The 72,089-nt window shown below is 38.1% G+C and overlaps 3 protein-coding genes across 4 annotated transcripts; all 3 read right to left on the minus strand.

Annotated features, from left to right (window-relative positions):
• Nucleotides 1-8,972: 8,972 nt before the first annotated feature.
• LOC149813454 (Calcium-binding EF hand family protein) lies at nucleotides 8,973-40,087 on the minus strand. 2 transcript variants are annotated; one of them, XR_016428323.1, is made up of 6 exons: nucleotides 39,931-40,087; nucleotides 12,266-12,392; nucleotides 12,109-12,181; nucleotides 9,652-9,932; nucleotides 9,475-9,516; nucleotides 8,973-9,139 (listed from the first exon to the last, which is right to left on the minus strand). XR_016428323.1 is itself a non-coding variant. In XM_089991947.1 (5 exons), exons 1-4 carry the CDS (start codon nucleotides 39,968-39,970, stop codon nucleotides 9,663-9,665), a joined length of 510 nt encoding a protein of 169 aa, XP_089848073.1. In that variant the 5' UTR covers nucleotides 39,971-40,086; the 3' UTR covers nucleotides 8,973-9,139; nucleotides 9,652-9,662. The 2 variants fall into 2 exon arrangements, 1 of the variants encoding a protein (XP_089848073.1); XM_089991947.1 differs by lacking the exon at nucleotides 9,475-9,516 and having other exon boundaries at nucleotides 39,931-40,086.
• Nucleotides 40,088-50,663: 10,576 nt separating this feature from the next.
• On the minus strand, nucleotides 50,664-52,437 carry LOC149813455 (putative UDP-glucosyl transferase 73B6). The gene has a single exon (XM_089991471.1). The coding sequence runs from the start codon at nucleotides 52,299-52,301 to the stop codon at nucleotides 50,862-50,864; it is 1,440 nt and encodes a 479-aa protein (XP_089847597.1). The 5' UTR covers nucleotides 52,302-52,437; the 3' UTR covers nucleotides 50,664-50,861.
• Nucleotides 52,438-54,789: 2,352 nt separating this feature from the next.
• Nucleotides 54,790-56,437, minus strand: LOC149813456 (putative UDP-glucosyl transferase 73B6). Its single transcript, XM_089991464.1, has one exon. The coding sequence runs from the start codon at nucleotides 56,409-56,411 to the stop codon at nucleotides 54,963-54,965; it is 1,449 nt and encodes a 482-aa protein (XP_089847590.1). The 5' UTR covers nucleotides 56,412-56,437; the 3' UTR covers nucleotides 54,790-54,962.
• Between the last annotated feature and the right edge of the window lie 15,652 nt (nucleotides 56,438-72,089).

Consider the following 72,089-nt stretch of genomic DNA (forward strand, 5'->3'; position numbering starts at 1 on the left):
GTATATATATAGATTTTTGTGTGTGTATTTTCTTTTGGTAAAAAGCAGAATTCACCTCATAATAGGTACAACATGTTACAAGCATGCCTTAACATTCACGTGAATTGGTTTTTGGTTTTATATATGCTTTTATTTTGATGTGAATTAGACATGATGGGGTTCACGTGGATATGATTGGTTGTATGTATGCCTTGACATTTACCTGAATCAGATTTTATCATTTGTATAATGATACTCACGTGATTCTAGAAACACACAAGTTGGTAAAGGCTGTTTGATAAATCATGATTGTATTGTTTCAGTTTGCATAAACTTGAGTAACGAAATTCTATGTTCAGCAAAAAAAACTGGAATCATGATCATGTTGAGAATTTGTAAGTCGCCTAGTCATTGCATTTTATGTTAAATCGTAAATACGCAAATATGTAACTTATTCATGAATCTGATTATTCATATTTGACATTTTAATTCATGAATCTGTAGAATTGTGTGTGGTGCGTATATTTTCACATAGTAAAATTTTTTGGTATGTAAATATGACTATGTTGATGTATGCATTTCTTTTTGAGCTACAAATGAGGTATGTGCATGACTGTACAACTTTGAATGGGTTTACAGCCTGTTTCGCCTATACAACTACATGTTCATGTATAGTTTTAAAGAAAAAAAATTTGTTAAGTAAAGAATGTTTTTTTTTTCGATTCTGAGGTCTAGCCAGACCTGACAGGGCCTGGTCGGGCCTGCCAGATACGGCTGGAGGTAGTGCCTGCTGAGCGTAGGGCTCAGGACCAGCAGCAAGCGCAGCCGACAGAGTCGACTAGGCTGGCTCGGCTAGCCCAAGCTGACAGGGGGTCTGCCAGGCCCAGTCCGACCCTTAGGCAGGACTGGGACATGCCTGACAGTCCCAACTCTGGGTTGACCAGACTCTAACCAGCCGAGCAGGGTCAGTTGGACTTGTTTGGAACCCCAGCCGAGTCGGTTGGGTGTAAACCCCTTCAAAAAAAATATATGTGTGTGCAGATGTTGGATCATTGCATTACAAAAGAATTTTAGTATGTGTTGTGTGCATTAATGTTCATTTCAATGAGAAATAGCATGTGCATTGAGGTGTGTGTTCTTTTAAAAAAGAAACAGCGTATTAACAATTATTATGCATTGATGGGTATATGTTTGTCTCAAAATGGAACAGTGTATTTGCATATATGTTTGCATTTGATAAGTAGCACATGCATTTACCACATTTATGTTGAATTTGATTTGAACATGTAGTTGCTAAATACATGCAGAATTTACATAAGCACATGCATTGATTTATTTAGATCATGAAATTGGTATGAATATACATACTTGATAGGAATATGCATTTACATGAGCACATACATTCAAAGGAAATATGCATTGGCATGGATGCGTGTATGTAAATGAAAGAAGGCACTTGACATAGTTGCATATGAATTAAGTAGATACATGCTCATGGATATTTTTGTTTCGTACGCATGATAAAGGTTTGCATATATGAATATGCATTTGGAACATGTGATTTGTGCCATGAATGACATATTGCTTTGGTTTTTGCATATGGTGCATCGATGATACAAGTGGATCATCGCAGGTTTGGGAAGCCTTGAGTACTAGATGCTCCTTCTTTATTTACTTTTAAATGCATCTAAAAAATCACATTTATTTTTATTGCACTATATTGTACTGTTATGTGTGTTTCATGGGCGGGAGTCCCGTGATGGTTCTCGCAGGGGTAGATATGAGCTTTTGCCTTTGTTTTTGCATGCTGAATTGCAAAACTCAATAATTGGCTTTTAATAAAAAGATAATGAATAAGAACAGTATAATATACGTTCTAGGATCTTTCATCGAAAGAATGAGAATCTTAAAGATTCAGTTTTGGGGAACCACGAGGATATAAAAACTCTATGTGCTTTACTTATTACCCATGAACCCGATATTGAGGTTTTTTCTCCTGGCCACGGTTTTAGAAAGAGTCCGCCAGTTAACCTGGGGTGGTGTGTTTGACACAACTGTTGTTTTGGTATACAAAAAAAGTAGTACTTGTGGGCGTGTAGGGTCTCTGGTGTCCCGACATTAGATGTGGAGGTCTAATGTTCTGAAGGTGATTCGATCGAGGGATAAGTTTGGAATCCAGTAATAAAATACAACTTGTGTGCTAAGTTACTCTGTAAACCCTACTTGACCTCGATAAATTTTACCTGTTTGGTGTATCCGCGAGCAATGGTAATTAAAAAGAGAAACTTAAATTATATGCATTTAATAGGGCATGCATATGAAAAATAAAACTTTAAAGAAAGATAATAAAGTGTTCATGTATTACATATAAATCATGCATATTCCTGTTATGCATTAGATCATGCACATTTTATCTATTCTCTTAATTATTAAATGTTGATGAATGCATAATATTGTTTTCTAATACATGTCATATGATCGTATTGCTTAAATAGTGATCTCTGCTATTGCTTATATATTCCTTCATGCTTCATAAATATTCCCTGTTGCATGAATGCTTACTTCAATTATGATCTTGGCATAATTGCATTCTTCTAAATCATTGTATGAAATCTTATATGTATTCTTTATGCTCATTTATTTCATTAGAGGGATTCGTACGCATAATTCCTCAGATTTTTGACACTCTACTTCTGTGGTTTTTCACAGCCACAGGGGATCAGTGAAGTGACTAGCTTCTGGTAGAGCTATGAGTGTCACACCTTTGTTGGACAGTTCACAGAGGGACAACGTGTCTCAGTTTTTTCTTATTTACTTTTATGTTATTTAAATAACTCTGATATGTCTTTTGCAACTACTGTTTAAACACTTTTTCTTTCATAATTAATAAATAATGAGTTGCTATGGTTTGAGATAATAAATTTAAAATCTCTTGTGATATGTTTGGTTATCCAATTGGGAGTGAAACTTTAAAGGCCCCGGGTTTCTAGGAAGATTTCCGCAATTGAATTAAAAAAAATCGTATTTTCAAGAGGTATGAGTTGGGGTCGTTACAGGTATCGGGTCTGCCCCATGATGCAGACCCGTTACCAGATCCACCAAACCGGGTTGGATCGGGACATCCATTGGGTCGGCTAAACTTGGTCCAGTCGAAACGGTTGTTCACTGTAGCTTTTAACACTGTAGCTTAAAAGCTACAGTGAAAACCCGATAAAACTTAAAAGGTCGATTTTTGAGAAAATTGAAACTCAAAAACCAAAGGTCACCGAAAAGGGCAAAAGCACCTTCGACCTCCCAGTTACTAGGAAGGTCGCTCGCAAAGCTGTCGATGAATCAACGACACCCTACGAAAATGACCCCCCCTTGCTCCAGGCGACGACATCCAGATGGCTGGCTAGCGACAAAAAAACACCCAATGCTGCCACCCTTCCCTGTTTGCATTTCAGCAATATACTGTCGTCGCCCCCTAGCGTAACAGAGGATAGCATCGATGAAGGTGCCAGTGAGAGTGCTACAAGGCTGCCAGCGATGAGAATCGACTCCCCTACCTTGCGACGGACCTATGGCAAAAACCCTAGCCAACACAGAGGTTTGAGGTTTCGGCCAGCATGGTGATCCAGTGACGTCGGCACTCAGGCGAAAGGAATCTGCTACCAGCGGCGCCAGCGAGGCCGCCCTCACCTCCCCGGTGAACGCCAATGGTGAAAGGTAAGGGTTCTATTTTTTTTTACATGGTTATCAATTCCATCAACGGTCGGTCTTCAACTGTCGGCGGCATGAGAATGCATCAGCAGGCCCAAGCCAGTCGTCTGCCAGCGAAGATCAAAATACGCTGACATCAGTGAGCGTAAACAAAATGCTCCCGACTGCACCCACATGCGCAATGATGTGGGCCTATAACTCAATGTTGGCGTATGCATCAAAATTAAAACCAGAATGTTAATTTAACACATACCAGTAGACGCCATTGTCGATGCAATGTGCAGGTGTTGGGCGTTCTCCTCAGCCTATCGATGCCCACAATGAGCTCAGGCTTTCAAGTCGATGGTGAGCAGGATCCTGAACCCAAATAGGAATTACGAGGACACGAGCAATATGCTTCAAGTGCTACTCTCATCATGTAGCCAAGCCAAGCCCTGTATTTATAGTAGAGGATAAGGAGGGTGGTTACAGAATGTGAACCCCTTCATGTTCTTGTAACTCCTACCCCATTAACAGCCCGCTAACTCTTCATTAGTGTCAAACCGGATCACACTATGGGTTGGACCTAAACCCAAATGTCCAACAGTTCTTGCACCATCTTTTGCATCACGTATTATCTTTTATGTTTTAAATCCTGTTTGGGAAGGTCCAAATGAAGCCAAAAGGAGAGAATTATATGATGATTATATAGGTTGGCTTTATTGTTTGTATAATTGTGCGTTAGTTGCACCTAGAATATGTAAGGATTTATATATTAGCAGAATGGGAGTGCTGCTGTCATTTTTCTCTTCCATCTAATTCTGTTCTCAAATCTCAAATCTAATTTTATTTATAAAGGTTCTGCCATTCAGTATCACAACCTAGAAATAAGAAGCATTAAGAGATTAAATTTGGTGTATTAAGTAGCGAATGCAATGTGGTGTATAAAGATGCTTAGGATGTGAAATATTGGTAATGAGCTTTTTCAGCTTGATGTAGAGCACTGGATAACCTTCTAACAGAAATGTATTGTCTAAGGATTGAAAGGAACAACTAAGTCTGAATCCCCATGGCAGGCTTGAGATCATAGTATGCTGTGATTTGCTAGTAAGTGGGGACATGCTTCTTTATGAGCACAAAAATGAAAGTAAATGATTTGCTAGTAAGGGGGAATTGATGGTAAGTATGAGAACTCGTTTGTTTTATGTTGAGTATGAAATAGAGTTGGTTTTAGGCTATGTCACATGGGTGCGGGTGCGACACGGTGCGACGCAATTTTAAAATTTTTGGACACGGGGACTCGGCTATATATATATATATATATATATATATATATATATATATATATATATATATATATATATATATATATATATATATATATATATATATATTATTTTATTTTATTTTATTTTATTTAAAAAGTGCACAGTCACAGCACTGTGCACTGTGCGCACTGTGTACAGGCACAACACTGTGCACAGGCACAACACTGTGCACAGGCACAGACACTGTGCGCACTGTACACAGGCACAACACTGTGCACTGGCACAACACTGTGCACTGTCTCTTTTTATATAAAAAAATCATTTTTTTAGTTTTTTCAATAGACATTTTTGGACTCGATCAAAGTTGACCGAGTCCAAAATGTGGACGGACTCGGCCTCGACTCGTTGACCGAGTCTGACTCGGTGTTGACCGAGTCCGGGCCGAGTCCGTGTCCACACCCGTGTCGGGGCGTGTCGACTCGGGTGCGGCACCTCCCTAGCCGAGTCCGTGTGACATAGGTTTTAGGCTTGATTTTTTTAGCTCAGTTTTGATGATTTTGGAACATTCATGGATTTCTTCTTGTTGAATTGTTGAAAGATTTTAAATGATTGAATTTTTCTTTGAGTGGAGGGTTCATGCTGTAAAAATTTCTCTCTGTTATCAACTTGATTTCTTTTAGAAATTTATTTCATCCCCTAAAGAAATTGTATAACAGCATCTGGTTTTTATAGTCGTATACTCATAACCATGTTTTTAAACAATTTAATATATATTTTTAAACATTTAAACATTTTTTAGTTTTTAGATCTGATCCCAGATTTTATATTTTAAATGTTTTTTATGCAAAATGATGGATGGATCGAGTTATACGATCCAAAATGAAGTAATCTGACCCATTATCCATGACTGTCCAAGTTGTTCGTACATCGTTATCAAACAACGGACATTTGCAATGCATCATTCGAGTACAGTCTAAACAAACATTGGACTTGGTACAATTGTTACAGAATGAACAAAACCAGTGTGTTGTTCTGTCTTTTTTGTTCATTTTGTCCAATTCTGGACAAGCCATCAAACATACCCTTAGTGTCTGCTTGATTATGCATCGCGCCGAACACTGTTGCAGCCAAACAACGGATGCCGTGAATGCGCATAATGCACATCCCAAGAATGATGTTTTACTGTACCCCCAACCCCCCCCCCCCCCCCCCCCTCTAGTCACTGGCAACCAGTTTTCCATCGATGACGATGATGACTCTCTCTCTCACCATCAATGGCAACCCTCCACTCCAGCGATGACTCTCTTTTTATTCTTTCTCTCTTTCTTCCCCTTCTCCTATGTTTCTCTCTTTCTTTTTTCCTTTTTTTTCTGTTTCTCTTGATTAGGGTTTTTCAAATTAGGGGTTTGAATTAGGAATTGATTAGGGCTTTTGAATTTGGGTTTGATTGATTAGGTTTTCATTAGGATTTTTGAATTAGGACTTTTCAAGATATGGTTTGATTTAATTAGGGATTTTTATATTTAAATTGTTTATATAAAAAATATAATTTTCTATTTTTCTTCAAATTACATAAATTTTATATTTTTCAGTATTTGAATCTAATTCGAGATTCACATCCGAAGCTAGAATCCATAATAAACATATGCAAACACTCTTATGGTCAGATGGATCAGGTCATACAATCCGAAACAAAGTTATTCGACCCCATTATCCATGTGTCCAAGTTATCCACACAACAAGGAATCAAATGCCGAACACAAGAAATATGTACTTGTCCATTTGAAACAAACATTGGACAAGTACAGGTGTTCCTATTATTGATAGAACATGTGTTTTGTCTATTCTGTTCAACGGTTTTGTCCAAGCCTGGATAAGCAATCAAACAGTCCCTTATAGGCGAGGTCGTACTCAAGCCCAGCTGATTGTAATCAGGTCTAAAGGCACAATCCTGTGGGTGTACATCAGGTCGGGAACCCCACGGTCCGTTGGCATTCTAGCCTAAGATTGGTCAGGTTTAGGCTACGTGGATGCCCTGAAACCCAACTATCCCAAGTTCCCAGGTCTGCGATGAACCTGACTAGGATAGACGAAGGTTAGGCCTTATCCGCATCTCATCAGATTCTAATGGACCTGACCCAGCCTGGCCCACTGTCTGCCCCTACTCAAGCCTAATTGCGCTTGGTTAGGCCCAGTCCAATAATCCAGCAAGGTCAGCTGGGCCTTGGACATGCTTTTGGTACGACCCCAATGGGCTCTTATATACTCGAACCAAAGCTCAGCCCCTCAGACCAATGTTCACCACAGATTGCTACAACTATAAAATTGAAAGCTCTCGCCATCAAGGGTGCCAATGAGTCGGACTTAGGTCAGTTATTACAAGATCGGAATCCAGATCCGTGTCAGATCTGTGGAGGTAAGGTTAAATCCGAATCCGAAATACATGTAATATTGGATCCGGAAAAATGGAACAAAAACAAGCTATTTACATAAAAAAAACTTAATCAGGTCAGATTTTGAATCGATCAATTCTAGATCTGACTTAAAATGCTGATCTGAATCCAACCCAAATCCAAAGGCAAACCATTTAAACAGATCTGAATCCGATGCAAATATACATTCTGGTCTTACTTAAAGGATATCCAGAAAAAACATGTCAGACTCAGATCGGATATATAACCATATCTGATCCATTTGCAGCCCTACTAGCCATGCAATGAAAATTTTGAGCTATGAATTACGTGAAACACATATCCAAGTCTGTAGCATTCTACAAAAGAAAGAGGAGAGCTTAGGTTTTGGCCGGTCAGAGATGTCCTTTCCTTTTTTTCTCTGGATTAGATGGACGATGGAGAGGTGGAGGAAGGGGTGGTGGTAGATATGGTGGAAAGGGGAAAAGGAAATAAAGGAAAGGAAAATAGGGACAATATGAAGATCAGACGGTTCCTATTGATTTAAAATAGTGTATATATATATATATATATATATATATATATATATATATATATATATATATAGAGAGAGAGAGAGAGAGAGAGAGAGAGAGAGTAATGGGTCGGTGTTAAACCCATTTTGTGCTCAATTAAATGGGTTTGTCTGGCTTTTTTCATTTTATTTTTAAATTTTGATTGTACATATGTGATCTATGTACTTGATTTGAACACATGGGTGAGTTTTTATAAAGTTTGAAAAATCAGGTCCAAAATCTTTGTAAATTTTCGAGTCTCCAAACATCTTTTTTTTTTATCGAAAACACATGATTCAAGTGTGGATTCTTAGTAAATCGACCATGCCCAACACACTTATAGGGCTGGAACCACGTAAAAAGCACAGGAGAAGCTGAAAACCCCATTTAGCACGCAGTTTAGCAACAAATGGGTTTATCACAGACCCATTTTCATATATATATATATATATATATATATATATATATATATATATATATATATATATATATATATATATATATATATATATTGCATTCGCCGTCTACTAGAATCTGCTATTCCAAGAACTCTGCTCTATAAAATTATGAAAGTTCTATCTCATCATATTACCTAAGATTCCCTTACAATGAGAAAACCTTTTGTGCATTCTCGTCCAAAGCATATGAAAAGATCTTTACCAATGTAAGATAAGGTTTGAGCATCTAAAGGTTAAAAACATGGTCACAATTTTCATATCGGGATTTTCTCAGCAAAGGAAAATCTCGTGATAAATTAAAACTTCTTCTTTCAGGGACTCGGGTAAACATCAGTATATCTAAATTTCACAATTATATAAGAAAACATGTAAAAATATAAGGAAAGCATAAAAAATATAACAATATGACTATCATGCTAGAAACACTTATAGGCAATATTTTCAAAATATCATGTTTTTTGGGATTATATCTGTTTACAAAAATCTTGTGTTTGCGAATATGGTTAAAAAGCAAGCAGGGAAATGGTGAAGGAACCAACCTTGTTGATGCATAGCTAACAAGATAACCATCATTTGTTACTTTGATCCCAAGAAAACAATAAGAAACAAAAGAAGCAGAAAGGAAGAAAGCAAACCAGTTATATTTATAAATATTACTGTATGCAATGTATAAAAGTAAATACAGATATCAGTAGTCAAGAAAGCAGTATGGTTAAATACAAATCAGCACTGTAGTCTAGACAAGCAAGAAGCTGGCTACTTGGCTGTACACATTATCCACCCAAACCCTGCAAGGTAGCCAAATATGTAAAACATTAGGTGTCAAAAATAGGAAAGGGAATCTTAGGCACAGATTAGACCAATGTCAGAGGGACCATTTAAATTTCTAAACTCAGCTCAGTGATTTGTTGCTCAATTCAAAACTTGCCAAGTCCAATGAAAGATGGAAAGTAACAAAGCCTATAATGGCATAATTTCATGGTGGAAGGGCATCAGCTTAGGTCTGAGAGTCTAGGCCTGATAAAGAGCTGCATAAAACGTAAAAGTACGACTGTGTGTGTTCTTGATTGAATTTGCAGTCAGAAAACTCTCCAACAAATATACCATGGCATGGTTGCATTACCTTTGGTTGGTCATATGCTGCTCTCTCTCTCTCTAACAATAGCTGCAATAATTAATAATGAACACAATCATCCAATAGGCTGGACATGACTGTTGGAGAAGAAAAAGAGAAAGCTAGCAAATACAGCAAACGGACAAGAAATGTTGCACTCGATTGCAAAAGTTGAAGCACAATTACCAGATTTTGGCTTATTCGTGGGTCTCAGCAACATTGTCAAGCAGCACAACACCAAGAGCAATGAGGGATGCATAGATTGAATTCGGGAGTTTCTTCACAACATTCCCAACACCAGGTATTCCTTCAGTAGCTCTTTTGGTCAGAATTGCCACTGTTGGAGCTACGACTAAAGCAATGATTAGGTTCCGGCTAACAATAGTTAGTGTATCAGCAGTCAGATTCTTGATAAATTGATAGAACTCTTCACGGTCCAGTAAACCATCAAGATTGAAATCATAAGCCTGCATTTAAACAGCCAAACGTTCTTTGAATTTACATAATTCACATTTCATTCTCAAATTTATCGCAATCACTATTGGCATATTCAGTCAGACTTGCTAGGAACAGGTACTGCGGAATAAACAATATTACATGTTTTTAGTTATAGTCCCAAGCAAGTTTTGAGCTAACCGCATGTGCTTACAGGTGTCTTTCCACTGCTAGGTGACTAATGAATAGGATAGTTGGAGCAACCGTCTGCTTCTATCTATGTTGTTATCCAGTATATATACCATAGATTTTGTAGACTAGTAACCAAGTTCCTGTTGGCACCACTGTCCGTCCTCTTTACCCTCACCTTTCTTAGATTTGATCTTAGTGTGGAAGCGCCTTTGTTTTCATCTATTTTAATCCCTGTATCTGTTCAAAGTGCAGAGACACCTTTGATTCAATCAGACCAAATTTCTTTAACTTTAATTTCACTTTAACAACTGACTTTAAAATTCATGTTAACATTTTTTAATCTAGCATTAAATTCATGTTAAACTTGATTGAACATTAATTTTGCATTATTTTTGTGCTACTACAGCAGCAAGTCATGCTTAGCAGCATAGCAGCCATCATCCTTGCCCCTATTTAAATTATATATGTAATAATGACTAAAAAGTAGATATCATGGACAGCAATACCTCTGACCAAGCACCAATGTTCCTCAAAGCCCCATTATTCAAAATGGGACTTATTTTCACTTTTGTAAAATCCAACCAAACATACCCTAAGAATATAGTTGAACAGTAAAAATGATCGACTTATCTGCTTCATGGCCTTCATGAAGACATGAGTACCCTACATTTGCAGAACTCATCCATTATTACTAAATCATGAAGCAGTATTTTTTAAGCACAATGCTTTAACAAGTAGTAATGCTTGGAATCGCTACTTGTGAAAAATATGGGATTCTTCTAGAGGTAGTTGAGGTAGGAGTACTTGCGATCATGGACATGCTAGAGATTTTTCAATATAAAATGTGGAATACTTCCTATTCCTCCTACAGGAGCATTTAATTAAGGTCATGATTTTGGATTAAATTTGGTAGCGCAAACTATAAGAAGCATGAATGCCATAAGTTGACAAGTATGTAGACTAAGAGGACATATAAGAATATATTGCAATAACCGCTACAAGCCCAGCTAGGACAACAATACCAAAATAACCAGCATATAGTTCTACAATGAAATCATGATTTTTGACACAATTTAGATCAGAAATAACATCAAGAGCATCTTTTTGCAATGGCCATCTTGATACAAGAAGCCAATCAATTGAAAATCTAGATATAATTCCACCATCGTATCCTCCCTGCAGTTGAGAACGGAGTCTCACATCATCTTTCAGGCAACCCTGGTGTTCCCTTTGTCCCTTATTTCCTATAAAGGTAGAAGAATTATGGTTAAGAGAGAATAGGGTTCCCACTCCATTTCTCACGTTGATATAGTGAAAATAGATCCACCTATTGGGTTTGTAGTTCCAACCTCGTTTTCATAGAAATCTCATCTCTGTTTCCCAAGCATCTATGGAAAATGGTACAGGATTCACATTCACACCAAATTCTGTTTTCTTGAAGGACCAAATCATGACGACCATGTTTACTAGCTGGAGGACGCATGGAGATATATCTTCCTTTATCAGTATTCAAGCACACTAGTTTCATCAGTTGGAGCCAACAATTAAATATGTTTCAATGCTCCAACAATAATAAATATGCTTCAATATGGCATCATCATGGTCATTTTAGTAATGAATCTTCAGTCATTAGTGGATCCTGATATGTTAATTTTGATGCTAATCTTCAGTATTCAAGGTTGTGTCATGCTTGTCAACATCGCAAACATTCAGCTCTTTTTCTCATGTTAATGAAATAATTATTATACCTTGGAAATTTGGAATTAATTCATTCTGACATATTTGGACCAGACTCGCTTTCTTATCAGAGACCAGCAATCACAAACAGAAATTTTGATATATTCAAAATCTTCAAACAGTTCATTGAAAGTCATTTTCGCCATATAAGAAGATGAACTTATAGATGCATCAGAATACAAGAATAAGATATCCAAGGTCTTGAGAAAATTCATGATGGTCTCTCTAAAAGGTTTGCACGACACAAGATACCTCAACAACAGCAGACGAAAAGCTTACCTCCATCATTGTTTTAATTTTTTCTTTAGGTGGAGGATCAATGTGAGGCCCAGGCATATGCTTGTTGATATCACTATAGGAAAAGCAACAGTTGTCAACAAAGTTTGTCCAAGACACAATAAGGTAAACACAGTAGAACAAGTAGAACGGTTTTTACTTGTAAACGAAGAGAATTGCAATGTAAAGATCTTCAATTTTCAAATGATCTCTTTCTGTCACAATCTTAAAGTGATCAAAGACTTTATCTGTGATCTTTCTTAATTGACGATGCCGCCATTCCTTTCCTGTTTCAAGGAAAAAATGTCACAAAGTGCACAAAAAGCTCATAGATAATCTCTGCCATGCAAAAGATTAGATGCAGTCACAGGGTACATCAAAAGATCGGATCATAAGTGCTTATGTTTTTCCGTCACACTTTTTAAGTTTCCTATCATCTATGTCTACGATTATACATACAACACACACACATATTAAGGATGGGATCTCTAGAAAGCTCCAAAGATAACGATGAAGAGATTAGGCAAGGTCATCATCAGCCAGCTGAGAATCATCATTCAGCTGAGATCAAATCCACAATAAGGAAAGACCATCAGCCAGCTGAGAACAAATCCAAGATAAGGCAAGATTATCCAGTGCATTTGGTAACTGCAGCCAGCTCGTCACCCACCAAATTTTATCCTACAAGGATGATTGTAATGTTATGAAGATTCATCATTTCACAAGTAAAAGTACTAATGTGCCCCTAATGGGCACTTCCTACTACAGTACTTGTCAAATAATGAAAATACTCCTAGAGGGTATTACCTATTACATCATTATACATCAAACACACACACACATATATATATACAAATTAACACTCCCCCTCAAACTTACAGTGTAATATACCGAAAGTTTGGAAATACAAAAAAAGAATCAAAGGGAAGGATCCAAGTCTTCAATGAAAATCTTCATCTTTATGACGCATTAGAGAATTTTTCAAATACAAGTCTTCAAATGTCTTCATTGGTGATCATCCCCAAATGTCTTCATTGGTGATCATCCCCAAACGCCTTCATCAACTATGTTCATTTTCACGGTACGATGCATTGAAGATATTTTTGTCTCAATCCATCGTATCTTTAAGAACCTTTAGAGAGAACAAAACAAAGGTTCCAACTACACAAAAGAAGATAGTCTAACCTAGTAGCTATAAGGGTTTAAACAAGAATAACACACAAATAGAATTTTTAAATAAAGTAGCAATAATTTTAAATTTTTTACAAACATTAGTAATAATTCAAGCAAGATAAGAGGAGCATACCTCAAAGATAAATTTTTATGAAATCAATATTAGACAATCATAAGCCCATAATCAACTTATTTTTTGATAAAACATAAATATTGATCACAAGATAATTTAATTACCAAAGAACATATAAATTACAAGAAGAGATAAACAATCATGCATTAATAATATCCCAAAGTTTTAGAAAATCACTTCAAATAAAACAAATCATCTACATGCATAACAACAATTAAAAAAAAGAACCCTCAAGAAAAGAGGGGTTAATTAATCAATACGAAACATATGTATATAAAATGAAAGCATATTTAATGCACATAATAATGAATGAGAGCAATCTCATAAATAACAACCCATTAGGATTCACTCACACAACCTAAAATAGGTTTAAGCACAAAGGACCAAATAACAATTTTAATATATATATATATATATATATATATATGTTGAGAATAGGTGGTTTAAAGTTTTAGTCTTTTTATATTAGAGGTTATTTGAAATTTTGTCTTCATAATGGGCTTAGATGTAATTATTCTTTTTAGCCTCTCTCTATTTAACATAGAGAGAAGCCCTAATAACATAAGTTAACGAGTTTCTTTTTCTAAACAGCTCTCTCTCTCTCTCTCTCTCTCTCTCTCTCTCTCTCTCTCTCTCTCTCTCTCTCTAGGGTTCGGTGCTTCTCAAATATTCTTGAACATGGTATCAGAGCACTGATCTCGGGAGCGTGATCAATCTGCAATCGAGCTACACCAACGAAAAAAAAACATTGGAACTAGGTGTGTATTATAATTTTTTTTTGTAAGATCTGTCATCAGATCTAAGAGCCATCGTGGGTGCGTGCCTTTAAGTCTGGCAGGCGTAACCCTTGAGCCCTCGATTTTCACCATCGAGTTCCACCAATCTTCTTTGAAACAACTGCCGTGATTTTTGGGTTTGGGAGTAGCGAAAATCTTTTTTCATATGCTGCTATTGGTGATCGAGCTCGAGATCTGCTGCTATTGGTGATTTTGTTTTTTTTGTGTCCCCTGAAGTAATGAGATTCCTCTTTGTGACTGTCGTGCTTTATTTTTCTGGGAGCATCAACTGTCGTGATTTGCAGCACCTGTCAATATGATTTCAGATGTTGTGATTTTGTTTTATGCTGTGAAAGAAGCATGTTCAATTGTGTTCAAATCGAGGCAGCATGCGTGATTTCTTGTTGTGTTGGAAAATATCCATGTTTATGTGTTGTGTTGAAAAAAAAAATTGTCCCTGGTTATAGGAAAGTGCTTCTGCTGTCGTGGGATTCTGTGTTGGGCAGCAGGCGTGATTTCCTGCTTGTGTTGAAAAAATGTCCCTGGTTATGTGAAAGTTTTCTGTTGTCGTGGGATTCTGTGTTGGGCAGCAGGCGTGATTCCCTGCTGTATATTGGCTGACGCGTGACTCAAAATTTTTCTGTTCAAGTGAGTGTATTTGTTTCTTTTGCAACTGAAATAGTATAAAATCTTCAGTATGGCTGAAACCTCGAAGTGTGATTCCAAAATAGAACATATTGGGGAGTATAAGGCTTTTGCCAACCCCTTCTCGTACGGCTCTTCCGTAAAGTTGAATGAAACCAACTATGCCAGGTGGTCCAGAACTTTTATGATGTCGGTATCTAGACATCGTCGAAAACATATTTTGTTGGAAGAAGAACCCACTGAAAAATTGGGAAAATATGTTACTTGGGATGAAGATAATGACATAGTTATGTCATGGATCATGAATAGTGTCGAACCCCATATTGCAGATGGATTGATTTACTATAATACAACCAAACTGATGTGGGACAATCTTCGTGATACATACTCACAAGAAACTAATGTGAGTCGTATCATGCAAGTCGAACAGGAGATATATAATTTGTAGCAAGGAGATCAGACCTTGGCCCAGTACTATGCCTCTGTCAAAGTTGCGTTTGAAAGACTTAATGCTCACAGGCCTCTTTGTTGCTCGAAGCAAAAGGATCATCAAGAACAAACCATGGTTGCTCGCTTTCTTACAGGTCTCTCTTCAGAATTTTCTGTTGCAAAAGTTCAAATGTTGACTGGATCAAATGTTCCTACTCTTGCTGATGCATACAATCGTCTGAGTAGACTTGCGATCTCTCTTCCACAATCTCAGCCTGTGACTCAAACATCTGCACTTGTTGTCTCATCTGGTTATGGGCGTGGAAATATTCAGAATATCAGAGGACGAGGTCGTGGACGTGGTATGGAAGGCAGAGGAAAGTTTCAATGTACATTCTGTGGAAAATCTGGACATTTAGAAGATCGTTGTTGGGATAAGCATGGTCGACCAACCTCTTCTTCATCAAAGTCATATGCTCCTAAAGCAAATGTTACTACTATCGATGCAACAAATGTACAGGATAATATCTCTGCAAGTGAATGTAGTATCACCCTCAGTCGTGCTGAATATGATGAGTTGATAGCTCTTTGTCCTTTGAGTTCCACCCCACCTGTAGCTGGTGTTGCCTATTCAACCGGAAATCATCTTCATCCGACTGACAGCAAGTGGATTATTGACTCTGGCGCATCTAGACATTTGTGTGAAAATTCACTTGTTTTTTCAGATATAAAGGATATTAATGCTCATCGAGGAGTCTCATTAGCCGATGGGAGTTCCTCTCCGGTTGTTGGTCAGGGAAATATTTTTATATCCTCCTCATTACAATTGCAAAATGTTCTTCATGCTCCAAACTTTCCTCAAAGTTTACTCTCTTTTAGTTGCCTTATAAGAGAACAAAGCTGTAGAGTAATATTTGATCCGATGGGTTGTCATTTTCAGGATTTGCTGACGGGGAAGAAGATTGGTGGAGGCTATGAAGAAAATGGAGTTTACTACCTACATCATCCAATGGGTAATGTTCATGTTGCAGTGGAACACTCATTCAGTCCTGTTCAGTGGCATCGTCGTCTTGGTCATCCTTCATTGTCAAAGCTTCGTACGATCTTTCCTCAAATTCCTTCTACCACATCATTTCAGTGTGAAGCATGTCAGTTGGGAAAGCATCATCGAAGTTTGTTCCCTTCGAGTCAAAGTCAGTCTAGTAATAAAGTTTTTGAACTACTTCATGCAGATGTATGGGGTCCTAGAAAGATTCCTACTAGGACTCAGTGTCGTTACTATCTTGTTATTGTTGATGATTTCTCTAAGTTATCATGGGTGTTTTTAATAAAAGAACGATCTGAAGTTTCAAGTATTATCAAATCCTTAATTCTTGAAATAAAAACTCAATTTGAATCTATTGTCAAGATTGTTCGCACTGATAATGCTCTCGAGTTTAAATCAAAAGGTCTGTTACAATTTTACCAAGATCATGGCATCCAACCCCAAACTTCCTGTGCCTATTCATCTCAACAAAATGGGGTGACTGAGCGAAAACATCGGCACCTGCTTGATGTTACCAGAACCATTATGATTCAATCCAATATTCCTGCGTTATACTGGGGTGATGCGATTACCACTGCTTGCTATCTGATCAACCGCATGCCTTCGGTCTTCTGTGGGTGATCAAATTCCATTACATATCCTAAAACCTAATGCCCCACTCTTTTCTTTCTCACAAAAAATATTTGGATGTGTTTGTTTTGTACACAAACTTGGCCCTGACCGTGATAAATTAGCTGCTCAAGCTATAAAATGCATATTTATAGGTTATCCCAAAAATCAAAAGGGATATCGATGTTATGATCCTATTTCTCGCCGAGAGTATGTCAGTGTGGATGTATCTTTCTTGGAATCCACTCCATATTACTCCAGTATCGGTTCCCCGCTGCAGGTTGATCCAGCTGAGTCTTTTCCATTACCTATACCTCCTTTTCCTTTGGAATTTGTGCCCTCATTACCGAACCAAACTTCATCCTCTTCCAGATTTAACAATCCTCCATTGGTATATGTGCGTAGAGCTCCACCTCCGCAAGAGCCTTTATCTTCTTCTTCTCCTGAGGTAAGTTCTACTGACAATAGTGATCTTCATGATGATGATAACAGGTCTATTGCTCTACGAAAGGGGACACGACAATGTACCTTATATCCCATATCTCATTTTGTCTCCGATGCCAGAATTGGAAATCAGATAAAGTCTTTTATTTCAGCCTTATCTGCTGAAACTATTCCTCTGAACTATCAACAGGCAGAGCTTGATAATCGCTGGAAGCTGGCCATGCAAGAAGAAATGGATGCTTTAGTATCTCAGCATACATGGGATCTAGTTGATTCCCCAGCAGATGCTGACATTGTTGGATGTAAATGGGTATATACAATAAAGTACAAATCTGATGGTTCTATTGAAAGGTACAAGGCCAGATTAGTAGCGAAAGGGTATACTCAGACATACGGTATTGACTTCTTTGAAACCTTTTCTCCTGTTGCACGGATGGGTACCATTCGTCTTGTTCTCTCAGTCGTTGTTCAGCATGGTTGGAGCTTGTGCCAATTATATGTGAAAAATGCATTTCTATATGGAGATCTATCTGAGACCGTTTACATGCAACAACCTCCAGGTTTCGAGGTTGAGGGGGAGTGTCAGAAGGTGTGTAGATTGAGAAAGGCGATTTATGGCTTGAAACAGAGTCCTCGTGCATGGTTTCAAAAGTTGTTTGAAGTGATGTCATGCTTTGGCTTTAATAGGTCAGCGACAGATCATACTCTATTTATCAAGAAAACTAACTCAGACATAGTTGTTATGGTGGTATATGTGGATGACATCATCCTTACAGGAGACAATGTGAAAGATATTGAAAACACAAAGGCTCATCTTCAAAAGCACTTTGTTACAAAAGACCTTGGTTCACTTAGATATTTCCTGGGTATAGAAGTTGCTAGAAGCCGTGAAGGGATGGTTTTGTCTCAACGGAAGTATGTTCTTGACTTATTAAAGGAAACGGGAATGTTGGGAGCTAAACCAGCAAATATTCCCATGGACCATAAAGTTCAGTTGTTTGAAGAAGGGTCAAAACCAGTTGATAGCAAAAGCTATCGCTCCCTAGTAGGGAAGCTATTATATGTAACTGTGACCAGGCCGGATATTGCTTTAGCAGTAAGCAAAGTTAGCCAGTTTATGGACAAACCAACTGAGGTACACTGTATTAGAATATAGATCAGATATGGATCCAATACTGGATCCATATCCATATAGAACATGTGCACGTGTATGCTACCATTATAATGTATTATACACTACTAACCAGGGGCAATCTTGCCATTATAAAAAGTGATTGTAAACCTATTTTATTCTAATGATGTTTAGTGCAGCAACACAGAAAACAAGTGGCTGCCGATTCCAAGGAAAATCCCTCCTCCTCTCTCCTCTCTTCTCCCCTCCTCCTTCTCGGTATTCACGATAAAACAACCAACCCAAAGCAGTTTTAACATGGTATCAGAGCAGTGATTGATCTGGGCGTAAAAGTACCTTCGTCAGGGAACGTGAAAGAGTCTGCCCCATTGGTGACGATCTGCCAAGCCTTCTGCCGAGTCTTTCTCCTCATTGGGAACATGAAAGGGGCCTATTTCAGTCGAGCCTGTTTCTTCATCAGGGATCGTGAAAGGGCCTGCTCCACGACCTACCGTACCTGCTCTTTCTCCTCTTCAGACAGCCGAGTTCACAAACAAGCTGACCTTCAGTCGAGTTTACAAACAGGTCACGTCTGTTTTATCTCTTTCTCCCCTTCAGTCGAGCCCTTTGTTCTCCAACAGCAGCCGAGTCCTTTTGTTCTTTCTACTACTGAAATACTTCATTTTTGTCAACGTCATCTTCTGTTTCTTCTATTTTCTTTCGCTGAGATTTCTTTTCAGTTTCATTCCCATATCACGCCAACTATTTCTTTATGTCGTTATTTTCTGTTTTCCTTCTCTAAGAGTTCTGAACATCACGTTACTGTTGGTCTGAAAACTGTTTTGTCAAACTACTTTATTCTCTTCTACTTAACCTTGCATTACTCTGTCATTTTTTTTCTTTTCTTCTTGCTGCTTCAGCCACAAGTGTTTTCATTTCAGTTTCAGTCACTAATACTTCAGGCAAGCCGTGTCTTCCTGTTGTCAACTAGCTACCAATGGATACTTCAGGCAATTCGGGTCTTTCTTCCAACTTCCTTGGACAACTAGTTTCGAAGAAATTAACTACCAACAACTACCTGACTTGGAAAAGGCAAATTGCACCTTTTATTCGTAGTCAAGACCTTTCAGGCCACTTGGATGGATCTACTCCAATACCTCCAGAATTTATCATAACTGAAACCAAAGAAGATGGAGGATTGCCGAGTACTATCCGTAATCCTGCATTCGTTTCTTGGATGAAGCGCGATCGGGCTCTTGTTGCATACATCACTTCCACATTATCTCAAGAGATATTGATTTCCATTCCTGATGATTGCACATCCAAAGTTTTGTGGGAGGTTTTAGCTCAGACATATTCTCAGATATCAGAGGCTAAAGTGTTGTTTCTCAAACGCGAATTTCAGATGTTAAGAAAGGGGGCAATGAGCATTATTAAATTCTTAAATCAAGTTAAAAGCATTACGGACCAATTAGCCATGGTTGGATATCCAGTATCAGATAAAGAAAAGGTGCAACAAACATTGAATGCCTTGGGATCAAAATATCATGTCCTTGTGACCTTATTATGCTTACCTACATTACTCAGTTTTGAGGAATTACGTGTCAAACTCCTTCAATACGAAATGACTCTGAAGAGCATGTCTGATGCTTCAGCTGGACAATCATCTACACATGAGGTTCTTGCCATAGGAATGATAGTTGATCGAGCACGAGGAGGACGTGGCAGAGGCAGGGGAACTGCCATCCAGGGTGGACGTGGACTACTACCTACACCAAATTCCACAGCCAGTTTTTCAAGGAATGTTCCCACATGCTATCAATGTAATAAACGGGGCCACATCAAAGCCAACTGTTGGTTCAACCCGCAGAATCGAAACAGAGCGCAAAATAATAGAAATATTGCTACACCAGGAACTGCAGGTACTTTTCGAGTCAGTGATGATGCTAAGGATCTTCTCTTATCTGCGATGGCCAACTTGAACTTGAAACAGAATGATGATGGAATATGGTATGTTGACTCTGGGGCAGCGACTCATGTCACTGGCAATGCAGGTAAATTCTCTACTTTGGTTCCCTATTCTGGAAAATCTAATATTGTGACTGGAGATGGGACTCACCACCCTATTTCAAACATAGGCAATGTCCTTATTCCTTTGTCTGAGTCATCTATTTCTTTATCTGATGTTGTTTATGCACCAAATATAAAAAAAAAACATTGTCTCTGTATCTAAACTTGTTGACTCTACCAATTCATCTGTGGAATTTACTCCTACTTCTGTCTTTGTCAAGGATCTTCAAACGAAGGAGATGTTCACTAAAGGAGAGCGACGTGGAAACATGTATGTCTTCAATGAAGATCCAGCCTCCAGTGTCTTGAAGCCCAAGTCTGATCACGTCTCTGAAAACGTCCTAAGTTTATCCAAATGTAATAAGCCAGATCTCTGGCATTCTCGTCTTGGTCATTGTAGTCAAGTCTTTATTGAAAAGTTAGTGTCCAATGGTTTTCTTTCAGAGTCTGTTTCACTTTCATTAAAGAATAAAATGTGTTCCAGTTGTCAAGTTTGCAAGAGTCATGTACTTCCCTTTCATCAAATAAATAAAAGATCTTCTATTCCTTTTGAGATAATATGTTCTGATGTTTGGGGTCCAGCTCCCAATCCTTCTTCTTCTGGAAGTAAATACTATGTATCTTTTATTGACAGTTTCTCTCGTTTTACCTGGATATTCTTCATGAAACACAAATCAGAGGTTTTTCTTATTTTTCGTCACTTTCATGCCTATGTTAAAAATCAATTCTCCTAAAATATTCAAATTCTCCAATGTGATGGAGGTGGTGAGTATTCCTCCAAAGAATTTTTAGATTTCCTCCAAGATAATGGGATACATAGTAGAGTTTCTTGCCCGTATACTCCACAACAAAATGAAATTGTTGAACGTAAACACAGACATATTGTGGAAAGTGCAATGAGTATGATGCATGGTTGTAATTTGCCCATCAACCTTTGGACAGAAATTTTTCACACTGCCACTCATGTGATAAATCGTCTTCCTATGCCTATCCTCGAAAATCAGTCTCCCTATTATGTTCTCTTTGGTATACAGCCTAATTATGATGAGTTACGAGTTTTTGGATGCACATTTTATGTATATGTTGACAAATCCATGAGAAACAAATTTCAAGACAAAGCCTCTATATGCCAGTTTGTAGGTTATGCAGATGAACACAAGGGGTACAGGTGTTATGACCACATCAATAAGAAGATCAGAATTTTCAGAAATGTTGTCTTTGATGAAAATAGCTTTCCAGAAAATAAAGCCAACTATGATCGTGAACATGGTGATATGGCTGACAATTGGTATAATTCATGGCTCAGTGCTGAACTTATTTCACATGCTGCTGAATGTACCACTTTGGCTCCTGAAAACATACATGATGAGACGGTTTCAGATAAGGTGTCGAAAACAGAACGTCAGAGATACAAAGGGAATGTCTACACCAGAAGACCCAGAGCGCAAACAGATGCACCTGTTGGAGAACACATGACATTCCCCAATAACGTAGAGGCACCAAGAAGATCAAGCAGGATAAGGCATCCAATTGAAAAATGGGTAAGTTACGATAACTTCTCTATGGATTTTCAGATTTTCCTATCCAAGGTTGAAAAACATGAAGAACCACTTGGGTTTTGTCAAGCTGTTCAATCTAACAAATGGATTGAGGCGATGAATGAGGAAATAGAGGCACTTCATGAGTGTCGAACATGGGAGATAGTTGGTCGTCCCCCAGATAAAAATGTTGTTGGCTCAAAATGGGTGTATAAGATTAAATATAAACCGGATGGGAGCATTGAATGATGCAAGGCACGTCTTGTTGCCAAAGGTTTCACCCAAGAATATGGTGAAGATTATGATGACACCTTCAGCCCAGTAGTGAAAATGGGAACCATTCGTATTATCCTCGGCCTGGCTATTGAACATGGGTGGAGCCTTAGTCAGCTTGATGTCAAAAATGCATTTCTTCATGGGGACTTAAAAGAAGAGGTCTATATGGAGCAACCTCAAGGTTATGCAGAGGGAAACCCAAAAGCATATGTATGTAAATTAACCAGAGCATTGTATGGTTTAAAGCAAGCCTCCAGGTCATGGTTTGAAAGCTTCTCCTCAGAGATTCAGAACCACGGTTTTATTCGTTCCCAACTAGACCATTCTTTATTCATATACAGGGATGGAACCATTGTAGTTTTTTTGCTTATATATGTTGATGATATAGTGGTCACTGGTAATGCTCCAGAGCATATTCAACAAATTAAAGTTTTGCTGAGTATGCGATTCAAGATGAAAGATCTTGGAAAGCTAAGATATTTTCTTGGTGTAAAGGTGGACAGACAGGATGGAGAAATGTCATTAACTCAACACAAATACACTCTTGATCTTTTGGCCAAAGCAGGAATGACAGATTGCAAACCTGTGCCTACACCCAGTGTTGTCAATCAAAAACTCAACATTTGTGATGGCGAGTTGTATCATGATGCAAGCAAGTATCGCAGTTTAGTGGGCATGTTACAGTACCTTACTTTTACTAGACCAGATATTGTATATTCTGTAAATCAAGTATCTCAATTTATGCATGAACCAAAGACTGGTCATATGGATGCCGTCAAACGTATTCTCTGATATCTAAAAGGCACGGTGGGTGATGGACTCAAATATGCTCAATCTTCATGGGCAACACCGAAACATGACATATTGGCCTATACAGATGCAGACTGGGCAGGAGACCCAGATGAAAGAAGGTCGGTTTCAGGATATTGTGTTTTCATTGGAAGCAATCTTATCTCATGGAGTAGCAGAAAACAGAAAGCTGTGGCAAGGTCTAGCACGGAGGCAGAATATAGATCTATGGCAGCTACCACATCAGAAGAAACCTGGGTTAGGCATCTCCTTACAGAAATGGGAGAGAGTATCCCAAGTTCAATCCTCATGTGTGATAATAGAAGTGCTGTACAAATTGCGTTCAATCCTGTTCATCACGGTCGGACCAAACATATTGAGATTGACCAACATTTCATCAGACAAAAGATAGCAGACAAAGGGATTGAACCGGTCTATGTGCCTTCAGAAGACCAAGTTGCTGATATGTTCACAAAAGGTCTCACAAGCAACCACTTTTGGTATCTGAAGAACAAGTTACACATGGTTCAATCCCATGCACAACTTGAGGGAAGGTATTAGAATATAGATCGGATATGGATCCAATACTGGATCCATATCCATAAACATGTGCACGTGTATGCTACCATTATAATGTATTATACACTACTAACCAGGGGCAATCTTGCCATTGTAAAAAGTGATTGTAAACCTATTTTATTCTAATGATGTTTAGTGCAGCAACACAGAAAACAAGTGGTTGTCGATTCCAAGGAAAATCCCTCCTCCTCTCTCCTCTCTTCTCCCCTCCTCCTTCTCGGTATTCACGATAAAACAGCCAACCCAAAGCAGTTTTAACACACTAGAATGCAGCCATAATGATTCTCAGATATCTAAAATCTTCTCCTGGAAAGGGGTTATTGTTCAGGAAAGGTGAAACTCTGGAGATAGTGGCCTATTCTGATGCTGACTATATTGGATCTGTAGTAGATAGAAAATCTACCACAGGTTTTTGGGAGACAACTTGATTTTTTGGAGAAGTAAGAAACAAAATGTGGTTTCCAGGTCGAGTGCAGAATCAGAATATCGAGCTATGGCCCAAACAGCTGCTGAATTGATGTGGGTTCGTACTGTTCTTCATGATCTTCAGGTGAAGGTTTCCTCTCCCATGACCGTGATGTGCGATAACAAAGCGGCAACATATATAGCGAGCAATCCTGTCTTTCATGAGAGAACAAAGCACATTGAGGTCGATTGCCACTATGTCAAAGATATGGTTCAAGCTGGTCATATCACTACCAAATATCTAAAGTCGGAAGACCAAGTTGCAGATATGTTTACAAAGCCTCTTGCTAGACCAAATTTCTCAAAATGTTGTGACAAGCTTAGCATGATTGATATCTATGCTCCAGCTTGAGGGGGAGTGTTGAGAATAGGTGGTTTAAAGTTTAAGTCTTTTTATATTAGAGGTTATTTGAAATTTTGTTTTCATAATGGGCTTAGATGTAATTATTCTTTTTAGCCTCTCTCTATTTAACATAGAGAGAAGCCCTAATAACATAAGTTAACGAGTTTCTTTTTCTAAACAGCCGTCTCTCTCTCTCTCTCTCTCTCTCTCTCTCTCTCTCTCTCTCTCTCTCTCCCTACCTAGGGTTCAGTGCTTTTCAAATATTGTTGAACAATATATATATTGAGATGGATGTGTGGAAATACAATAAAAGATAAGATTCGGAACGAGGAGATACGTAAGAAGGTAGGCGTTGCACCCATTGAAAATAAGATGAGAGAGAATCGTTTACGGTGGTTTGGACATATTCGACGAAGGCCTAATGATGCTCCAGTTAGAAGGATGGAGAAATGGGAAAATATATTAGTTAAAAGAGGTCGGGGTAGGCCTAGGAAGACATGGATGGAGGTGATAGGAAAGGATATGAATGCTTTGAACCTCACCGAGGACATGGCATTGGATATAAATGAATGGAGGAGAAGGATTCATGTGGAAGACCCAGTATGATTTTCTTTGTTGGTTCATATCGCCGACCCCAATTGTTTTGGGATGAAGGCGTAGTTGTTGTTTGTTGTTGTAATATATATATAATGCACATAAGCTGCATGAATTTTTATCAATAAACATTTTTTCATACAAGAAAAAATAAGTAGAAAAAAGGTTTTGAAATTTCATGGAGAGAACAAAATGAATGATATTTAAAAATCTCAACAATAATTCGACCACCACAAGCAATCACCTCACTAGACCTCCAAACCTCAAAATTCAAGTGTATCAACTACTAGAACAAGAGCACTATCACAATGCCACTTATGGGCTAAACCAGAGTTGCCGGTAGAGAAAGCAGGAGCGAAAAACGGAAAGTGATTCGAGAAGCGAAAGCAGGAAGCGAGGCAATTCTAAAATTTTAGGAAGCGAAAAGCACAGGACGACTTAAAAGTGAACTAAGAATTGTCTCAGAAGCGACCCAGAAACGAAAGGAAAGCAAGGGAGAAGCAAAAAAAGAAAAATAAAAACATAAAAAAATGAAAAAATAAGAGGAAGCACACTTATTTTTTCATGCATAATACATGAGATAGATAACTCAAGTAACATTAAAGATTTAAGATACATACTGGGTCAAGATTTTTCTTAAATCCAAGTCACACAATGATCACGAAGCACGAACTTGAACCAAAGAATCCCAAAATACCAAGAAAGATTTCTCGACTCTGATACCATGTAACGAAATATGTGAAAATAGAAACAAAGGACTCTAAGGGCTTACATGATAATAAGCACAAAGTGCACATGCACATACACAAGTCCAACTAAGGGACAATACAAGAGTACTAAGGCACTACACAAGCACTAAATGCATACAATACATTAAGGAATTAAAAAGAAGAACACAAGAATACAAAAATATACATTTTATCGAGCATGAATGCTTAAGAAAAGTATTAGAGAATGAAGGGGGACAAAACCCTATTTATACACAAGAGACAGTCTCAATAGAGTTGTTGGATTGTTCCAACCAGAGTTACCAGTCGAAGAAGCGAGAGCGGGAAGCGATACAGGAAGCGGGAGCGAGAAGCGAGGCACTTTCAAAAATTTAGGAAGCGGGGAAGCGTGGGACCACTTAGAAGAAAATTATGAACCGTCTCGGAAGCGACCTAGGAAGCGAACCAGAAGCGAGGGGGAAGCGAAAAAAGTGAAAAAAATGGGAAAGCGAGGGGGAAGTGAGGGGGAAGCGTGGGGGAAACGTGGGGGAAGCGTGGGGAAAGCGCGCTTCCCAAAAATGGAAAGTGTGTTTCCCATAAAAGGGAAATGTGCTTCCCATAAAAGGGAAGCACGCTTCCCAAAAAAGGGGGACGCTTCCCCTCACGCTTCGAAAGCGCGACGTTTCGCGCTTCCCCCTTTACTTAGGCGCTTCCGGTAACTCTGGTTCCGACAGCTATAAATATAGTTATTGGAATTGTTCCAACAACTCTATTGGACTAGTCAACTCTATGTTAACTAGTCAAAAAAGAACCCAACAACTCTATTTGGTATTTGACCAAATAGTCTCTATAAAAACAGAAAAGGACAAAAAAATAAATAAATTTAAAGTACTAGTGTGCCCCTAATGGGCACTTCCTATTATAATAGTTATGAAATAAAGAAAATTTCCCTAAAGGGTATTACTTATTATATCATTATAAATAGAATATATATATGAATATATTGTTAAGATTAATGTATCATTTTGTTATATAAGTATATATATGTATATGTATACGTATATATATAATAATATATAGTTTATATAGGGGAAGTCGAATCTCCGCTGCCTCCTTGAAAGAGAGATGTCCTAAACCGCTAGACGATAAAGGCATGCCCTACAGGGCTATTGGGTCTCGATGTATGCCTCCTTGAGTAAAATTGTCATGATTGTACCATGAATTGTATTACTAACTTGAAAATTTGATTATTTATGTGTATTTCATGTTCACTGAAAAATCTTGAAATGTTATCTTATTGTGATGATGTCTGAACCACAAATGAGCCGTTGAGGGCCATGAGCGTGTGTTGCTCATGAAATGTTAAATTGTAATTTGCATTGTAAAGATTTTGTTAAAAAAATTGGTTTTGAAATAATTACATAAGCCCAAAATTGTTATTGCATGTGGATTTGCAAAATTGTTCTTGAGTGAAGAACTTTGAATTAATTAAGAATGGTAAAAAAGACCAAACAATGTAATAATTTTCTTCCCTGGTGTTCCTCTAAAAGGGTGGGAACCTTAGATAGCGGTCATGGAGGACTGTGAGGATATTAAACACCGTGTGTATTTATTGTCCCCAATAATCCGATGTGTGATTCATGTTTCTGACCACAATTTTAGGGAACTTTCAGTCACTCTGCCTGGGGGTGGCGTTGTTGACTCAGCTATAGTTATTGGTATACAAAAAAAGTGGCATCAGTGGATGCAGATTTTCTTAATGTCCCGACATTAGGTGAGGATTCTTAATGTTTCGATCTATGTCACATGGGTGCGGGTGCGGGTGTGGTACTTTAAAAAACCTTAGGTGCGGGGGTGCGGCAATATATATATATATATATATATATATATATATATATATATATATATATATATATATATATATATATATATATATATAATTTTTAAGTTTTATCAGTTAACAACATTAACACTAATGAAAAAAAATTAAATTTTGCTTGTGTGCCCTCGTAAACGTCGCAGCACTGGCCCGAAGGCCACACAACTACAAAGCGTCATCCGTCGATTCCAACATTGAAAATATCAGTGCAGGAAGGAGAACTCTTTCTACTCTCCACCTGAGCCAACACATACCGAACATCCAAAAGCCCACATAGCGGCAAGGGAACCAACAACGACAAAACGCTACAGTGTGGCCTGCCAAACCGCATGTCCAAGCCCTCTGGCAAGATGCACAAGGAACCTTGCAGTTGAGCCGTTAGCACCGAGTAGGGACACGATTCCGCTGCGGCAAAGGGAAAGCAAACACAGAGACCCAAAAAAGCACAAGTCGTGCGCACAACCACGTGCACGATGGACATGTTGAGAAGTTGATCACCCAAGCACCTTGTGGCAAATTAGCACCGCTTGCAGCCACGACGATGTCGGGCCCCTCCCCGACATTCTAAGGGGGAGAGAGGGAAGACAGAGAGGAGAGGAGGAGAGCAGAGGGAGTCGGAGAGGAGAGGAGGAGAGTAGAGGGAGTCGAAGAGGAGAGGAGGAGAGCATAGGGAGTCGGGGGCATACCTGAAGAGGTCTGGCGGAGCAGTCGACGGCGGCGTCGGGGTCGGCAGAGAGCAGAGGGAGTTAGAGAGGAGATGAAGGGAGGATTAGGGCAAAAAAAATTTGTAGCCCATTTCATTGGGCAGAAATTTAAAAAAAAAAATCTAAAAAATGGACTAAAATGACCCTGGGTGCGTTGACTGCACCCAGGGTCAGGTTGATCGCACCGGGTGCGACACCTGGTTGGCCGAATCCTTGTGACATAGGTTTCGATTGATAGTGTGAATTCCTGATATTGGTTGGGGAACAAGTGTAGAACCCAGCATAGTGAAAAACATTTCTATCGACAAATTCTCGTTTTTCAAAAACTCACAAGAAATTTAAAAAAAATCATAAATCTCGCATTTTTTTCGGCAAAATCTCGGCAATAATAAATTAATTAAAAAATATTTCTATAATAAAATATTAATAAAAAATATTTAAAAATAAAATACATGATTTTTCATGATAAATAACCATTTAAAACGTAAATATCATGTTTAAATTACGATATTTATGTTTTTTCATAAATCTCGCGATATTTTGAAAATCTCGCGATATTTTGCCGTTTTAAACTTTCAGGCAATTTCTCGCTATATTATCACGAGATTTTCATAAATCTTGCGATATTTGTCACTATGGAACCCAGTAATTAAAATACAAATTGTGTAATAAGCTATTACTCGAAACTGCCTTGAACCTCAGAAAATTTTGCTCGTTTTGAGTATCTGCAGGTTATTAAGGAAATGAAAATTAAAACTTAGGTGTACATTAAGTAGGGACATGAATGCAAAAGAAAATATTGATTAATGAACTTAAAAGATATTCATGCATGTTGCACCAATTTCATGTATCTTAAAATGTTTGTTTTATCATGAAACTCCTATTTGCTTGCTTGAACTGCTTAGATGGTAAGTTTGTTCTCATGATATGTTACTTGTGATCTCTCTTAAACTGATTTACTTTATGTTATTTTCTTGTTGTTGAAATTTGAGAAGGTCTCGTACGAGAACTTGGGTTCTTACCCCGTTTTAAAAAATATGCTTTTCAAGTACTAAGGCACCGTGATGGAGGGAATGGCCGGCTAGAGGGCATGAGGGCTATGATCTGGTGGCCCGGGTTCTGACGTGCACTGGAGATTTTGTTTTGATTTGAAAATTGTGTAGAACTTAATTAAAATTATTTAATTGAGTAAATAAAACTTCAGTTAATGGTTTAAATTTATTTTATGATTGTTGTTTGGGTTTTGAATATTAAATATGTAATGTGCCTCAGGTCCTTGGGATGTTTTCCGCAATTGTTTTAAAAAAAATCTGCATTTTTCGAGGGTCAGTTTGGGGTCGTTACACACACAACTTCTCAAGGTAGATTTCATTGAAACCTTCTCCCGTCATGAAACTGTTAAAATATATATATATATATATATACTTATATATATATACATTCGTATATATATAAGTATATATATATATACATATATGTATATATATACTATTTCTCATTTAGATAAATACCCGATAGGGGTATTCTTGTAAAACCACATATGTACCTTTTTCTTTTTTATTTTTTCCTTTTTCCTTTTTTCCTTTTTCTTTTTTCTTTATTTCTTTTCCTTTTTGTAATGACCACAAGGGGGCCCCATACTTGTAGTCGTTGGGGCTCCAACGGTCAGATTTCTGACCGTTGGGGCTCCCAACGACTACAAGGGAGCCCCCCTTGTGGTTCCTTTTAGTGCTTCCCTCCTCTATAAATAGAGGAGGTCTTCCCCTCTTAAAAGTATGGGTTTTTACACCCCTCTCTCTCTTTCTTCAATAAATCCAACTTATGACTTTAAGTCATTTCCTATATTTGTGAGGTTTTGTGTGTGCACATTTGGTGTTTGTGTTCTTGGCTCTTGTAGTCGCTCTTAAAGAGTGACTTTTGCTCTTTTGGTGCTTCCGCCTCTTTTCATTACATGGTATCAGAGCATTGGGCTTCTCTTTTGACATCTTGGAAAGCGTGCCTCTCAAAGTTTTTGAAGAAAGGAAGTATATTTGGTGCCGATGGAACGTGACTCTAAAGTGGAGCTCTCTTTCAAGCTAAATGGGTCCAACTATCTCATGTGGGCCTCCGCTATGGAAAATCATCTAAGAGGTAAGAAACTTTGGGGTTTTGTTATGGGGACTACTCCCGAACCCTCTCTTGTTCTTACCAAAATTGAAAATGAAGTTGAAAAGGCTTTAGATGGCGATGAGCGCATCAAAGCCATTAATGAACATCAATCCAAAATCGAGGATTGGGAAAGCAACCATGCCAAAATCTGGGCATGGTTTATGAACAACGTAGATCTTAAAAATTGTGCCAATATTGCCAAGTTTAGAAGAGCCAATGAGGCTTGGTTTTTTCTTAAGGGTATGTATACCCAAAAGGATCTTGCTCGGCAATTCTTTTGCCAAGAAAAAATTCGTTCCACCAAACAAATGGATATGAATGTCCGGGACTACTTTAGCTCTCTAACTCCTCTTTGGGATGAGCTTGCCCTTCTTGAACCCAAATGGGTTCCTCCACAAGACATTGAACTAAGAAGGGAACAAATTGAAAAGGAGCACTTTTTTCAATTTCTTCATGGACTTCGCCCGGAATTTGAACAAGTGAGGGCATCTCTTCTCCATAGAAGCAAAGCCCTACCTATTGAAGACGCTCTTGCCGAGGTATGTCAAGAAGAAACTCGACTTGGCTTGAGCATTAGGAATGATGAAGTTTTGGCCGTTAATAGTCCTGGATCAAATGTTAAAGCATATAGACCTCCCCACTTTAACAAAAATATCAATGGGCCTAGAAGGGGAATAATATGTCATTATTGTAATGAACCGGGTCACATTAGACCGGCTTGTCCAAAACTCAAAGGTAAAGTTGCCGTGGTTGGGGAAACTTCTCCAAAGAAGGAAGAAAGTACCAAAGAAGGAGATATCAAAGAAACTCTAAATCACATCTCCGAAGTTCTTCAACATCTTCTCAGGGGCCGCCATTGCCTACTCGTCATCTCCTCCAGGTATGTGGATACTAGACTCCGGTGCTTCTTTTCATATGACATCTCATAAAAATTCTCTTTCAAATATTTTTTCCGAACCTATATCTTCTTGTGTTTCAACGGCCGATGGTACATCACTGAAAATTGAAAGTATTGGATCTCTTGATTTCAAAAACTTCTTTGTTCCTAAAGTAAGAATCGTTCCTAAAATAAATTTAAATCTTTTTTCCGTATCTCAAATCACCGATCATGGATGCCAAGTCTCTTTCTCACCTAAGGATTGCACCGTGCAGGATCTCCAGTCAGGGAAGCTGATTGGGCAAGGCCATAGAAGGGGTGACCTCTACTTTATGGATTTTTTGACTCTCTCATCTAAGGCATCATGCAATCTTGTAAAAGACAAAAGTATTGGAATATGGCACGAGAGACTTGGCCATCCAAATTTTGTAAAAATGTCTCTTTTTCCGTTTTTGAACAATACTTGTAAAGACAATCACATGACTTGTAAAGATTGCATTTTTGGGAAATCTAAAGCTATTCCATTTCCACAAAGAAGTTACTTTACCACTCGGCCATTTGAACTTATTCATTCTGATGTGTGGGGACCTTCCCCTATTTTATCTAAAGGAGGTTTTTCGTATTATGTGGTATTTATTGATGATTTTACTCGATTCACGTGGATTTACTTCCTAAGTCGCAAATCCGAAGTTTTCTCCTTCTTCAAAGAATTTCATGCAATGGTCAAAAACCAATTTTTGGGAAATTTATCTATTCTTAGATCCGATTCGGGAGGCGAATATATGTCCAATGATTTTCAAAAATATTTAAAAGAAAATGGAATTTTCCACCAACGTTCTTGTCCCAACACTCCACAACAAAATGGACTTGCGGAAAGAAAGCATAGGCACATAATAGAGACTACAAGAACGTTATTAATCTCAAGAAACATTCCAAAATCCTTTTGGGCCGAAGCGGTTCTAACCTCTACATATCTTATCAATAGGACCCCTTCGTCCTCTTTAAAAAATCTTTCTCCATTTGAAAAACTTTACAATATGTCTCCCGATTACAAAAGACTAAGAATTTTTGGATGTAAATGTTTTGTTTTAACTCACAAGAATGATAAACTTTCCCCTAGGGCTATTGAATGCATTTTTTGGGGATATGGCGAAAAACAAAAAGGGTATAGATGTTTTGACATACTTAAAAATAAGCTTTATATCTCTAAAGATGTCACATTCCTTGAAGAGGAAAGTGGTTTTTTGCACCAACCGAATGAAAATATTGATTATTCATTCTTATTTGACTTATTGCCTAACGAAAGCATCATAGATGATCATATTGATTCTAATGAATCTCTTAGTGAAAATCTTGTTGAACATCCAAATGATGATCAAAATCTTGAAGAAAATGTTTCAAGACAAATTCAAGTTTACTCAAGAAAGAATGAAAGGAATCCTCCTTGTGCCCTTGAAAAATTTTCCCAAAATGAGTTCACCGAAGAGACTTCTCAAAGAAGATCAAATCGGATTTCCAAAATACCAAATAGGTTTGTTTCTTATGATTCTTTTTCGCCTAATTTTCGAGCATGCCTTCTTGCTCTTCACTCTTTTCATGAACCATCTCATTACAATGATGCTAAACAATATGCTCATTGGAATGAAGCTATGCAACTTGAACTTAATGCTCTTAAAAAGGCACAAACTTGGGAAATCATTGATCCTCCCAATGGCAAGAAACCCATCGGATGTAGATGGGTTTTTAAAGTAAAAACTAAGAGCGATTGTTCATTGGAAAGGTATAAGGCTAGGTTGGTAGCCAAAGGATATGCCCAAGAGTATGGGGTAGATTATGATGAAACCTTTGCCCCCGTTGCTCGAATGACTAGTGTTCGAGCTCTTATTGCTATAGCCGCAGTTAAAAAATGGCCAATTTTTCAACTTTATGTTAAAAATGCCTTTTTGAATGGTAATTTAAATGAAGAAGTGTATATGGAACCACCTCCAGGTATGGATTTAAATGAAAAATTTTTGAAATTAAAAAAGGCTTTATATGGTCTTAAGCAAGCACCTAAAGCTTGGTATGATAGGTTTAGTAACGTATTAATAAATTTAGGATTTTCTTCTTGTTATACTGACACTGCTCTTTTTGTGAAAAGAACAGGTGACTCCATTATTATGCTTCTGCTGTATGTTGATGATATGATCATCACTGGGAATGACAAAAAGGGAGTAAATGATGTTAAGTCTATGCTAAAAGATACTTTTGATATGTCTGACCTTGGTTATTTGCGATATTTTTTAGGTATTGAAGTGGCTTATTCCGAACGTGGATACATCTTATCTCAGATGAAATTAGCTGCTGAAATTTGTACCAAATCAGGAATATCTGATGAAAAGAAAGTTGAGACTCCCGAAGTTATCAATGCAAAACTTAGACTTGAAGATGGTGTTCTTCTTGAAGATCCAACTCCCTACCGTCAATTAATTGGATCTCTCACTTATCTATCCATCACCCGTCCTGACATAGCTCATGCGGTTCATGCAGCAAGCCAGTTCCAGCACGCACCTACCACGGTTCATATGGCGGCCGTAATGAGAATTGTGCGATATATCAAAAACACCATCTCAAAGGGACTCTTCTTATCCTCTTCCTCATCTCTTGAATTGGCTGCTTTTACTGATGCTGACTGGGGAGGCAATCCCAATGATCGTATCTCAATTACGGGTCTTTGTATCTTTTTAGGTGAATCTTTCATCTCGTGGAGATGCAAGAAGCAGCAGAAAGTCTCCTTATCATCTACTGAAGCTGAGTATCAGGCTATGGCGATGACAACTATGGAAATCGTATGGCTCAGAAGTCTCCTCGCTGACATGGGCGTCCTCATTTCCACTCCTACCAAGCTCTGTTGTGATAACAAAAGTGCGATATACATTGCCAGCAATCACACCTTTCATGAACGGACAAAGCATATCGAGATGGATTGCCATTATGTTCGAGACGAATATCTTCGAGGGACTATCTCATTACCATATGTTACTTCAGAATATCAGCTGGCTGACTTCTTCACCAAAGCGCTTCCAACTCCACGATTTATGTTCCTCCTTAGCAAACTTTCGATCTTCTCCCCGTAAAGTTTGAGGGGGCGTGTTAAAATATATATATATATATATATATATATATATACATATATGTATATATATATACTATTTCTCATTTAGATAAATACCCGATAGGGGTATTCTTGTAAAACCACATATGTACCTTTTTCTTTTTTATTTTTTCCTTTTTCCTTTTTTCCTTTTTCTTTTTTCTTTATTTCTTTTCCTTTTTGTAATGACCACAAGGGGGCCCCACACTTGTAGTCGTTGGGGCTCCAACGGTCAGATTTCTGACCGTTGGGGCTCCCAACGACTACAAGGGAGGCCCCCCTTGTGGTTCCTTTTAGTGCTTCCCTCCTCTATAAATAGAGGAGGTCTTCCCCTCTTAAAAGTATGGGTTTTTACACCCCTCTCTCTCTTTCTTCAATAAATCCAACTTATGACTTTAAGTCATTTCCTATATTTGTGAGGTTTTGTGTGTGCACATTTGGTGTTTGTGTTCTTGGCTCTTGTAGTCACTCTTAAAGAGTGACTTTTGCTCTTTTGGTGCTTCCGCGTCTTTTCATTATAGAAACCCACCACCATATGTGTTGTCTCCTATCCATTGCTTTTACCAATTGGTGGGACATTAGGCAATTGGACATCAAGAACACCTATCTGCATGGGTTATGGGGAGAACCAGTCTTCATGGAACCACCACCAAGGTTCCAAGACCCTACCAAACACCACTATGTGTGTAAGCTCAATGGGCATTATACGGGCTCAAACAATCTGTTCGAACTTGGTTTGACAGGTTTACTACATTTTTGCTTACCATGGGATTTTGCTGTAGTATTCCAACTCCTCTTTGTTCATTTACCAAAATACTAAAGGATGCATATATTTGCTCTTATACATCGATGATATTATCATACGGGAAGTAGTAGTACTTATCTACAGGAGATCATCAGTCAGTTACACCAATAATTCTTTGTGAAGGATCTTGGATTTATTCAACATTTTCTTGAAGTCCAAGTCCAACATTTCCAAGGGGGTTTTTATTTCTAAAACAAAACAGATATGTATATGACATATTGGATTGGGCCAAAATGACAGATGGTCAACCCATCAACACTCCTATGGTCAGTAAGCCTTAATCTCCCCAAATTGATGAGCCTTTTGCAGATATAAAATTTTATCAAAGCATAATCAGGAGCTTGTAATATTTGACCTTGAACAGGCCAGATTTGTCATTTACTGTCAATTACGTGTGTCAGCAACCAAGTTTCTTTTTCAACTTGTGAAGAGGAACCTGAGGTATATAAAAGGGACTATGGAGTTCGGAATCCATCTATTGAGCAGAAATCCACTTGTTTTATATGGCTTTTCAGATGCAGACTGGGTAGGGTGTAACATTAGTCAGTGTTCTACTACAGGCTATTGTATATACATTGGAGGCAACTGCATTTCTTGAAGTGCTAAAGGGCAACCAATTGTCACTCGATCTAGCTCAGAGGCGAAGTATCGATCCCTAGCATCCACTACTGTTGAAATCACCTAGAACACTTACATTTTGCAAGACCTTGGGATTTAAACCTCATAGGCTCACACTCTCTTCTGTGACAACATGTTAGCATTGCACATGACTATCAATCCGGTGTTCCACAATCGATCCAAACACATTGAGATCAACTACCACTTTGTCCGAGAGAAAGTGGCTCAAGGACAACTCCTCGCTCGGTTCGTCCCTTCTCACCTGTAAGTTGCTTATATATTTACAAAACCCCTCACAAAACATAACTTCCACCCAGCTCGTCACCCACCAAATCTTATCCTATAAGGAAGACTGTAAAACAAAGGGAAAAAAAACAATAGTAAAGATTTATGTAGAATCTCAGCTATTGAGGAAACCAACTAGCATGGAAAGTATATCTATAAATGTACAAGACTTAGTGAATGAAAATTAAGCTTGTATGTGTTTCCCCCCGTGGACGTAGGCACTAAAGTCAAACCACGTATATCCGGGTTCCTACTCTTCTTTGCTTTATTTCCGTTTTGGTTGAATACACACATGCACACATACATGTCCACCTAATAGAAACTATAATTTTTCATAACTCGAGTTTTTTTTATTGATCAAACCTTACAGATATGATCTACATGCATTTCTTAGTACAAAACAAGCTTTGAATCATGTGATTTTGATGAAACTATAGGCTTTTAAGATCTACAAAAATCAATGGCCCACAATATACAAAAGTTTCATGACTTAAAAATCCTATTTTTGCATCCAAAAAACATGATCAAATGCATGATTCCTACCAAACTATACATCTATGGGGTCTGATTGCGACGATGCAGCATACACCCATGTTTTCTACTTTCTACTACATGGGTGTAGGTGCTCCCAGAGCACCCTGCCATTAGTCTTTACAGAACAACGTGTACATGTTGCTGTGTGCATATGTGCATGCAAGAATGTAGTTAGAATATGCAGCTTTAGTATATGTTACCTAGTTCATAACTTTTCCCCTAAAATGTTTGATGTCTTAAGTTGATGCTTTGCATGACATATCATCATTACTAGAATGCTCATAACATCACCAAATTCAAGCTACTGTATATTGAAAATGTGAAGGATCCTTTTTTTAGAAGAAAACAAGGAAAATTTATTAAAGCATTAGAAAAAGATGCCAAAAACAGTACAAGAAAGGAGACAAAAAGTGAAGAATCTTCAATAAATAATATCCACCTTTCCATACATATGTAAATTCTAGTTATTGTATTTCTGTTTAGTCATTGGAACCTTTTTCATTAAAAATTATTATGTTTTCCATCAACAAATACATCTCATTAGAAACTGAGGATCTCTGTTAGATGGTGTTTTATTATCAATAGAACTTCAGAGCATTATACACAACTTCAAGCACTAATATGAATGCCAGAAGCACCAGTGAAGATGAAAAGATCAGTAATGGAGGCCATTTGGGCAAGGAAAAACATTAAGCAACAATATTCTCAATGTCCGTACTTCCATTGGACTGTTTCCTTGACATTTCATCAAAGAGAAGCAATTTACAACTAATTTAGTTCAATCTGTAATATAATTCCTTTTGACTTTAAATTTCACCTAGCATTCTTATGTTCATTGTTTTCAATCACTGGCAGGACCAGAACACCAAAAATTGGTGACTGAATATTGATGGTGATAATGTAGGATGTGGCCATACCATTCGAGTACATGATCCATCCATGAACCTTTTTATTCAACTTTTGTTGGTGCTGAGTCTAACTCTTTTTAACAACAATTAATAGAGTTGATTACATTAGCTACTGACTACCTAGTTATTTATTATGAACCTTTACTGACTACCCAGTTATTCATTATGATTTTTTTGTTAACACTAAAGACATATCTGGTCAAATCGATCATCCTTGGTCAAATTAGACTGCTTAAATGATTTAATATTTACTTCATTATCTAAAGAACATGGATGGGTGGCTTTATCAATGAATGGTTGAAAAGTAATTTGCATACTATGTGGTACTTGAGGCAGGTGACTGAATGTCATATTTGAAAAGCTGTTATGTGTAAATAGGTGATAGGTCAGCCTTTTTTGTGTGTGTAATTTATTCAATTAGTATTTTGTAAAGAATATCATTGAAAGGAATTGTTAGCAATCTTGTAAAACTGTTTTGATCATAATTAATATGAGAAACCATTCTATATAGATGAAGATAATGTCTTTCATGCATTATCTTTAGTTGTAAAGTATTTAATCAAGAGAATGTAGAAAGAGAATATTATATCAGATTAGATGAGTTGGGGCAATAACTTGGCTATCCAAATAAGCCATTGGTGCAATGTTTCAAGCATTGACAGTTAAACTTCCCATGATGTGTTGATAACAATGATGATGATGATAATGAAGTTTATAGAATATTAGGCATATCTTCAACCAATGACCATCAGCTCAGCATTGTGAATTTTCTAAGATCAGAAAGGGAACAGGGACTCCACTACTAACCTCTAATACATAGTGGTCAGTTTACAGTTACTTAGATATTCATTCTCCACCAACAATGACAAAAGAAGCCCAATATGATACTACACATTAAGGAGTACTACAACAGTGCAATATGCACTCAACTTTTTCCCTTATGTTTTGTTACCATTATTGACTTCAACATGTCATTTTATGACTTCACTTTTGTTAGCAATGATACCAAAATCAAGACTGGTATTATAATGTTTGCATTATATGTCCTGTGGATCTGACCGTATAAGTAAAATACATTGAATGATTGATGGACTCATCGCAAAAAACAAAAGTTGAAAAGGATGAAGCAGAAGGATAAAACCCTTGACTCCTTAGTTAGCTCAAAGCAGTAAAGGTTCACCTGAACATAGCACAAACTTCACCAAACTCCAGAGAGAAGGATGAGGAATCACACAAAAAAAAAAATCAAAGGGACATGATTGAATTAAATGAGCTTACCTACTGAAAATAGCATATATTCACAAACAATGATGATGATATTGATTTGTAGCGTAATAGAGATATCTTCAACTAACTACAACCAACTTGGTGTTCTGAATTTTCTAAGATCAGAAAAGGAAGTGGAACTCTATTACTCTAACCTCTAATACAAAGTGCTCTCTTTAAAGTTCCTTAGTTATTTATTCTCCAGCAACAATGACAAAAGAGCATCTACTCCGTCATCCCAACCTAACATCTCGATGAAAAGATACACAGTAGTTGTCTCCAAGAAACAGGAAAGGAAAAAAGAGGCCTACTGCTCCCGATCACTGTAATAATAAGATGTCCAATTTTTCTCCCAGGGCTAATACCTTCCCTGTATCAGTGCTACTCTTAATGAATTCATGGTGAACAATATTAACACAAATCACAGTCACCGTGAACAAAATAATTCCACGCAAAGATTATGATTTGATTGTCTCACTTTTATTTTTCAGAATAACCCATTTTAGCTTCTTCCTTTGTGTTTGGTTACCGTATTGACTTACAGTTCATCCTTCAGAGTCCAGACTTCATCTTTCTTAATGATGGTACCAAAATTAAGCCCTAAATTGTAACATTGGCATTGAATCGTTTGTTGATCTGACAATATATGCAAGCAAAACCAACTGAACGATCCGTAAACTCATGAAGAAAACCAGAAGTTGCAAAAGAAGAAGAAGGGGAAACAGAAAACCATTGAGCCCTCCAGTCGTTAGCTCAAACCAGTAAGGAATAGCCTGCACAAACTTCCCAAACTCCAGAGAGATCGGTCAAGGAATCATACCCAAAAAAAAAAGAAACCAAAGAGGGTATAATCCAACTAAATGAACCTACCCACTAAAAAATAGCACATATTCACAAACTTGGCAAATGGAAAAGAGCAGAGAGAGAGAGAGAGAAGCATACCATCGAATTTGTCTTGGATACCTGTTAATACCTGTCCCATGCTCTCTCTCTCTCTCTCTCTCTGTGAACTCAGAAGCTGAAAAAATGGAGGTGTGAATCAAGAGCGGTCGAGCTAAAAGAGTAGTCGCTCGTGGACACCATAGTCTTTTCACGGATTTGTATTTGTTGTGGACTCAAATGACAAGAAGGTATCAGTGGCTGTATTCTTTCCGTATAGGTTTAAGATGCAGGACTCTTGATTCGGTAAACATTGCTGAGCGATTTTTTTGTTCTTTATCTCTAAATAACGGAATTACCCCTTAAGATTTTTTTTTCTTCAAGATTGTGGTGAAATGACCATAATTAGGTTTTTTTTAAAGAAGCTTTTCGTTTCACGCGTTTGTTTTTATCTTTTTCTTAAGAAAGACGCCATTTTCATAAAAAGTAGGGGGGATGGAGATAAGACGCACACAACGTATGGAAGGGGAAAGACCAAGAAAGAGGGAATTGAAGGGTTAATTTATAATTTTACTATCATGAATGATGAGTGATAACCCCACCTAACAGAAATTTGTTTTCGATGAACAGTTCAAAACTTAGCTGCCGACGGTTCCTTTGTTTCTTTCTCTTTTTCTTTTGTTTTTTTTTTCTCCTCCCACCAGCAGTTGCACAAGTGCGGGAGGAAGGAGAGGTTGTCCGGTGGTGAGAAGACTGTCTGGCAGCGAGAAGGCCATCCGCTGGGTATGGACGATGAAGAGGTGGAGGAAGGGGTGGTGGGGGATACGGTGAAAAGGAAAAAAAGGAAAGAAAATAAGACATAAGGGTTTCACAGATGATTCAGGTTGATTCAAACTAATATACATGTTTGAGCAGTTTATATATATATATATAGAGAGAGAGAGAGAGAGAGAGAGAAAGCCGTGTTAAACCAATTGGTGTTAAATGGGTTTTTAAGGCTTTTTTCATTTTATTTTTAAATTTTGACCGTAGGGATAGCTCTTGAAGTGTTTGATTCCAACACATAGGTGAACTTTTACAAAGTTCTAAAAATCAATGGTCTAAAATCTTTGTAAATTTTCTAGGCTCCAAACATTCTTTTTTTCATCGAAAACACATGATCCAAGTGTGACACATGATCCAAGTGTGGATTCTTAGTAGATTGATCATACCCAACACATTTGTAACCCCCATAAAAGGCACCGAAGAAGCTGAAAAACCCATTTAGCATGCGGTTTAGCACTAAATGGGTTGAGCACAAACCTATTTTTGTATATATATAATGTGGTTGTTATGTCCTATTTTTCTTGCTTTAACTCATTAGGCCCATTAAAAAATCATAGTTTTTAGTATTTTTTCTCACATCTAACAACATATATGTTATTTAAAGGTTTTGTTTAGTGAGAAACTATTTTTGGATCACCGAAATCTGTCTTGTATACAGGTTTTCTTGGTGATCCAAAATCAATGACTATGAAGGCATCATTTTTTTTTAACTCATAAAAATATATTTTTTTATCAAAAAAACATGATCCAAGAGTCGATTTCCACTAAATCGAGCATGAAAAACCCATTTAACGGTTCAAATCTATCATAAAACACTTCAAACTATAGGGCCTAACATAGCCTAATATGTTAAGTCAGCTCTCTCTCTCTCTCTCTCTCTCTCTCTCTCTCTCTCTCTCTCTAGAGAGAGAGAGAGAGAGAGTTGGGTGTATCATTAGAAAGAAAAAAAGCAGACATGCTCGCACTGTTGAGACTGCTGCTAAAGGTCTTTTTTCTACCACACTTTAGTGGCGATGCTAAAGGGCTCTTTTTTCCTACACTTGGCACACAATGAGCGCATCCATTTTTTTGGGGTCCAAAGTTACACTCAACTGTGTGTGGGCGTGCGTGGTTAATATTTGGTGTTATTAAAGGCACAAAACCATCGAGTATGTAATATCGTGCTTTTTAACACTTAGCCAAATTATGATTTTTTGAAGATTTGGCTAAGTCTGGGAGAAAAATCACTTGGGGCTCAGTTTTTAGATTGATGTCTTTGAGTCTGGGCTTGGCCCAGGTCCCATCGACAAGGTTGCAACGAGCCAATCGAAGCGAGATAAAGAGTTTTATTTTTTACTTTTATATTCAAGCAAAATTAGAGTAAAATTTAGGTTATTTTTAGATAAAATTCAGAATTTGATATTCATGTAATATGTCATTAGAAGCGTCTCAGAATTATGAGTGCAATGATATTTTACTTTTCTAAATTCGGGCTACGGTTGGCCCAAAAATCACGTTTTTTCAAAATTTAAGTAGTTTATCGAAATAGATCCAGAGTTGGATCAGGTTGGATCCGATGTATATAATCCAAATTATTATGGATTTGGATCTTATTTAAGACCTACTTAAGTCTAGATTTAAACCAGATCTTCATCCATTTTTGTTTTTGGTATGGGTTTGGATTTTTGGATCTGGATCCAAATCCAAGCCCCATATTTTTTCAGCTTTAAATTCAATATAAAGCTTTAATTTGGGGTTTAATAAGGTTAAGAATCTTTCTGGGTTAATTTGGCTATTTTTTGAAGTTTTTAGATAATTTTAATTAATTAATATTTAATAATTAATTGAATTATATTAATTATGAATTTTATTTTAGGGTTATTTATGACCTCTTAAAAGAGTCCATATACATGCCTTAGAAAGCTAAAGAAAGATTTAAAAAGAGTTCTAAAAGACTTGAAAAGTTTTAGAAAAAAAAGTCAACATGAAAGTTTTAAAAAACTTGGAAACTAGAGAGAGTTTCCCTATTTTAAAACTCTTCAGCCCTTTTAGAAAAGGCTGAAGAAGAGGAGAACGTCACCCCCTCTCACTCTCTTTATATTAATAAAAAAAAAGAAGGGAAAGAAAGAAAGAGGGAAAAAGGAGAGAGAGAAGAAGGAGAAGAAAGGGAGAAAGAGGAAGAAGAAGAATCTTCTTCTCCAGCCATCCAACCTCTATTTTTCTTGTCTCTTCCGATTTTCATTAAGGTTCAGATTCTCGTTTTTTGATCAAGTGAGAAATCAAGTGCCGAATCGATTTTCATGCAATCATTGGTGTAAATCTATGGTTAAAGAGTGAATCTATGTGTTCACTCTAGAATGTATGGATGAGGATCCATAGATCCTCTTTTATATGGGTGTTTTCGGTTCTTTACATATAAAAATTCTATGTATGGGTTTTCTATACAAAAACAGAATTTTATTTCATGTTAAATGGGCTTTTTAACGCATGTTTCATAGTGAATTTGATTCCTACATTACTGCATAATATACATATGATATTGGATGCATGTATAATTGTTATGAATAGGGAAAAATTTATGTGTGAAAGCATGTATGGTTTCATAATAGTTTACATTAGCATGTCAATATCAAATGCATACTTGGTCTTTGTTTAGGACATTGATGGGTATTCCCATAGTTGGATTCTTGATTTCCTCCCATTATTTTTAAAATGAATTTTTGTATGTGTTAAAACAAAATGTTTATCAATGGTATAAGTGTTTACTTAAAGACTTGTTTTTGGCAAATATCGATGTCGATATAAGGTCCAGGTTAGGAACTTAGTATATGCATAAAAAAATATATGTTGGGACATAAAAAAAAAGGGGGTTTGTTTTTATATATATGTTTTTAGAGGTCTAGCGGTCGGGCCACTGGACCAACCGAGTCCCTTGCAAGTGATACGTTCAATTTCATCTCACAAACTTTATCACTTTGCCTGGTGTACATCAAAAGACCGCAAGCACATGCCATATTTTCTCTTTATAAATGCTAATTTTCTAGCAAATAGTAGCCATGGTAGTTCAAAAAAAATTGCTACTCATCAATTCACCCTTGTCAGTGCAACACACAAATTAAGTCCAGTCACAACAACTAACTCTGCATCCAGTTGGGTATGTGGTGCAGGTCCCATCAGTTGCCTTACCCTGCTATGATCATCTGTTGGGATTCTATATGACTGCACGACTCGCCAGGTTTGGGCTGACTTGACAGTGTCTCGACAGGCCTGCCTGGTCCAGCTGAACCAGTTCAGTTGGATTGGCATGGCCTGTTGTCCATGCAAGGGCCTAGTTGAGTGGACTCGGCTGGGCAAGTTCATAAAAAAAAAAACTTATCTGGGTTGGACTGGCTGGCAGCAGCCTGCACAGGCTTCGGCAGGGCCTGTACACTAGCAGTCAGGCTTGAAGTGGCCTGATAGTCCAGCATACTACTCGGAAGGGGGAGGGGGGGCTACCAGGACTGCACAGGCCCGACCTGTGCAGGTGTGTGCGGGCACTCTGACCTCTCCCAGTCGAATAGGCTCATCCAGGACTGTGTCTATGATTTTCCCAACCGAGTGGGCCTCAGTTGGGGCTGCTAGTAAAAAAAATGTGAGTATGCATATAGATATATATATACATATATATATATATATATACGTATATATATTTATTTATTTATATTTATATATATACACATATATACATATATATACATAGATATGTATATACACATTGTCATGTGTGCTTTCATTTGAGCAAATTATTCGAGTTGCATGGACAAAACACATACCGGTCTTATACGTGACTGTACACTCAAATTACGCATAAGTGAGGATTGAGTTGGCATATGAAAATTTTCAGTTATACTTGTAAGTTTCCCGATTTACTAGTTGTGTCATATTCAGTCCTATGCAAGTGAAGAAATGATGTGTTTTTACTTGTGTTTGATAGATCATGCTAAATCAAAGCATCATTTCAAGGTTGCATCTTGTGCATGTGCATACATTATATTGTTGCATTCACCACCGCTTGATTGTTCATTTGTTTACTTGAGGAAGCTTATGGTGGAATGCATGCATTTGACACGAATACATGTATGAAATGAAAGTATGCACTTATCATGAAAGTGTGAACTCAAACTCATGCATACGAATATTACTGTGTATGCACGTCTTTAAGTTAACATAAATGAATTTGCATTGAAAAACATTTGAAATGAAAGCATAATGGTATGTTATTCATAATGTTTATATATGAATGCATAGATGACCAAAATGGATTATCTTGGGCAGTATGAGCCTCGAGCATGTGATGCTCTGTGTTTTAGTGGTTCTATGCTTTACAATAATCAAACATGATATTGTTGTTCTAATTACATTGTTCTATTGTTGCCACGGGAGTAGGTCGTGAAGAGCTACAAATGTGGATATGCAAGCTTATGTTATTAATTTTGCATGATGAATTGCAAGTAATAAAAATTGACATTAATAACAAGATAAAGAAAAAGAATAATGTAACTTACGATCCCTTAATGGTCCTTCTACGAAAAGGTAATCTTGGGTTTAGTGGTTTGGGAGACCGTGGGGATACTAAAACTCTATGTGCATTGTTGTTGACCCCTGAACCCGATATTGAGGTTTTTCGCCTGATCAAGATTTTAGGGAGAGTCTGCCACTTTGCCTAGGGGTGGTGTGTAGACACAATTATTGTTTTGGTATATCAAGAAAGTGACACTTGTGGATTTGGATGTCCCTAGTGTCTCCGACATTAGATTTGAATGTCTAATGTTTCGAAGGTTGTTCCTTATGCTCATTTGTTTCATTAAGGGTACTTGTATTCAGGATTTCGGTTCTGACACCCCTACTTTTGTGTTTTTTCGCAGCCGCAGGGGATTAGTGAAGTGACTCACTTCTGAGAGAGCTACGAGTGCTAAACGGTTGTTTGACAACTTCACAAATGGACAACGTGATTCTACTTTTCTTTCGTTTTTTGTACATTTACTTATTATTGCACTTTGGTTCTTTTTATGTAATTGTCTCGAGATTACTATTTCTTATTTAATTAATAAAATTTTGGTTTGCTATGGTATAGATGATAAATGTAAGATTCCTTGTGGTTGGTTGGTTATCCAATGAAGAGTAAAACTGTAAAGGCCCCGGGTCTCTGAGAATGTTTCAGCACTTGTTTAAAAAAAATCGGTATTTTTTAAGAGGTATAAGTTGGGGTCGTTACAGGTTTGGTATCAGAGCCACCACAAAATCTTACACTTTTATCATATTTTTTTTAGCATTATGTTTTTAATTTTGGTAAGAGAGTTCTATTCTGAAGCGTCAGCAAGTCGTGCCTTGTGCTCCAGAGCAGTCTCCTTCACTGGTAAGACTATTTAACACTTTTATTTGAAGCATATGAATTCCTTATGATTGATTGTATTTATGGTTTAATTCTCTTTTTTGTGTGAATTTAAAAGTTTTAGTGTGACTATATGAATGTATTTGCTTGGAATCCAACCTAAGGGGGTAGGATCGATAAGGGTTTAATCTTTTTAGCAAAAAAAATTGCACGTGTAGATGTATCGACACAGGGGTGATTTGTCTTCTACCGGTGTTCCCGCAGATTGGCAGGAGCAGAGGGACTTCATGATGAATGCCCTCCAAACATTGATGGAAACAGTGACGGCACAGGCAGAGCAAACAACACAGGCAGCGCGGGCGGCACACACTGCATAGGCGGCGCAGATGACACACGCTGCATAGGCAGCGCAGGTACCTGCATCTATCTCTCTGAGGTGATTTCGAACCTCGATAGGGTTTCTTATGAACGATTCCTGAAGTTGGATCCGCCAACTTTTTTAGGAAAGGCCGACCTAGAGACAACCGAGAGCTGGGTCGAGGAGACTGAGCGGGCGTTTGACGTCCTACCTATGTTCGAGGATAGGAAGACCATATTTGACATGTACCGTCTGAAGGGCAATGCCAAGAAGTGGTGGGACACCCTACGAAGGGTAAAGTTCACCGACATGGACATGAATCCCTAGGAGGTGTTCAGAGAGAAATTCCTGGACACATATTTTCCCGCTTACGCCAAGGAGCAGATGCAACAGAGGTTCCTCAACTTGACTCAGGAAAACATGAGTCTGGTAGACTACACCACTAGATTCTGGAGTCTCGAGAGGTACTGCCCGAACCTCTTTAAGAATGAGAAGACGAGGGCGATGAAGTATATATGTGGGTTGAAGGATGGACTTCAAATTCAGGTGTTGGGAGGCCGACCCACTACCTTGGCAGAGGCAATCGAGACTCTAACAATTTTGAGTGAAGAATAGGAGAGGTTTAGAGGCAGCCCACAGAAGAAGGGCGACAATGGAGGTAGCTCGGCTAGTGGTGCGAGGAAAACCCCTCCTGCGAGCGGCTATACGCAAGGGGGTAAGAGGCAGCGGACCCAGTAGGGATGTCAGTAGAGTGCACAACAAGGACGACCTCAACAAGGTAAACAACAAGGGAAGACGACATTCGTGTGTAACAGGTGTGATAAGAGTCATCATTCGGGCTTTTGTTCGATGTTCAAGGGAGTCTACTACCTGTGTCAGCAGCCTGGGCACGTTGCTACATACTGTCTAAACAAGCCAACGGCTCAAGGAGGACAACAATAGCAACAACAGAGGCCTCAGCAGCAGGGCCAGCATAGGACCAACGGACGAGTCTATGCTGTTACGACAGCTACGCAGGACAATCAAACTGATCTGATCGAAGGTATCTTCTTAGCCGCTGATCATTATACACGTGAAATGTTTGATTATGGTGCTACCTACAGTTGTTTGACACATTTTAATTTTGAGGACAAATTTTTTTAAGGGGGTAGGGATAAAATATCATGCATTTTCACACTTAGACAAATTATGATTTTTCAAAGATTTGGCTAAGTTTGGGAGAAAATTGTTTGGGGCTTAGTTTTTAGACTGATGTCTTTGAGTCTGGGCTTGGCCCAAGTCCTATCGACAAGGTCGCAATGAGCCAATCGAAGTGAGATAAAGAGTTTTATTTTTTTTATTCAAGCAAAATATGGGTTATTTTTGGATGAAATTTAAATTTTGATATTCGTGTAATATGTCATTGGAAGTGCCTTAAAATTATGAGCGCAATGATATTTTACTTTTTTAAATTCAGGCTACGGTAGGCCCACAAATTGCATTTTTCCAAAAATTGAGCAGTTTGTCGAAATAGATCCAGAGTTGCATCGGGTTGGATCTGATGCATATGATCCAAATTATTATGGATTTGGATCTTAGTTAAGACCTACTTAAATCTGGATTTAAACCAGATCTTGATCTATTTTTATTTTGGGTATGAGTTTGGATTTTTGGATCCGAATTCAGATCCAAATCCAAGCCACACATTTTTTCAGCTTTAAATTCAATATAAATCTTTAATTTGAGGTTTAATAAGGTTATGAAGCCTTCTGGGTTAATTTGGCTATTTTTTTGAAGTTTATAGATAATTTTAAATAATTAATTAATTATATTAATTACAAATTTTATTTTAGGGTTGTTTAGGACTTCTTAAAATAGTCCATATACATGCCTTAGAAGGCTAAATAAAGCTTTAAAAAGAGTTCTAAAAGACTTGGAAAGTTTTAGAAAAAAAGAAGTCAACATGGAAGTTTTAAAAAACTTGAAAACTATAGAGTGTTTTCCTATTTTAAAACTCTCCAGTCCTTTTAGAAAAGGTTGGAGAAGAGGAAAACGTCACCCCCTCTCACTCTCTTTATATTAATAAAAAAAAAGAAGGGAAAGAAAGAAAGAGGGAAAAAGGAGAGAGAGAGAAAGGAGAGAGAGAAGAAGGAGAGGAAGAGGAAGAGGAAGAGGAAGAGGAAGAATCTTCTTCTCCAGCCATCCAACCTCTATTTTTCTTGTCTCTTTCAATTTTTATTAAGGTACGGATTCTCTTTTTTTGGATCAAGTGAAAAATCGAATGCCGAATCAATTTTTATGCAATATTTGGTGTAAATTCATGGTTAAAGAGTGAATCTATGTGTTCACTCTAGAATACATGGACGAGGATCCATAGATCCTCTTTTATATGGGTGTTTTCGGTTCTTTACATATAAAAATTCTGTGTATGGGTTTTCTATACAAAAACAGAATTTTATTTCATGTTAAAGTGGGCTTTTTAACACATGTTTCATACTGAATTCGATTCCTACATTATTGCATAATATACATATGATATTGGATGCATGTATAATTGTTATGAATAGGGAAAAAATTGTGTGTGTAAGCATGTATGGTTTCATAATAGTTTACATGAGCATGTCAATATCAAATGCATACTTGGTCTTTGTTTAGGATATTGATGAGTATTCCCATAGTTGGATTCTTGAGTTCCTCCCATTATTTTTAAAATGAAATGTTTATCAATGGTATAAGTGTTTACTTAAAGACTTGTTTTTGGCAAATATCAATGTCGATATAAGGTCTAGGTTAGGAACTTAGTATATGCATAAAAAAATATATGTTGGGTCATAAAAAAAAAGGGGTTTGTTTTTATATATGTGTTTTTAGAGGTCTCACAAACTTTATCACTTTGCCTGGTGTACATCAAAAGACCGCAAGCACATGCCATATTTTCTCTTTATAAGTGCTAATTTTCTAGCAAACAGTAGCCATGGTAGTTAAAAAAAATTGCTACTCATAAATTTACCCTTGTCAGTGCAACACACAAAGTCCAGTCACAACAGCTAACTCTGCATCCAGTTGGATATGTGGTGTAGGTCCCATTAATTGCCTTACCCTGTTATGAGCAATTGTTGGGATTATATACGACTCCACGGCTGACCAGGTTTGGGCTGACTTGGCAGTGTCTCGACAGGCCTGCCTAGTCCAGCTGAACCGGTTCAGCTAGCCCGGCTTGGCCTGCTGTCCATGCAGTGGCCTAGTTGAGTGGACTCGACTGGGCAAGTTCAAAAAAAAAAAAATCTGGCTGGCAGCAGCCTGCACAAGCCTCGGCAGGGCCTGTGCACTGGCTGTCAGGCTTGAAGTGGCCTAACGGTCCTATTGTTTGCTGTTTGCATACTACTCAGAAGGGACGGGGCGCGGGGGGGGGGGGGGGGGGGGGGGCTGCCAGGCCTGTGCAGGGCTTGTGTGCAGGCACTCTGACCTCTCCCAGTTGAGTAGGCTCGGCTGGGACTGTGTCTATGATTTTCCCAGCCAAGTGGGCTCGACTGGGACTATGTCTATGATTTTCTCAGTCAAGTGGGCCTCGATTGGTGCTGCTAGTAAAAAAAATGTGAGTATATATATATATATATGTGTGTGTTTCATAAATCTCCCGATATTTTAAAAATCTCTTAAGAAATTGCCTTTTTAAACTTTCATGTAATTTCTCTCATGATTTTTCCTGAGATTTTCATAAATCTCGCGATATTTATCACTATGATGACTAATGACATAGCAAATCAATTACCACGATCGATGTTGTTTACGCAACTCCAATCTATAGTTTAAAGATGTGACATTAATATATGTTAAGTCAAACTAAAATCTAACATCATATTTGCGCTTACAACTTTATAACAATAAATTAAAAAATTTAGGATGGTGGGTTTTAGTAAGCTACTGTTGTTTATCTTTTTTTTTTAAAGGCAAGCTGAGGTTAGGCAGATCCTACCACTTATACAATTATACCATTGGGTTTTGAACCAGCAACGTCCCAACACAAGCTGCTCCTACCAGACAAGCGGAGCCCCTATTGTTTTGGCAAAATTGTCTACACAGCTAGAGAGAGTGTTTTTACCCACGAGAGCTCATCTTTTTCGGTTTAGGGCGACCGTGGTTTGTCACCCTGACATAGAACGTTCATGGTTCCAAACTTACGGCCGGCGCGTTCTTCAAAGTTTGCTTGAAGCTAGGCGTACTCTTGGAGCAGGACTCAGGAGATCGGAAAGGTTTTCTTTACCAATCGAAGCTAGGCTAATGTACAGTCAGAAAAAACCAGTGAGTGCGTATGGCTGTCTGTATCACTGCTCAGCGATTGAACAGGGTACATCACTCACGGATGACGTAATTTAAAAAGGAAAAAAAAGAAAGGATGTAGCACGATGGTTACGTACGCAGCGCAACTACAAGTACTCCATCTTTTATTAACAGCATCGACAGGCTAACCACTACGTCCTACTACTCTGTGCTGAACAGATGGATAAAGGCATCGATCGAAGCCGAGGAGGTGGGAGGGAAGCCCTTGGAGAAGATGGCCTTGACCAGCACGGCGCGCTCCCTGACCCCGGCGTCGCCCATCAGCTTTCTCACCCCTTTCACCACGTCCTCCTTGCTCACGTCCCGGCCGCGGGCGGACCGGACCGCGAAGCCCACCCTGAGGTGGTTCGCCACCAGAATGGTGGTCTGGTGCTGGTCCCCGCGGATGGGCCACGCCAGTATCGGCACCCCGTGGACGAGCGACTCCAGCGTCGAGTTCCACCCGCAGTGAGACAAGAACCCGCCGGTCGACCTGTGGCTCAGGATCAGAAGCTGCGGAGCCCAGCCGCGTATCACCAGCCCCCTCCCTTCCACCCGCTTCTCGAACCCCTCCGGCACCAAGCCGAGCCACGGATCGTCACCCGTCGTCGTCGTCGGCGGCGGGCCGCCGAACGGAGAGCCCCTTCTCACGTTGGCTTGGATCACCCAGACGAACGGATGCCCCGACTCCTCCAGGCCGGCGGCCAGCTCGGCGAGCTCCGACGTGCTGGGGCTCAACTCGCTCCCGAAGGACACGAAGACCACCGAACCGGGCGGCTTGGAGTCCAGCCACGCCTCCACCTCCTCCTCGGTGACCCTCGAGCTCTTTTTGGCTCGGACCACGCCGTCGCGGAGCGGCTTGCCGGCCGATTCCCATAGCTGGGGCGGCAGGAGCGGGCCCACGCCGAAGGCCTTCTTCTTGGCCTCCCTGGCGATGCAGTCGATGAACGGGCGCTCCAGCTCGTCGCACGTGTTGAACAGGAACGCCGTCGCCCCCTCTACCTCCGGCACCCATGGCGGAAACCGGCGACCTCCCGGCAAGAAAGGCGGAGGAATTCCGCCCGGTCCGATCATCGGCGGCGGCATTTGGCCAGCCGGAGGCTTGAAGATCAGATCGGCGTACGTCAGACAGAGGGTTTCCGGCAGGCCGTCGATGGAGACGGGGTCTTCGGGGTTCATGTTTTCGAGCTGCAAGTGGTAGCCGACGTACTCCAAGACGCAGGCGCAGGTGCCGTTGGTGAAGAAAGCGGCGGAGGGGACGGAGTACCGTCGGCAGACCTCGATGGCCCAGCCGACGAGGGCGTCGACGATGACGCAGACTGGCGGAGCTGCGCCGGGGACGGTGCGCTTGGCGAGGAGCTCGGCGAAGGGCTCAGCCATGAGGTGGGAGCGGAAGAACATGTGCTGGCCCTGTGGGGCGGGCGGCAGCGAGAGCTCGGCGATGCGGACGAGCGGGTGGTCGCAGGCTGCGGAGATGGAAGCGGAGAGCTCCGACGGGACGACGATGGTGACGGTGACCCCGCGGGAGGCGAGCTGAAGGGAGAGCTGCGTGCACGGGAAGAGGTGGCCTTGGCCGTGGGAAGGGATCACCATCATCTCCATCTCCCTCCTTTCTTTTCCTAGCAGTGAAGCGAGCTAATGATTCAGTGAAGCGAACTAACGACAGGTGAGATGGGGAAGGAGCGTTCAGATCAAGTCAGTTTATAGAATGAGATTTTTTCTCATCCAACAATCGTGACCGATGAGAGAGGCTCTAGGATTGTTCCACGTGTTTGGTTACTTTTTTCTGCCACAAGGATAGATAACGGCGTTGGTAACTTTTTCTTTTCTCAAACAGTGATAGCGCCGTTAAACATGATTTTAGTGGTCCTTTTTCTGCTTTTATTATTTTTTTAAAATCATGTTTAACAGTGCGGCGAAAAAAAGTAACCAACACGTGGAAGCAATCTTAGAACCTCTCAACGGTCATGATTGTAGGAAGAATAAAAATCTCATTCTAGAAATGACCAGATCTGAATCCTGGGGAAGCTAAGAGAGAGTGTGGTTGAAGGTTAGTTGGTCTGACAGTCATCGATGACGTTGACGATGAGATACGGCCTACAGGCCGTTGACTGAAAGATACGGTCTTCTACAACAAGCCTCCCTGTTTTTTCCTGGTTTCTGAAGATCTCGTGATAAAATCGGGAACCTTTTTTACCACGGCAAAAACCATTCATAGACGGTCACGGTTCAACTTAAAAATGAAGGTTATAAGCTTTTCAACATCAAAGCATTCAGCTCGTGATGCTTTTTTTCCCTTATAATATATATATATATATATATATATATATATATATATAGGATAAGAGAAAAACTAATTGGTTTTGTTTTCTTAAGGTTAAGGATTATGAACGATTTATTTTCTTCTTTATTTATGTTTATTCCCCTGAAATTGGTGAAATAAATGTTTGATACAATCTTATTTGGATTTGCATTGTTTACTGTGCCTTACATCTCAAGAACAACATATGGCAGGTGCTCCTGATCCAAACAGGGATGGCAGTGGACAGGGGGAAACGGGGATGAAGGTTAAAATCAAAGCCCATGTGGGAATGGAGGCGGGGATGAACTTACACTTTCTCCTACCTAATCCCGCCCCGATTTCTGTCTTGTCCGGACCTATTCGGTTCCCAATCCTTTTTTAGGGATGGCAATGGACCAAGGGGAAACGGAGCCCCATCCAGGGGATGGAGGTTAAAATCAAAGCCCATGTGGGAATGGAGGTGGGGATGAACTTAAGCTTTCTCCCCACCTTGCCCCGCCCCGATTCGTGCCTTGCCCTGCTCCGTTCCGTACCCAATCTTTTTTTAGGGATGGCAATGGACCAAGGAGAAACGGAGCCCTATCCTGCCTCGCTTAGTTTAGACCGAGGATGGAGGACATGAAACGGGGATGAAAGCAGGTTAAAATCAAAACCCGTGCGAGGATGGAGGCAGGAATGAAGGGCAGGATTTTTGAGACAGGGGGAAGGTGGAGACCTTGTCCCCCACCTCAGTGCACCACCTTTCCTAAATCCAAATAAAAAAATTATGCAAACGTTTTGATTTGATTTTTTTGTCTGTTACAGAACAAACAAATTTCTCACAAATAGCATCAACTTTAATTAATAGGCTAACTAAAAGAAGAGTTTACTCATTTAATAACAAATATCGAAGAAATCAACAAGAGAAATATACATAAAAAAAGCACATTGCTCCACGGATGACACAACAAGTAGCGATGCATGCTGGAGAAGGTGGGCTACAATGAGACACTTTTTTAATGTGATCTCTTCTTTTTCTTTGTTTGGAAGCGTAGTGTCATTCCATAAGCCAGGGATGCCAAGCATACCTGGTTTTTATGATCTTCAGTAATTCAAATTCTTATGTACTTTGGTATTTTATTTTTAACCATGGTTAACAATTAATAATCTCTCTCTCTCTCTCTATATATATATATATCATATGTCCTTTCCTTTTGTCCAAGTGTCAGTCAGTTCTTTCCCTCTACCTCTCAAAGTAATTTTAGAGAGAGAAAGCAACTCAGGCTATCATCTCAGTCAGTTCTTAAAATGTCAGGTGTTTATATAAAATATTTGAAACCCAAGACAGTCAAACATAAATTTGACATATATGATGTGCGTATATGTAAATTTTCCTTAATCAAAATGTCTTGACCCCGCTTTTCCTCGTTGACTGAAAAGCAGTAGTTTATAAATATTGATGGATGGAGCCTAGACGGGCAGTGTTGGTTCAAATCTCATCAACCCAAGCTTGGCCACTCCCTGTAGTCGAGGGGTAAGCCCTCAGAACTTTACACCGACATGGACAATGAACACAGTACAGCAGGCTGAGCCAGCGCGGCTAGGTCTCTGCGCCTGAGGCGGTTTCTCGAGTAAAAAAAAATGTAAGAACAATTAGAAAAAAGTAGCTGCCTTATTCCTTTTAAACATGTCAATATAGAAGGAAATATGGTCTTTGATTCAATTCAAGTTGGCTCCTTTCTCTGATTGTTCTTATTACGATTCCATCAAAATGCAATGGATTTTGAATAGGGGTCTTGAACCACGTATTGCACTTAAAAACATGGAACTCTCCATAGAAACACTGCCAACTTACGAATGAAGTGAAAATTTACAAAAGTTACTCAGGAGAGTTATTTACGCGTAGAATTAGCGATGCAGTATGTTTTGTGGAGCTCCAAGTACTTTATAAAGTACTCGGCCCGATCACCTAACCAAGTCTCCTACTCTGCCAGGAAGAGATGGACGAAGGCATCGAGTGAAGCCGAGGAGCTAGCCGGGAACCCTGACGAGAAGATGGCCTTGACCTGAGCGGCGCGCTTCCTCACCTCGGCGTCGCTCATCAGCTTCTCCACCCCTGTCACCACGTCCTCCTTGCTCACGACTCGATCGCGGGCGGCTCGGATCGTGAAGCCCACCCTCAGGTGGTTCGTCACCAGGATGGAGTTCTGGTTCTGATCCCCGCGGACGGGCCACGCTAGGATCGGCACGCCGCAAGCTAGCGACTCCAGCGTCGAGTTCCAGCCGCAGTGGGTGACGAAGCCGCCGGTCGACCGGTGGCTCAGGATCAGAAGCTGCGGAGCCCAGCCGCGTATCACGAGTCCCCTCTCTCCCACCAGCCTTTCGAACCCCTCCGGCACCACGTCGAGCCACAGATCCTTCTTCGGCCCCGTCGCGCCGGCGCCGACCATTCCCACCTCTGCTTGGATCACCCAGATGAACGGCTGCCGAGACTCCTCTAGACCGACGGCTAGCTCGGCGAGCTCCGACGCGCTGGGGCTCACCTCGCTCCCGAACGACACGAAGACGACTGAGCTCGGCGGCTTGGAGTCGAGCCACGCCTCGACTTCCTCCTCAGTGACGCTCGAGTTCCTCTTGGCTCGGACCTTCCCGTCGCGGAGCGGCGCGCCGGCCGATTCCCAGAGCCTGGACGGCAGTAGCGGGCCAACCCCGAAGGCCTTCCTCTTCGCCTTTCCGGCCATACAGTCGATGAACGGGCGCTCGAGCTCGTCGCAAGTGTTGAAGAGGAAGACCACCGCCCCCTCTATCTCCGGCATCCACGGCGGCAGCCGGCGATCCCTGGGCCCGCCGCGTCCGACGATCGGAGGCTGCTGGTTGGAGAGATCGGCGCACGTCACTCGGAGGGTTTCGGGAAGGCCGTCGACGGAGACGGGATCGTCTGGGTTCATGTCTTCGAGCGGCAAGTGGTAGCCGACGTACTCCAGGGCGCAGGCGCAGGTGCCGTTTGTGAAGAAAGCGGCAGTGGGGACGGAGTGCCGCTGGCAGATCTCGACGGCCCAGCCGACGTGGGCGTCGAAGATGACGCAGGCTGGAGGAGGAAGGCCGGAGGCTACCCGCCGGGCAAGGAGGTCGGCGAAGGGCTCGGCCATGAGGCGGGAGCGGAGGAAGGTGAGGTGGCGAGGAGCGTCCGGTGGCGGTGAGGGCAGGTTAAGCACCGCGATGCGGACGAGCTGGTGGCCGGCGACGGCGGCGGAGATGGAAGGGGAGAGCTCCGGCGGGGTGGCGATGGTGACGGTGACGCCGCGGGAGGCCAGCTGAAGGGAGAGCTGCGTGCACGGGAAGACGTGGCCTTGGCCGTAGAACGGGATCAACATCATCTCCATGCCGCTGCCCATCTCTCTCTCTCTCTCTTCTTTGTTTCCTTTTTCCATCCGGTTGGGAAGGGTTTGTAAGCAATTAAGGAGAAAAAAAAAGGTGTGGCTGACCTTTAGTTGGAGTGTTGGGGTAAAATAGCACATCCGTGTACTGTCAAAAGACAGCAGCTCAAAGTAATTCAATTCGTCATTTCCAGCTGTTTCTTTAAAAAAAAGTTAGGGACTATCTTAAAAGAGGAGTGTTAGCTGCCTACCACTCTTAATAATGTTATTTTTTTTGTTACCATGGTGGTATCCCATATGGTAAACGGGGTCATGTGTGAAGCTGAAGGCCCACGATCGAATCCTTCTGTCACATGGGGCGGCTGCTGTTCTATTAGGGGTCCATCTAACCCGCCTTAAAAAAAAAAATGTTATTGTTTTTTGGTAAAAAATATTATTTTGTTAGTCTTGAATGTTTATAAAATTTTAGTCCATCAATTTTTAATTCTTATAAAAATGTACCTGCGTGTCAGAATCAACTATCCAAGAGATCGATTCATATAAAATCAAAGTATTTAGAAGACATCTAAATGGTCAGATTTATAAAAAAATATGAAAACAAAACTTCAAACTCCCACAAAACTCACAGTTACCACCTAGTCCAGTCTTAAATATTTAAAAACTAAGGTACATAAAGTAAATATGCCGTTAGGCGCCTATGTATAAAGTTTGCCATTTTAACGTTTAGGTAAGGCAAAGCTACATATTTTTTCATTTACAAAGAACTACCTAATCTCTTAGCTGATTGCAGAAAACTGCCTAACATTTCATTTATTGTGTTTGGAAAATACTATTGGTACTTCAGTTGATCTTTGTTTAGTCAAACAGATTGCTTAAAACACCCATGTTGTTTTGCTTGACAAAATATCATAAAAATGAGTTCTAGGGGTGTAACTTGATTGGGTATACCCGATTATACTCGACCAGAACCAATATTACCCAACCCGTGTGTTTGGGTCAGACCCAAAATATAGATCCACAGTAAAAATGGGTTGTGTTTTGCTATTGTAAATTAAGACCCGAACCTGAACGGTGACCCAATTATGTACCCGAACCCAAATGGTTCTCCATATTTTAAATCCGAACTGACTCGGACCCAATCCGAATATGTACCCAAACTCGCTTTGTACCCAAACCAACCCGTACCCAACTTGCCTATATAGCTGAACCAACCTGTACCTGCTTTATACCCCCATATATCTATGAAAGTTTCTAATTGGTAAATATTATATATTCAATCAAACATTTAAATATGTTGAAAAACTTAGAATTAATAAGCATTGCATTTTAGCAATTCAAACGTTAATTAATTTTTGCATATACTTCATATTGCCCATTTGTTGTGAAAATTGTGGGATTCAAGTGAATCCCATCATAATACTTGAAAACACGTTGAATTTGATACATTTTGAATATGATATATCATTGGTTTTTTTATTTTGACTTAAAATGTTTGGTTGGAGTGGATATATTTTTTTTATATTCAAATTTTGATATAATTTAAAATAGTGATTAAGCTTCTATTTTGTTAGCATATAATCTTTTTAATAAACAGTTGATTCTATTAATTTACATAATTTTTATTAGGGTCCAAAATACTGACCATATCAAGACCCGAGCCAAAACCTGAATACCCGAACTTGTTAACTTAAATGGGTCTATCTTTTTTTTCAGTCATACCCAAACCCGAACCCAGCCCGAATCAAAATGGGTATACCAAAGATCCTGCCCGATATATAACTTAACCCATTAACCCCATATACGTCCACAATTTTTAGTTGTACTCCAACTCGATTTAGATTGGGTCGAGTTTGAATCTTACTTTTAGAACAGGTTTGAAAAGACCAGACCCGGTTACTATGAGTTTGTCATTTAAAAAAGGATAATAATGTCAAATTGGTCATCATGCTGGTGTTTCGATTGCATGTAGCAAAAGAAGGCAGATGATTGAAATAATGCAAAATGTTAGGCAGCTTTATGTAAATTATGTCACCTTTGATTTCAAATTGCAGCTCAAGTGACTATGTAATATTAGTTTTCTAGTTTCCAGTGTTTATTTCCTAAAAATTATAAATTAGGGGCTTAACTCTTTTCTCTCTCCCAACACAACATGAACACACCTAAGGCCATAATCAAAACAGTGAAATAGAGAAGAAACTGTGTAGTTTTTGGCAATCATGGAAGGGGGCCTTCCTCCAGCGTTTTTTAGTGGAATTACAAATTAATAAAATCTGGATGTAATTTGTTTTTAGTATGACAAACCCTCGCCAGGAACAAGGTCACTTAATGGGCCTGGCTAACTTAATTAAAGATGATGTTGAGCGAAATCTTAGTTTATTCTTCTCTCCGCCTTAACTTGCAATCAAATTTATTCCTTAGGGCATGTTTGGAGGACAGAAAAACTCTCATAGGGAAAAAAAGTTTTTGCTTATGGGAGGTTTTTATATGAAAAGTTTTCCAAAAAAAGGTTTTTCACTTGTTTGTTGTAGGTACTTGGATGTGCAAGTGCAGCACGCTGAAGTATACATTGTTATGCTTGAAATCATTAGGGAATTCCATACTCTCAATTCTCTTACAATTGAATGCCTATGTTCTACTCCACTGCATTTATTACTTTATAAAGAGTTCAAGTTTGAGATACATCCTTGAAAGAAATCCCTTCAACCCCAAGAGACACGTCTCCTTGCAGTTCAAGCATAGTGACTCTTGGGATAGCTCCCAAAGAGTCACCTTATGGCCATATAACCTTACGTCTCTTACTTGGTCATAAGGGATATCTTGTGTTTCTATGCTTGTTCTCAACCAAAACCTTACATATACATTTTCTGAGTGATCTTTATTCACTTACCACTTAGACATATCTGAGTCTCATCTGACTCACATGTCTAGTGAAAACGTTTTCAGTGATTGCTTTGGTTAGCAGATCTGCTACCATGCTACTTGAATGAATATAATTCACCGTTATTTTATTTTTCATAAGTATATCATGAATATATTGATATTTAACTTCAATATGCTTATTTTTAGAGCTATCAACTCTTATAGCAGCTTTATTGTCACAATAAAGTTGAATTGGATCTTTTAGAATATCCAATTTCAACTCATTTAGAAAGCGATTTATCCACACACCAAGTGTGGCTGCCATGTTACAAACAATATACTGAGCTTATTGAGTATGTTATGCCACACACCCTTGTTGCTTTTATGACCATGCAATTACTTCACCTCCTAACATAAATACATAACCAGAGGTAGACTTTACTTCATCTCTATCTCCAACAAAGTCAGCATTTGAATAATCCACAAGCTTTAGACTATCTAACTAATAGCATAACTTGAGTTTCTTAGTTTTCATTAGATATCGAAAAATCTTTTTCACTGCTTCCTAATGAGAGAGCCCAGGATTACTTTGATATCTACTCACTAAACTTACATCAAAACTTAAATCAGGTATAGTGCAATGCATTGCATACATCGGTCTTTTAGTTGCTTGAGCATAGGAAACATTTTATTTTTCTTGTCTATCTTTTGGATAATCATTCTTACTTAGTTTTAGACTTTTTACTACAGGAGTATCTTTTGCCTTGGTACTGTCCATTCTAAATTTCTTTAGAATGGGGTCAAAATATTTTTCTTTACTTAGACATAGCAATCTCGATTTTTTATTTATTTGTATTTTAATTTCAAGGATATATGAAGCTTCACCCATATCTTTCATTTCAAATCAAGAACATAACTATGATTTAGTCATATTTATCATGTCTATGTTATTTCCTGTAATTAATAGGTTATCAACATAGAGAGATAATACAATAAACTTCCACTATTCTTCACATATACACAGTGGTTTGGATTATTTACCTCATAACCCAACTCGGTTATAGCATTATGAAAAGTCAAATACCACTGTCTTGGTGACTGTTTAAGTTCATACAAAGATTTATTCAACTTCTATACTTTATCCTCTTGACCTTTAATTTCAAAACTATTTGGTTGCTGCATGAAAATAATTTTATTTAGTTCACCATTTAAGAAGGTCATTTTTATATCCATTTGATATAGGTCAAGATCAAAACAAACTACCAATAACAAAATAATACGAATAGATGTCAGTTTGACTACAGGAGAATAAGTTTTTTCATAATCAATCTCCTCATTGAGAATAACCTTTTGCTACTAATCTTGCCTTAAATTTATCAATAGATCCATCTGCCTTGAGTTTTTTCTTGAGAACCCACTTACTACCAATTGCCCTATATCTATTAGGTAATGTGGCTAGTTCCCAAACTCCATTCTTTTTTATGGAGTTTAATTCATCTTTCATTGCTTCTTTCTATAGTTCAAATTCTTTTGAAGCAATTGCATCCTCAAAACTCAGGTTGTCAAGAGTTTCATCCAGATATATAAAATAACATAATTTCTCATTCAAGAATGTATAATAATCATTCAGATAAGATGGAAGAGTTCTTGTTTTTTTTGTCCAGTTATTGATTATAAAGTTTGCTCATTATTCACAACTGAATCGTTATGCTCTAACTCTTGAGTAGGTACCCCATAATCATTTATGATGTCTGGAAGGACACCATTATCTTCAGGATCAAAATTACTTTCTTTGGTTTCCAAGAACTCTACTTATCTACTATTTATAAATCCTTTTTCAGGATTATATAAACGATATCCTTTTGTTCCTTTTGGGTATTCCATAAAGATGCATTTGATAGTCTTGCTATCTAACTTGTCTCTCATCTAATTAGGAATAAACATATGAGCAAATGACCCCCACTTTCGTAAATGACTCAAATCTAACTTCCTGCCAGTTCCTAATTCATGGGGTGTAAGCTCTACAACCTTAGAAGGAATCTTATTTAGGATATACATGATGGTGCAAATTGCTTCTCTCCAGAATTTCTTGCGAAGATTTGTATGTGCCAACATGGACTTTGTCATATCCATTAGAGTTATATTCTTTCTTTCTGCTACACCATTTTATTGAGGTGTATAATGCATAGTTGTATGAAAAGTTATGTTATTATCATTGTAAAAAGTCTTAAACTCTTCAAAGTCATATTTACCTCCACTATCAGATCTAATAACTTTGATTTTTCTTCTTACTAATCTTTTAATTTCATATTTATATACCTTAAATTTTTTTAAGATTTATATTTCTTAGAGATTAGGTATATGTATCCATACCTTGAGTAGTCCTCTATAAATATGATAAAATATGATTTCTTTTCACGTGTTTTTACTGTTAAGGATCCACAAATATTTGTATGTACTAAAACTAGTAAATCACATGACCTACCTTCCTTAGGAAAATGTTTTCTAATCATTTTTTCTGATATGCATGGTTCACATCTTTCAAATTTTATATTTTTAAAAAAATATAATAATCTCATGATAATTATTGTTTTTATTTTATTAACATTTATATGTCCTAACCTTAAATGCCATAAATATGCATCGACATTAAATGCATAATCAATATAATAAAAATATGCATTGCATTATTTATAGAAAGAGTTACATTTAAACGAAAGATATCATGGTCAGCATCATAGAGACCCCTGAGCTTCACTTTTCTATATTTCTCAATAGTGACCGTGTCGCCTTGAAAGCGAATTTCAAAAACCTTTTTAGTAAAATCTCCTACTGCTAAAAGATTTCTTCTCATGAGAGGTACATAAAATATATTTGTCATTAGAAGATTAGTTTCTTTTATTTGGATCCTGTAGGTCCGTATCCTAACCATATCACTATAGGTATTATTTTTCATATACACCTTATGATTTCCAAGCTTCAGATCCTTCAACTCCACGAGTCCTTCCTTTAACTTAGATACATGTTGTGTCGCCCTTGAATCAATCCACCATCCTAGGAGATAACTATCTACGATCAATGATTCAGATACAGTGCAAACTATTTTATGTTTTTTCATTTACTTACTTTCCTAGATTCTCTTTCTTGGTTCTATTTGGGCAATTATTCTTGAAATACCCAATACTTGAGAGCCGAGCCCTCTTTCTCTAGTGATTTTTTTTCGTTTATCAAGTGTTTTCAAAATTCTCAAATTTCTGCAATTAGTCCCCTTTACCCTTTCCGGTGACAAATTTTCTCGGCTGGTGGTCGGCGGTTTGAGTCCTTCACAAAACCCCCTGCCGTGCTTTTCAGCGAAGAGCCCTGCCGTGTGAAGTTTCTGTGGCCGGCGGTTTGAGTCCTTCAAAGAACCCACTGCTGCAGTTTCTAGCGAAGAGCCCTACCGTGTGAGGCAGCGCTTCTTCTCAGCCTACCACCCGCGTAAACAGAGGTAACCTGAATTTTTTTTTCAAAGTTTCAGTAATCGGGAATCGTGGTTAACAGATTTGCCCAAAACAGAAAAAAAATAAAATAAAACACATGATTTCGTGTGGGAGGCCGAGGGCATCCGATACACCTGAGATGGAAATGAACTCATCTGAATCCTTGTCGACTTTGTAGGGCTAGTGCCCTTGCCCTTGTAAATAGGCCGAGGTAACCTTGTGATACCTTCATCCCTTCGTCACCGCTACCTTCCTGGTGTTCTTCTTTATTTCTTTCCCATCTTTCTCTCTTTATGCTCATAGAGAGAGAAAGAGACATGTTTTATTGTGTTGCCACAAATCTATGTTGGAAAGAGAAGCTTGGGTGGGTTGTGTTGCAGAGACTTAGGGCCGAGAGATAGAGGTTACCCTCTAAACGTAGGCTTATGGGAAAACGATGGTGGGCTGACCCTGCTTCCTTAAGTTGCTTGGCTTCTTTGGAGTTGTAGAGATTCCATAACTGGTAGGCAGAGATACCCGAAAACGTCTTTAGTGTTCCCTTTTTCAGATTTCATTATTTTATTTATTTTTTTGAAACCATGTTTTAACGGCACGACACTGTTATCTCTGTTTGAACGAAAAAAGTAAACAACACGTGGAACAATCTTAGAACCTCTCTCAACGGTTACGATTGATGAGAAAAAATCTCATTCTAGAAATGACCAGATCTGAATCCCGGGGAAGCTAAGAGAGAGTGTGGTTGAAGGTTAGTTGGTCTGACAGTCATCGATGACGTTGACGATGAGATACGGCCTGCAGGCCGTTTACTGAAAGATGCGGTCTTCTACAAGAAGCCTCCCTGTTTTTTGCTCATAATTATATTGGTTTTCTGAAAATCTCGTGATAAAATCGGGAATCTTTTTCGATATTTATGACCATGGCAAAAAACATTCATAGACGGTCACGGTTCAACTTAAAAATGAAGATCATAAGCTTTTCAACATCAAAGCATAAAGCTCATGATGTTTTTTGTTTCCTTAAAAAAGTATATTTATAAAAAAATTTATACAGGATAAAAGAAAAACTAATTGGTTTTGTTTTCTTAAGGTTAAGGATTATGAGATTATGAATGATTTATTTTCTTCTTTATATATATTTATTCCCTTAAAATTGGAGAAATAAATATGTATCTATCTTATTTGGAATTGCATTGCTTATTGTGCCTTACTCTCTAGAGCAACATATGGCCAGCGTTCCTAATACAAATAAAAAATTAAGAAATTATGGAAACGTTTTTATTTGATTTCTTGTTTGTTACATAGCAAACAAGTTCCTCACAAGTAGCATCAACTTTGATAGGCTAAATAAAAGGAAAAGATCAAGAGCCATGCACACAATGGAGCACAAAAGGCAAGACTATAAAATTGAGCTGTCAATTCTATGTATAATTAGTTTACTTATTTAATGACAAATATCGAATAAATCACCAAAGGAAAATATACACGTTACATGCAGTAGAGCTTCAAGACCTATTTTCAAACTTGATTTTTGTATCTTTCTCCCCACCACACATTCCACTTGAAAACCGTGAGATATGTGAGAGGGGTGACTGTGCATACCTCCATCAAGTGAGATATTATACGTGGTGATAAAAATACTAAAAGTGACAGTTCTGTACCACAAAAAGAACATGTTTCTCAAAATACTCTATAATTTTTTAAATTTTTTGGATGTTCAAATTTACAATTTTTTGCTTTTAAAAGACATTTTTACAATTTGCACAAGCGAATTTCTTCAAGTTTGCATGATATATCGATACACTCTTCGGGTATCACAAACTCGTACTAAAAGGTAGATTCGTGTATATATATATATATATATATATATATATATATATATATATATTGTGAACCTCACAAATGTTCGCATGACCAAACTTGCAAACTTTGTAATTGAAACTTGTCGTAAATTTACAAATATTTCACTAGATTTGTATATATTGCATGAAATTTATAAGACCAAATCTGCGAACTTTTTATAACTAAAACCTCTCAAAACTTTGCAAACTAACATTGCATGCACAGTACAAAGTTCTTATTACCAAATATGCAAACTTTCTTTAACTAAAACCTAGAAACATCACAATTTTTTTGCTTTAAAATTATCTTTTTATCCTTCACACAAGTTAATTTCCTCTCAAATATTTGAATTTTTTCTTTAATATGTGAATTTTCTCTCAAATTTGTGAAAATATAAATTTTCTTGCAAATATGTGAATTTTCACTTAAATATGCGACTTCCTTATAAATATGTGATTTTTCTTCTGAGTTTCATGCTACATGTCACTACACTCTTCGAATCTCATAACCTCTCACTAAAAATTGTATTTGCACGATGTTTTTGTAGAAATCTCAAACTTTACATAAACTATATCAATATATTTGCATACAAGGAATAAGCATTATCAATTGTATCACATTCATATATCAGAATATGCAAACCTGATAAAAAATTTGTGAATGTCCATCTTCGAGACTTATAAGATTCTCATAAAAATAATCAATTCATATAATAATTTATTTCATTCATTAAAAAATGAACCTCTTCCTATACATATATTCATGTCATTCATTCAAAAATGAATATGCTCATACAATCATTCATTTTATTTTTTCATTCAAAATTCAAACCAACTGCTTATACATATATATTCATTCAAGTCATTTGAAAATGAACCTGCTTGTATATATATTTATTTTATTTATTAAAAAATGAAAATGTTACAAACATTCACAGTATTTAGCAATGGACTTCGAGGTTGCATCGTAGCAATGAAAACTTCAATAAAAATTTCATGAAAATCATCAACAACAACTGGCTCAGTTTTTGGCGTTCGCAGAGGTGAAGGGTTGAAATGTTATACGTGACCATTGTCACAACCAATGAGAGTCATATATTTGTTCCTACATGGACTCCTTATATAATTAGAAGATGTGCATATTGAATTATGAAACGTCACATTCTTGAGAATATACAACATGATTTAGTTATCCAAGAAAGTACGAGCTCCTTTGTTCATATTGTGATATTCAATAATTTGTTGTGAATAATGTTAAGCAGTTAGTTTCTTTGAGTCAGTAGAAAATTAGGACTATCGCTTTGAATACTCATCAATAAATATAAGATAAGGTAAATGGTTTTTGTTTATTCCTTTTTTAATGTCCTATCTTGATTGTGATTCTAATAAATCTTTCTATGAATCTATACAAATGTTACACAATCGTCATATGTAATATATTCATGTAAGATTCAAATGAGTCTATACAAAGACGTAACAAACAAATATGCAAACCTAACACTTACATCACTGATCAATAAAGTGTTCATGTTCAGGCAGTTTTACAACCAGACTCTTTCCATGTGGTTGGTTGTCATCAACCTTTTTTTCTTTTTTGCTGCCACATTTTTCTTTAAATGTTATATCACAAAAGACCTAAGATACAAATAGAAAACATAAAATATTGGACAAGGAAAGAAATATAAATTTGTTACAACACAAAAAATATATATAAAAAAAAACTAAATATAGTAAACATTAAATGGTAAATTTGGTGACAAATATTAAATAAATTATATGAAACATATAAAAAAACATTTACAACAACCAAATATAAATATGCATAGGGCATCATAAATGCTCGTATCTACAAACAAAGAAAAAAGTTTTAAATGAAATAAAATAATATGCATATGTACATATATTGTTTGTATGTAGCTCACCTTTCGATCTAACCTGAGAAGTCAATGTAAAGAATACCATAACCTTATCAGAATGCAACAAACAAAATTTATAAAATTCATTGCAGGGGCAGAGAAAAGATGTTTAGAATTAGAGAGGAAAAAGGGTTAGGGATCTTTCTAAAAACAAATGAGAAAAAAATAAATAAAATGAACGAAAACAACTATATATATATGATTTAACAAGAACACAAATGAAAGAAAATTCGCCTATCAAAAATTTGTGCTCATCACCCCATATTTGCGAATCTTCTTTAAGATCAATTACTTAAAGGAGATCCACACGATTATATGTAAAATTTGTACTATATATGTAAATTTATTGAATATTTATGAAGTTTTAATAGGTTTCAGTTACAAGAAGTTCACAAATTTCGTTATGTGAATTCCGTACTATATATGCAAAGTTAGTTTGCAAATGTTCATAGTAGCATTGAATGCGATGATTCAATATTTAAAAAAGTGATAGTTCACATTTTAGGGCTTTGTATATGGTCTCCAACCCTTTTTGTTTCATCATGTTTCTTCTGGCAAATTTTTTTTAACTGTTTTTGTGTGACTATTTTATGATAAGCATATCGTTGACATTTGAAATTATAAAGGGAGGATGTCGTGGATGAGGTGGAGATGTTGAGGTGGTGAATAATGTTGATGGTTCTCAGCTGAAAGAAAAGGTTCTGGTTGTGGAGAGTGTGTAGGAAGGTGCTGAAGAGTTTAAGGAGGTTAAAGATGAGCCCTTGGAGGAGAAAGTGCATGCTCTGTATTGAATTATAGGATTCCCAAGCTCAAGAGTTAGATTGCAGAGAAGGTGCTTTCACATCAATCATTGTTCAATAGAAGAGAGAGACTGCAGACCAAAACAATAATCTGATTGGCATTACCAAAGATTGAACTCTTTGATGTTGAGCCTTTTCCTATTTGATCAATTAATGACTATCTCTGACGTAGTCTTACATATAGATAAATTACTTATGTCTTGAACTCAATATATATTGCAGATCTTAACTACATCAAAAATCTAGTATGAACTCATACTTATTAAATAATATTTTTATTTTTTTATATTAAGTATGAATAATGTTGGGTTGTAGGTTAATTTTTTTGCAGAGTGCTTTAGCTACGACACTTACTTAAATTCGATAGTTTGTCTCATGGATGATATTTTGCAACAAGAGAACCAATAATTACTTTGCACATGTGCCTAAACTCAATACATACTTGTACGTGTTGATTTTTTATATGATTGTTACAACAAAGAATATGATATATTTGTCTTGATGTACATGCTATATTTAGGCAGAAAGATGAGCATCGATTTTATGCATGTACGTATTTATATTTTTTGTTTTGTTATGTTCTTACGATGTAAGCACATGGTCAATTACTAAAAAAAAACCGAGGAAGAAGAATATAAAAGATAACCAAAAGAAGATAGTGGAGGTGACAACAATGCAAAAGAGACAACAATAGAAAATATCCCCTGTAAGGGAAGTGAAGTCTACTACCTCAGAAGGCCTAGAGGTCAAACAAAGAGATCTAGAGGAGGAGGCGTCAAAGGACCTTAATGAGGAAGTTGACATAAAGCAAATGTATGAGTTTTTAAGTTGTTGTTGACAACATTCACACATTAGAATGAAATGATTGTATAAGCAAATTCATTTTTTATAGATGAATGAATGATTGTATGAGCACGGGCATGCTCATTTTTTATGAATGATAAAAATGAATGATTATGTGAGCAAGTTCATTTTTTAATATATGAAATTATTGATAATATATGTATGACAAGGTTCAATTGAATGATATTCACACATCAGATTGTGTGAACCTCAGGTCATTCACAATTATGTACAACCTTCACAAGTAAATACTTCTCGAGGAAGGTCATCAAACTTATTTTAAAATAAAAAAGTCAAGTTTGGACAAAAGTGGTTTAAGCTCGAGCTTGAACAATTATTTTTTTGAATAATTGGCTCGTGTGCACCCCTAGTTGGGCATGGGCCTTCCAATTTTTATGCATCCCCGACCTAGAAAGATCCGCTAAGGTCTTGGCCAAAAAATTATTATGGCTTGCTACTTTTCATATAGACACCTTGTCAAATCTATATAAAAAATTAAGCATTATTTTTTTTAAATAAAAAAAGGTGAGTTTAGACAAAAGTTACTCAAGCTCAAACAATTAATTTTTTGAATGTTCGACTCATGTGCACCCCTAGTTGGGGATGGTTCTTCCAACTTTTAGCAAGATTTGCTAAGGTATTAGCCAAAAAATTAGTATGCCTTGTATCTAATCTATACAAAAAACTATGCGGCTATTGGAAAAGTGGCAGAAAAGGTACCCCGAAAGGGTTTTTACTCTTCTAATCACTAAGAACAATTAAAAAAATGCCTTAGTGTTATTATCAATCTCGATTGTGTCGTCAGGAGTCCTAGAGTGTCATTAGTAATCTTTAACAAATATGTCATTAGCATTTTCTTCTGTCGTTAGGAGTTTGGGTTACAAAGACCCATTTTCTGTAGTCAACCGCTAACAACAAATCGATTATCGTTAGTCGTTCATGGATTGTCATTAACAACCCATGAATTGTCATTAGTATTTTAGTGCATGTGCCTGGGAAACCATAGTTTAAAAACTTGTCGAGTTGATCGGTGAGTCGGTTGACTCGGCCTAGATCACTCAATCAACGGGTCAAAAAACATGTTGAACTCGTTTTTAACAAAACTTGGCTGAGTCATGGTCTAACTCGGCCGAGTCATGGGCAAGCCAGCCGAGTCAGGGGCAAGTCATGCATATATACATATATAATATTTTTATATATAATGATATATTATATAAAATATAATATAATAGTATGTATAATATATATATATATATATATAAACATATGGTCATGCATGTATTGATAAAATTATACATTAAATATATTATAAAAAATATCATATAATATATTGGTAAAATACTATAAAATATAGATAGTATACATATATATTTATATATTTTATATAAAATATAAAGTTAACATGACCCGGCCGAGTGACGAGTCACTTAAGGACAAGCCTAGTGACAAGTCACCGGATTTTCAAACACTGTGTGAAACTGCCCCTCCATTCCGCATTGAACTGCACCAACTAGATTAGTCATTCCATCCTCTATGCTTATCTTTGTCGAGGACTCAATCCCCCGGAGAATCTGAAACCAGCCACACTAAAGGTACTTTATAATCTCGTAACAAGCACAGATAAGAGATTTTAGAAAGGAAAATAATCAGATATGAGTTTTCGTATATATAATCCAATCGCTACCTTTCCCTCAACCACAGGGCTAAAGGTTATTTTTGGGTAAATATCAGAAGCCAAATTGATTATTTTTATCATGTTTTCCCAACAAAATATAAGAATAATTAATTAAAAAAAGCCAACTTTTACAAGGAAAGTTAAAAAAAAAAAAAAAAAAAACTGGGGATCGTTTTTGGCAAATATCGGCTACCAAATTTTTAGCATTTTTGAACTACACAAAAACAAGGTGAAAGGGATGAGATTGTGATATTAGATTCTCTTGCGGCAATTTACATACGGGCGTCTAAACTATAGATAATTTACATATAAGCGAGTCAGTTTGAGATATTTGAGATAGTGGCTTCACGTTATACAAAACGCCTGGAATAGACATTTTTGTTAAGTATTTGTCCACTTAACTCTAGTTAAGTCCTAAAAAAATGTCATTTTTATCTTTGTTTATTCAATTTCCTTCCTTTTGTTTTCTTTCTTGAACTTGACCTCATCTCATCTCATCTCCTTCCCCTTCACACAGGTTCTTGTATGGTGGTTGGCAAACTTCTTGTATAGGCTCCTGTCCATCGACCAAGAAGAGCCAGAGAGGAAAAACAAACCTTGATTCCTTACAAAAGAAGTGTTCAAGTTCTAATCTTAAGGGGGTAAAAGTGAAACTTCGCATCCATTCTAAACCGTTTTCCATCACAATAGCCTTTTAAATTTATAAAACTTGAAGCTATTTGTTATACGTAGGGATGGTGGGGAAATAGGGATTAGTCCTAACCTGCCCCGCTTGGGGCCGGGATGGAGGACATAAAACAAAGAATGGATCAAGAATGACGGTGAAAATCAAAACCTATGCAGGAATGGAGGCGGGGATATACTTACTCTTGCCCTTGCTTTGCCCTACCTTGTCACCAATATTCGTTAATAAAATTATTAATATATTTTTATTATATTGTAAAATAATATTTAAATCATATATATATATATATTCTAACCCTAAGTTCCTACTTAGTAACCCAAAAAATAGGTCAGCTTTCTCTCCTCTCTCCTTCCTTTAATAGCTCTAAAGAATAACCATTTAAATCTTCTACTAGAGAAAAACGAGGATCCGTTTTGTCATGTTTAAGGCGGAAAGAAAGGATATAAACAGAGGATGAACTCACCATACCATTGATGATTGAAGGGCAAAATTTTAAGAGGGGACGGTGGAGAGCTTGTCCCAAGCACCCGCCCGGTCCACTGCCATCCTAGTTATACCTAAACAGTGAATAGAGTATGCATCTATATTCAAATTACTAATTTTTATAAGGTTCAAAGGAAAAGAAAATTACGACCCCCACGACTAGGGATGACAGTGGACCGGGGCGGGGGTGGGGGACAAGGTCTCCACCCCAACCCCGTTTCAAAATCCGAACCTTCATCCCCGCATCCATTCTCGCGGGGATGGATTTTAACCTCCACCCCGCCTCCATCCCTGTTTCATGTCCTCCATCCCTGGTCCAAACCGGGGTGAGACGGGCCCGGTTTCCCCTTAATCTATAGTCATCCCTTAAAGGATTGGGGGCGGGGCTAGGCGGGGATTGGGACGGGAAAAAGTGTAAGTCCATCCCCGCCTTCATCCCCGCATGAGGATATATTTTAACCTTCATCCCCGCCTCCATCCTTGTTTCATGCCCTTCATCCCCGTCCAAATACGACAAGGCAGGGTGGAGCCCCATTCCCCCTGTCCACTGCCATCCCTACCCACGACCGTGGGCTATGTAGGCATACCTATTGGGATCATCTGCTTTTCCATTTCATAGGAGACAACAAAAGCGCGTTATCACGTGATTGGGATCAGGTCCACCACACATCGTCCTGTACGGAGGCACGTGGGTGGTACGAAGATGCCCTTGAGAATGTTGTAAGTATCAGTGTCAGCCCCGAATCATTGGGACACCGATTCAACTATATCAGCCGATACCGATACTCAACTGAATCGCTTTGTCTGTATAAGCTCAAAACTAAAAAAAATATTACTTGTCAATCATAAGTATAACCATTAAAATAATTGTAAAATAATATTTTAAAAGTATTTTTGGTATTTTTATATTTTATTAAAAAATAGCAAATTAAGCCTGCAATGTATCAAATTTCTACCAATACAATCCATATCCGCTGCGGATACACACTGATACTCAAAACAATGCCTAAAAGGACCCCCTGGTGGTGTGTGGATATTGAAAAAAAAAATCACCATTGGTGGTGATTTTCGATATGACTATCTCAACCGACATCTCCTGTGTGTTGCGAGGGATCACATCTGAACTTTGCTTCATGCCCATGGGCTCCACCAGGC

The sequence above is a fragment of the Nuphar pumila genome, chromosome 16, assembly GCF_984573655.1.
Source record: "Nuphar pumila chromosome 16, dmNupPumi1.hap1.1, whole genome shotgun sequence".
NCBI classification, from domain to species: Eukaryota; Viridiplantae; Streptophyta; class Magnoliopsida; order Nymphaeales; family Nymphaeaceae; genus Nuphar; species Nuphar pumila.

Bases quoted from the DNA above. Each gene is read 5' to 3' on its own strand.
- LOC149813454 (XM_089991947.1), bottom strand. From the start codon at position 39,970: ATGGGACAGGTATTAACAGGTATCCAAGACAAATTCGATG. The intron at 12,393-39,930 runs GTATGCTTCTCT...TCCTTGAAACAG, and splicing joins TATCCAAGACAAATTCGATG to GAAAGGAATGGCGGCATCGT. The intron at 9,933-12,108 runs GTAAGCTTTTCG...GTTTAAATGCAG, and splicing joins AAATTAAAACAATGATGGAG to GCTTATGATTTCAATCTTGA.
- LOC149813455 (XM_089991471.1), bottom strand. From the start codon at position 52,301: ATGGAGATGATGGTGATCCCTTCCCACGGCCAAGGCCACCTCTTCCCG.
- LOC149813456 (XM_089991464.1), bottom strand. From the start codon at position 56,411: ATGGAAAAAGGAAACAAAGAAGAGAGAGAGAGAGAGATGGGCAGCGGC.